Source organism: Genypterus blacodes, unplaced genomic scaffold (genome assembly GCF_046128005.1).
Source record: "Genypterus blacodes isolate CSIRO-AG114 ecotype Tasmania unplaced genomic scaffold, CSIRO-AGI_Gbla_v1 ptg000045l_1, whole genome shotgun sequence".
NCBI classification, from domain to species: Eukaryota; Metazoa; Chordata; class Actinopteri; order Ophidiiformes; family Ophidiidae; genus Genypterus; species Genypterus blacodes.
Genome location: NW_027466858.1, coordinates 29640 through 92541, shown reverse-complemented (window position 1 = coordinate 92541; position 62902 = coordinate 29640). Strand labels below are relative to the sequence as shown.

Sequence of the window (62902 nt, the reverse complement as noted above, 5' to 3'; positions counted from 1 at the left end):
TTGCTGTGTTTTGTGAAGTTATTCATCATGAATCATCTCCATACTGTGACAAATTTATACTTTATAGGCATGATCAATAAACAAATACAAACTAGGGAGAAAATGTACAAATGATGTCTGTTGGGGTGAATGTATTTTAGATTTTCTAAATTTTTGACAAACTTCTTAAGAGTTTAGCTCATAGCGCTGCACGTTACAACACTGTGGCGGTTTAGATAACGAGCGAAAATGAACAATACAAAGTAGTTTAAAAGAAGGACAAAGTGCCTCTCCTTAAAGCAGACATTGACAGAAATAGGAAAAGGCAACATGCACCACATTCAAAAGTAGCATCTTCATTAAGATCTTGATTCTTTTGCATTACCTGAGCTGCCATGACTCTCTGCCTCTCAGCTATCAGTTTACATTTTGGACACTGGCAGTCTTTCCAGCTGCAGAAGCGCTTGTGTCCCTTCAGAGCAGAGACGTAGCCGTGGTTCCTGCAGCGGGAACACTTTGGCATCCTGGGAGCTTTCTGGCCTTTGGATGGGGACATAGATGCGATCCACTCCGACACCTGTTTGCTCTGCATGTCCATGCTCATGCTACAATGAGCTAAGACACCAAAATATCTGTTGGAAGCTGTTTGACCAGCCCACCATCTACCCACAGACAATAGCTACTAGGCTGGACTGCATCCAGAGATCTACATGTTACAGTCAATTTAGGGCGGGTGAGGATGGTGACCTTGGTGCCTTTAGCTTGGCACCAAGTTCACGTCCCTATCGGCCCTAAATTACATTTTCAAGCGTGGGATCCTTCCTGAATGCAGGGGAGGACAAAAATGGAAGCAGGGGAGAAAGGAGACAAATCATTGATAGTTCCAAATGATTGTGTAGCAGCATCGTTTACAGACCTACATCAGTTTGTTTTGTTTAGATGATGTAGATACCACAGATATAATTATGAAAATTAAGCCTTGTTATTACAAAGAAATACAGAATACTCACTATGTGTTTCCCAAAATGAGAAGTATGTTGGCCTACATGGTGTCGAGCATTCACTGTGTTTCTAGGACAACAACGTTCCTCAGTCACAGATTAAAATGGATTATGCTACAACCACATCATTTTGTCACAAGTACAGTCTCACAACAAACTAAGCTGCTCTGTGTTAATACTGTTATAACGTAACCACTATATATATATATATCAAAATAAAAACCAAAAGAGACTACGTTGTCCCAATTGTGGCCTCCATACACCTAAATTACAATTGTTAAAAGAAATAGCACATTTAATCTTATCCTAAAACTGGAAATACAAACCCTGAGATAATTTATGAACAAAATAAAATTGTGTATATTCATAACAAACTCCACCTGCATGGCATCAACACAGTCCTCACGACAAAAAGCTACTATAAACTCCCTGTAGTAGCTTTTAGTGTGTCTGTGGTACTCAAAGTCAATTCATATTGTGGTCTTATATTATCTCTCATCATATATCACATTTCATTTCTCTCAACATGATGTTTTACTGTCATATTCTAGCAGCACCCTCCTCAGATCTTTCCTAGGGAATTGCTTGTAACATCATGGTGACTTAATACTCTTATTAATTTACTCTACTTTACTGAATTAACCTCAGCACTGGTCAGTCAATCAGCCAAGTGGCTTTATAGGCAGGAGAATGAAGTGAAGTGAAACACGTGGGCACCCAATTAAATGCCCGGGCATCCAAAGTGAGGTAGATGAAATGTTACCAATTAAAAGGTCAGACATTTACATGGCAGTGAATCACCTGCTTTGGACAAATAATGTGTGCTCTTCATGCTGTAGCCTGGGTAACAACACTGACGACTTCAATTGGCTCTATTACTCTAATATACTGTACAAATGATAGATTATAATGTAGTAATGAAGCCGCATAGTGATTTAACGTTTCTATTAGTCTGACAGTAAGTGTGCACTCTCGTCTCATAGGTTCTTATGGAAGCCTGATGAAGACCCTGGCCTTTAGAGAAGAAGACCCTGTCCTGTAGAGATGAAGACCCTGTCCTGTACAGATGAAGACCCTGTCCTGTAGAGATGAAGACCCTGTCCTGTTGTAGAGAAGAAGACCCTGTCCTGTAGAGAAGAAGACCCTCTCTCTCTCTCTCTCTCTCTCTCTCTCTCTCTCTCTCTCTCTCTCTCTCTCTCTCTCTCTCTCTCTCTCTCTCTCTCTCTCTCTCTCTATTAGGGTATTAATGAAACTCTTTCTGTAGCTCTGAATGTGACTTCTATACTTCTCAGCTGGGAGTTCATTCCACTTTCAAAGTCATTACCCTGTTTGAGGAGCCATGAACTGTGACTGAGACATGACTTTCTGACACTGGACAGCAAGTTTTGTTCCGGAATGCGTTGATAATCTCCTGATTTCATTGTGCTCTACAAAAATCCAAGACACTTTGTTCCAGATGTAGCAAAGCAACCCCATGACAAAACCGAGCCTCCTCCATGTTTCACAGTACGATGGAAGTCTGTTTTTAGAAGCTTGTTTTTTTCCTCTGAGATCTCTCTCTCTCTCTCTCTCTCTCTCTCTCTCTCTCTCTCTCTCTCTCTCTCTCTCTCTCTCGCTCCCTCTCTCTGTTAATCCCAAACTAACCCTGTGCATTATAACTGACGTTTTAGAACTGAAACATTTTCGCTGTATGGCAACCTCATTAAAATACCCTCAGACAGAGAAAACGTATATTATATATATATTATGAAAATATGTTGTGACATATTTTGTAAATTCAAAATGAGACTTGAATCGGCTTTTTTTTTTTTTTTTTTACAGCATTTCATTTTATAAAACTAACATAATCCCTTTCAAGCAAACATAATATAGGTAGTCTTCATAAAGGATTTGATATTTGTTGCTTCCATCATATCTCCAACTCAAGCATTTCCTATTCGATAACAACATTCGCATAAATATACTTTGATGGAAACACATCTTATGTCAACAATTCAACAATCCAGCCCAAAGTTACGGTTCATTTCCCAGAAGTGAAACTTTACGAGGAGTCCTTGAAGGCAACATATCCAAAGCAACACTGTGGACTGTTGTGTTTCTGTCCCCGGTGCTCAGTGTCCCGGTGTCGCAAAGCTTTCCCGTCAACATGCCACAAATCAAAGATAAGAAACGCAGAGACGCTAAGAATGAAGACAAGAAAAAAAAGACAGAAACAGATAAAACCAGCTCTGAGGAAAAAGAGAAACAATACTTGATAGAAATCCAGCATTTGGACCAACAGCTGGCGAGGTGATATTATTTATTTATTTCATCAATATAAATGATGTAAGACAGTTGTACTAGGAAACTCTTATTTAAAGTTTACTGTCTCTTATAATGGAAGATACATATTTGACTCTGGTGACGGGTTCAGGACGGGTGTTACCATGGTTACCAAATGCAGCTCTTGGGTGACGCCGTGTGCACAGTGTGGTAACTGCAGCTACTGTAGCGGTGGCTCTATCGATCAGTCCACCCAGGATATAGCGATTGTTTGCCCCCCATTAATCACAACTTTGACACTTTGTATTTACATTCACGAAGATTAAACAAATCCAAAACATTTTCTTTATGTTTTGAAAAGGTTATTTTACAGGAGTGAATGTAAAGGCTAAAGTCACACTGTTTGATTTGCCCCAGCGCTCGTGCTGTAAGTAATTACACTTCTTAAAGGGGCAGTACAACATTTGTTTCAACCAACAGCCCCCCCCCCCGCATTCGCACAACTTAAACTCTTTTAAAAGTAAAATAGATGAAATAAATAAAATGGGAAATTATAGTGTGAAATGTTGAAGGTTGAGGTTTTTGCACAATGATTTTTTTAAAAAATGAGATTAAATGTACAACCCCAAATATGATTGTAATGTATCCAATATTTTTTAGAATTGTTACTTTCTGTGAGAGCAATGAAAACTTAAAATGCCCTGAAAACCAAAAGAGAAGAAAAGAGTCATCATGAAAATACAAAGATGTTTGTAGTTAGAAAAGAAAGGTTGCTTACTTTGTTATTCAGATTAGTGAACCTTTGTAAAGCAACACAGGAGGACTGCAACCCACCCGCCCAACTGATTACTTCACGTCAGTCACTTCAAGTCGCTTCCACAGTAGACAGTGGACATGTTGTATACTGGCAATCAAAGCTATTAGTGTCAGAATAAGATAGTTGGCGCCATCTGCTGGATGCTTAGCAGTAGTGTTTTCAGTGGACAGGCACCCAATGTGTTTGTTGACCATTCTGTAAATACAAACCAGTAGAACCAGACTTTGATACATGTTGTGCTTATGATGAGGATGATGAGTGATGAATGAATGATGGACGGGGCAACTTCAGTTTTGCGTTTGACCTTATTGTCATCCAGATCTCAGCAAAAGTATAACGAGCTGGACAATCAGAGAAAGGATTTCATCTTGCAGTACAGCACACTGGAGAAGGAGAAGAAAGACATTGTTGAGTATCTGAACTTTTCCCTGTCGGAGGAGAAGGCTGCAGTGACAGAGCTGACTGAGCAGCTCCAGGCGCTGCAGCAGGCCTCCAAACAGGAAACCAGCGATCTGCTGCTGCAACACAGCCAGCTGAGGCAGGAGCTTCTGGACAAAAATGATTTTCTCACCACAGACAACACAGCACTTGGTGAGACCTTGCAAATATTTAAGATATTTAAGTATCTAACCACACCACATCTTTTTTTTGTTGATAAATGCCTGCACGTTTTCCCTCCTCCTCCTCCTCTTCCTCAGTGGCAAAGTTGGCTGATCTGGAGGAGTTTCAGGTGCATAAGGAGCAGCTAATGTCTGACCTGGAGTTTATGGAGAAACAGCTGGCCAATCAAAAGGAGGAGCACAAAGTTGCCATCCACAGCATGGAGATGAAGGCACTCATGGAGAGGGAGAGGTGCTGCCAGACTCATTAGGCTTATTATGAATACTTACAGCTCTTTCCTGGCATTTGACCACAGCTGATACCTGACCAGTAGCTTTTCACTCATATTTCCCCCAGTGGCTGTTCTGTGTTTGATTGTGTTTGATCCTCCTGACAGATTGAAGAAGGAAATGCAGAGCCACATGGAAGTCACAGCAGTAGAGCTACAACGCCTGGCATACCAGAAAATACCAGCCAAGGCAAAGATGGTCCTTGAGAAAAATATGGAGGGCCGGGCTCGCTTCAACCAGATGTCGGATCAGGCCCAGGTTCTGCTACAGGAGAACAAGGCCCTGCGGGAGCTAGAGAGTCAGCTCCGCGTGGAGGTGGACATCCTGGATCAGCAACTCAGCACATTTTCCCGCAAGAGCTGTGCCCTCAAAAAAGTAAGACCACAACAATCTGAGCTAAGAATCTACATATATACTTGCTGCACCAAATGAAGCAGTTCTTAGGGACTTAGCTTGGCATGCAAATCATAATCTGATAATTTCATTTGATCAGTAAAGAACAGTCTGTACTTGAAATTTGAACCCAATCAGTTTGTCACGTTTTGACAGACAAATAAACAAAGCCCTGAATATCCTCCTCCTCTCAGGTGGTGGAACAGTTGACAAAAAAGTGCCAGCAGCTGCAGGCGGAAGTGCAGGACTGTAGGCAGGAACACCAGCAGCTTCAGACTGAACACAAAGGTGTCCTCTTAGATATGGAGTCACTCAGGTGAAGCTTTACCATCAGAAATACATCAAAAATACTTTTAGGGAACTGCACATTTGTTTAAATTAACTTTTTTCTCAGATGGGCTTAAATAAGAATAACTTAGTACTTCATTATGTGGGCAAGATAACAGTGGGGCAATAAAAAATAAACAAAAAACTGTGCTTGCTAACAAATGACTGGAGTGCTGTGTTTGCAGACAGGAGCAGGCCTCATTATTGGAGGAGTCCATTAAGAACGGAGCCAAGGATGAACAGCTAAAGACAGAGCTTGAGGATGAGAGGAGGAGAGCAAGTCACCTACAGAGCATCGTCCAAGAAGCCGGGACTGCTCTCAGACGAGCCATGATGGTAAACTCACTGTCATAGCATTTAACCTGCCCATAGATCAATGTTTACTTTCTCCCCTTTACATCACAATCACATAAAGAGCTGTGTGTCTTTGACCTCATCCAGTGAAATTATTTCAGCCTGAAAAATTCTAACAGAGGCACTGTCTCATATAGGAGGCGTGTACAGAGCAGAAGATGAACTCGACCATCCAGTGGATTCAGGTGATGCACAACCTGCTGGTGGTACTGGACAGCGCTGTCCCACTTGGAACCAACGCCACTAGCGAGGAGCAGACCCCCTGATTCCACACCAGCCAAGCACTAATATCACAAGGATCAGGCTCTTGGTCCAGCACCATGCTAATTGCCTTATCAGCCAATCAGCTGGCTACTAAGAGATTATTTGCCACGTACAGAACCAGAAAAATGTCACTGTTTTGAAAACTCAGATTCCCCAAAAGGTGAGACAGTGGGTACAATGCAAATATTAACAGAATGCAGGGATTTGACAAGAGATCGGTCTGGACTGCAGGTACGCCAGTCTCTCTCACACTCACACTCACACACACACACATAATGAAGTACAGGGAAAAGAGTTTTATTTGAAGTGTTTTATTTGCAATTTACACACCGATCTCAATATTTTTGGAACTGGGGTTTGGAGTAGAACCTCTTTAAAAACAAGTGTATTTAGCATTTGATTTTGGTTCTTTAAAGAAAGGTTGTTGTTATGTTTGTTATGAATATACTGTATACATATGTACTCGCACACTCAAGCTATAAAGGCCTGCATTTAAAGAGTGTGCACATGTGAATATTAAGTCCAGCAATTTACCCAACAGAAAGAAAATAATGACCTGGATGTAGTTGGCAAACACATTGACGATAAGTGAACAATAGCTTGACTGAGATTCCAACATCAAGACAGCCATACTGATTGTTTAATTACTGTTTATTGTTATATGGCAAAGACTCAGGCACTTGAATGCTCCATGTAGGCTTTAAGTACCTTGTCGAATACTAGTGTAGAACAAGACAGCTGATGGTACACATGTCATGAAAGCTTGATACGAAGAACAAGACACGGGTGAGACAAAAGAAGGGTTATTGGAATATAATGACCACAGTCTATATATATATATATATAATGATATACATCTATCAGCATTTAAAACTAGACTTTGATAAATACATGGATCATTAAAGTAGTAATAGCAAATATTCAAAATACTGTGATTTTCATTTCATTTTCATAGACATAAAGGATCTGTATAAAAGTAGAATTTCTCCAGTCTAGGTCACGTCTATATTCATACATCCAGTTGTTTATCATTCAAAGCTGGGTGCAAATGCCAGCCGAGGCCCAGTGTGTGTGTCAGAGGTGTAGAGGTGAAGTGAACACTATGTACAAAGAAACACAGACTCCAAACTGGGGCTGAATCATTCAAACATTTCCACCATGGATTGAGTTATGCACAAAATAAATGTAGTGTACGTTTTGGTGCTTGTGAAAAAAAAAAACGGAGTCGTTGTCCAATTTTAAAAAAGAAAAAGGGGAAAAAGTAATTGGTCCGTGGCGGAGAATTGTCATTAATTTGAGCCGTGTCAGCTATATTTCAATGGGAGGTCAGGAAGAAAGGGAACTGGGTCATCATGGAGACCAACACACACACACACACACACACACACACACACACACACGCGCACACACACATACACCCGATCCATCATCCAGCTATGGTTAAGGCATTGCTTAGTGTTAAACAATAGCAGCACAAATTGGGCAATAATAGTTCCTCTAATCAAACATGCCCCTCCGAGTGGGACTAGGTGACATTTTCCTGCCGAGTCGAGGCGTCCCCTGCAAAAAACAAACCGAGGGTCAGCATAACAGTTAACACACAAGTAAATGTGTAGCGTGTCTGAATGTACACGGTGGTGAGAAACATACTGGTGACTGGGCTTTGGAGAAGTTGACGTGAGCGTAAAGCAAAACTGCAATGTCCTTGTGTCCTGCTTCCAGAGCGATGGACAGGGCATTACTCTCATCCTAAAGAGGAGGGGGGGGGGAAAGGAGAAGATTGAAAGAAAATGACAAAGACAAACAAATAAAATAGATGAGAAATGTCCGTCCCTTAATGGTTTACTCACGCTGTCGCTGAGTGTGGCGTCACAGCCGGGCTGGGCCAGCAGCAGTTTGACGATCTCAACATGGCCGTGTTCACTGGCACACATCAGCGCCGTAGAGCCTTCATCATCCTGGATGTTCACGTCGGCCGCATGAGCCAGCAGGGCCCGAACCATATCCATTCTGCCATGACTGACGGCTAGCATCAGCCCCGTCTGACCAGCCTGCCACAGCAAACAGATACAAAAGCAAGGTTAGGGCCTCTGTGTGCTTCTATCCTGCTCCTGTCTTGTCCATCAATAGAGTGACACAATGTTCAGTGTGTTGCTACTTGCTAATCTTATATCTGACTACCATTAGAAGCTAAACATAAAACAACATTGTCTAGTATAAGAGTAATGTATTTTAATACATCAAAATGAATGTCATTCTGATTAGAACTTTTCTCATCACCATGACATAAATGACACACAGCAATATTGGCAACTAAAATTCAACTTGTACCTCTAACTGAATCTTATTTAGATACAGAGGATGTCCCTTGACCGTATGTCAGCATTCATATCTGCGCTCAATGAATGTTAAGTTGTGTGTGTTTCCCTGCGTTTCCCCCAATGGCTTTTGACCTCAGACTCCAAACACTGACCTGACTGGCTCGGGCGTTGACGTCTCCCTTGCTGAAGAGCTCCTGCACTATGTGCATGTCCTTGGGCAGCTCTACAGCCGCCAGCGCAGCTAGCATGATGGGGGTATAGCCTGCTTTATTCTGCTGGTTCACGTTACACACATCTGTAACACACAGACACAAACCACATAAAGCAACAATAGAAACAGAAGTCATTTATTTTGTGTACGAGTCTTAGAGGAACTGCAGCTCCCTCTCATCTCTAATGCGGTGCACATGTTTGACTCTTCTGTCCATCTTCAAAGTCACTGAACTATATAATAATATTTACATTAAGTCATTTGGCTGCTACTTTTATCCAAAGCAACACACATCGGACATATGTACGATTACAAAAGCAACACAGAGGCAGTGCCTGAGCTCCCTTCTAGGATTTTGCATGTGGCCTCTCAACTCTGATGGATCAGCCAGTCGTGCATTTGCATGAACTTCAGTTTGCCCTACTTTCAGCAGCAACAGGGTTTGTCAATGTTATGTAAACAGGAAACTTTCAGTAACTGTGTTAAAGAACATTGAGATTCCCCAGTAAGATGAGAAAATAATAGTTTTGTGCCTTTTTTCCAATTGAGAAATCCATTTACTGACCAACTGCATGGACACAAGAGTTTAACAAGAATGACTTCTGCCTTAACCAGGTCAACTTGCCTTCACCGGTTTTGTGTGTACGTGCAAATGCTTTCATTGATAAGACTGAAGTATGTATGAATGTGGCCGGCCCTTCAGGGAGGGAAGGAGTGGGTTAGGAACTAGGACTGGTGGAGGAGAAATGCCACAAAGAGAGACGGGTGGATAAGGGACTCACAGACTGTCACACAGTAGAAGGACACAAAGCTCTACCAGACAAAAGGCTATTATTGCAGCAAGTGGCTGGGACCCCATCACATTCTATTGGTCATTCAAGGACACTGAATCAGTGAGGAGCAGCCAAAGACATGGAGGGAGAAAGTGAGAAAGTGCAGGACAAAGGAGGAGGAGGAGCACTGGAGAACAGAGGAAAGGAGGACAGCTGAAGCATTGAGGCCGTGCTTCAGCCAACATGCTGGTCAGGGAGTTGGCAGGTGGTGGTAGAAATGATCAGTGGGCCTCAATAGCAATGGGTTTTGAGGGTTCAGTTTAAGGATGATACAATACAAACACTGTCACTAAATGAGACGGTAACATTTTAAATGTGTACGGCAGATAGGATCTACATTTTTATCATAAAAATCTTATTTCAGTTGGACATCCTGCTTCTCTCACCTGCATCCAGCAGCTTCTTCACCACCTGGAAGTTTGAGTGGGAGACGCTGTAATGCAGTGCTGTGTTGCCATTGCCATCAGCCATGTTGACAACGTGGTGCAGGACAGCCGGTGAGATGGTGGTGAACGCCCCCAGGAAGTCCTCAACCATGGCTGCCATCGCTGCCTTCTGACTGGACACACGGAACCACTCATGTTGCACTGTGTTGAGACAGGATCTCTGTGGTAGGAGGAGGAGGAGGAAGGATTCTCTGATCAGATTTAGATCACATTATCTATTATGGTATGTAGAACAACTGAGTACTTGAAAACCACTGACCAGATCTTTAGAGCTCACAGTCTTGGGGTCGCCGAGGTGACTTTTGAGAACACTGCATGCAGCCAGCATCTTCTCACTGAGCTCGTGCCTTTTGAGTGAAGTGAGACACATTCATATATTAACATACAAATAATTGAATCTCAACATTGTGTATCTGATTTACTCTGTAGCACAAATTCAAATGGTATAAATGTGAAGCACAAAGGTTCAACCGCAATGTATTTTTTATTTAAGCCAGCAAGTGTGTATTCCCCAGTCAGCTTCAGTGTGTATCCATCTCAGACAGGCATTTGAATTGATTGATTACTAACCTCTCTCTTGTGTCCTGCTTTTCTAGACCTTCCTCTTCCTGATTGCTCTCAACAGTCACAGCTTCCTCAGGCTGGAACTCCTCCTTCGGTGTCTTTAGCTCCACATTTTTGTATTCATCCTTTTCTTGGTTCTGTTTCTCCTCTTCATCCTGCTCTTCCTCTGAGCCAGAGGAGCTGCTATCCTCTGAACTGGAGTCGTCACTTGACGTAGTCTCATACCTTCACCAAAAGGGGGCGACAAAAGCAAAGAATTCAAAGATTTGAGCACAACAAACTACTCCAGCAGCTTGAGTGAGATTCATATGCACTCTGCTCTTCTGAAGTATCCAACATGGGAGGAAAGGACACCCGCACTGCATGTTAACCATAGACTTCAAAATAAAGTAGCATCTTCAGCTTCAATTGGGATACTGAAGAAAATACCAATGGAACATGATGTTAAATACATTAAAATAGATGTGAAGCCTAAAGGTGTTGAATCTGCAAGAACACTTGCATTTCCTGCTATTGATCAGTGTCACTGCAAATACATCATATTCTCCAGATATCTCAGTGAATTTCAGGATTAAAATAAAACATTATCCATATAACAGTCAAGACTGCACTCTCAAAATCAGGGACCAACTCACCCTCCATTCACCCCGACAAACTGCAGGTTCTTTTTGCCGCCATTGGAGTCTGGCTGCCCATCTTTCTTCTTCATAATGGATTTGAGCTTGCTCTGACTGCATGGCTGCCCTGAGGAGGTAAACACAAGGACACAACAGAATAAGTTAGATGGGATTACTGTACTTGATCAAAGGGCAGACATCAACGCAAAAGTCGTATTTAGATTAATTTGATGGATCATAAAATATGAAAGCCTTTATGTGTACTTCCTTAATGAACTGAATAAATGAGCTGTTAAAGGTTTAAACTCAGAATTGCGGTTGACACCACCCTCATCAGGCTCATCTCTGGTGGGGATAAGTCCGTCTACAGTTGTGAGGTTGACTTTGTGACTTGACTCTGGTGTGGACACAACAACTTGGAGCTCAACACTTGACAGACAGTGGGGACATTCAGAACAAGCGCAGCACAACACCTCCTCAGTGCAGAACATCAGCCCCCTCATCATGAAGGCTCTGCTAAGGACAAAAGCAGACTGCAGCGGATCATTTGCTGGGCTGAGGAGGTGATTGGATGCAACTTGCCGGCCCTCCAGGATCTCTACGCCTCCAGGATACTGAGGTGAGCAGGGAAGATGATGGCCAACACCTACAACCACGGACAAAAACTATTTGAAACGCTCCCCTCCGGAAAGAGGCTGAGGTCTGTCAAAACCAAAACCAAAACCTCATACTATGAGAACAGCTTCTTCCCTTCTGCAGTTGACCTCACCAATAAGGCCCGGGACCGCCACTGATATGGATTCCAACACCCCCCCCCCATTCACATTCACAAATGACTAAAAAAGGCCGACTCAGGCAGAACTATAGTACATGAGGAACAGAATGAGGGTGTCCATTTAACTTAGTGAGAGGATGACAAGTTTTTACTAAATCACCATGACTGCTGTTTTAACAAAGTGCAAATAATGTTGGCTAAAATTGTCTCTGTGGAATATCTGTGAAAGACTACACTATACAGATTTCACAAGGGCAGCCCGAATGCCAATGAACATTTAAGTTGTGGAGGCAAATTCCCCTCATTAATTCTTACAGTGCCTTGCAGTCAACAACATCAAACTGGTCCAAGTGAGCGATAATGGCTTAATAGTCCACTAAAGTTCTCTGACATAATCAAGAGCTCTGCCAGAAAAGAAGTCAGACATTTCTCATGTTCCTTCCAAGGCAATCTGTCACTGAGGCATGATAAATTGCTGCAAAAATTGGAAGTGCAGGCCTTACAAACCCAAATACCGGTCCAGAGCCAGAACATTCAGCACATCTGCCATGACGTGCCGTTGTGGAGGGGCCTCTTTTATTACTCTCAGGGACCACTCAAAGTATTTATGTGTGAGTGTTAGTGTGTGCAGCTTTTTCAGTGCATCTATTGCACATGGAGGCTATGCAGCTAGAGTACATGTTTATACATTGGCGTGTGTAGGCTGAGCAATAACAGAGTTATTCACCATGTTTCCTGTGTTTTAACAGGTGGGGGCTGAGAGCAACCAAGGAGGTTTTATTCCTCTTTAGATCAGGCTCACAATATGCCACATTTATCAGGAAGAATGCAGGCTTTGAGCAAGTTTGACTGCTGCTGACTGAGTTATATAATGAATGTGTGAAATCCATAAGGACAATGTTTAACGCTTTTGAAACCATATTGTAAGTGCTTAACTCTTAGACACTTGTTGGTGCAGTTTCTTACCTTTGTCAATGGAATCACAACAGACAATTTTAATTCCTGTGACATTTCTGAAAGTAAAAATGATGACGTAGCTACTAAAACTTTGAAATGTAATGTCTAGAGGATGTCAGCTTGTCGGGTGGCCAAGTAAAGCATTAGTCAACAATCATTGTGTAACTGTAAAAAGTGTTTTGTGAAGACAGCAGTACCATGTAGTGCTGAGGACATCTGCTGATCCATAAAACTCTTCCGCTCAGCTTCATTGATCGACTGGGAGCATAGCTGCTGACTGCCAACTGCAGGAGAGAGACAGAGACTGAAGTTATGGTCCAGTTCCACAGATAAAAGAGGAACACCTCAAAGGCTAAAGTTTCACAGTGCATCGCATTGTGTCATGACACTGCTGAGCCACTGCTGCTCTGGAACGCTAGACTGCTGCTGGGAACGGTTAACAGCTTTATTGTTAATCAAGCAGTCGGGACAAGCATGTGAGCAATCTGGAAGAATTTCTGTAAACTTTTTAGTGAACACAAAGTCCAAAGTGAGAGAAGATCAAAAACTACCGCGCACATTTTTAGGAGCACAATTACCACAATTAGTCACAGCACATTCCAAAGAGTCCAGCACAGACCACAAACAAACTTGCTCTGAAGACATTTACTGGCCAATCAGCACACTCCACACAGTTATATAACTCAGAGGGAGCCATGAATCAGCATACACATTGAGGTATTGGGCGCAAATAACATTGCAGACATAATGAGCTCATTGTTGACTCGCATCCAAAGCTCCTGCAGTTGTCAGGGTCAGTGATAACTTTAACCAACAGTATTCTTCCCCTCAAACGGGCTTTGTGCCATACTGCACAAAATGCTCTTTCAATGGCGTGACATTTAAAATGTAATGTTGTTCTTCCCTGAATTACCCCATGAATGTAACACACTGAGCTTATTGTCCAATAGCTGATATATTGTGTAGGCCTAATAAACAATGGAAGACAAACAATTTGCACTCTCTACCCTGTGGTGGATGCGTTTCTTACCATAACCTTGTTTGCCTTTTAATGATGCCTATTAATACGCTAAAATTGCATTTTGTTTCTCAGCAATATGTGGCAAAGCATTATATTGTTGCAGCATTTGTGGACACATCAGTTTATCCTCACCTTTGTTTGTCGCTGCAGAGTCAAGCTGCAGGTTGATGAGGTCCTCAGCACTTCCACACTTCATCACAGAGTGAATGGACGAGAGAGTGCTGACCAATTGATTATTGATGGAACCGAACTGGGACTGAGGCTGGCCAAAAGCATCTGCAAGTTCACTGTAGTTTTCTGCAAGCAACATTTGTTGTTCCTGTAATAATTTCTGCACCCTCTCAATGTAGTGGTCGAGTCCTGCGGCCCCTTGGGCCTGTGATTGCAAAGGTGCACTCTCCTCCAAAGTCTCCTTGTTGCCTGTATTGACAGATTCAGTTGGTTGGGAGGGGCCACATGCCATGTTCCTAGTTTTCAAACCAACCAAGAAGTTCTCATGAATACCAACTGGTCCCACCCCACATTCTTTGGTTTTAGCAAAAGTTGATTGGGCCAGGATGGATTCCACATCCGTGCTGGTTCCCACTGCAACAGATCGCATCTTTGCCGTTACATTAACAAGTCCTTCCCCAGGAGAGACAGTTGTGCTGGTATGCTTGTCACAAGTGATCAATGATGTGTTAGTGAAAGAATCAATTAGGGTAGTGTTTTTTGTATTTGTTGATTTACTTGCAACTTCTGTCTCAGTATTGGTCTGCTGAGTCACAGACTCAGGAGCAACCATGACACCAAACTCTACTTTTCTAACCAAGTCTGTGTTAGTTCCTTGGGAGATGAGTTTCTTGATAGGGCTGACAATCACATCCACTGAACATTCTCCACAGCCAATTGACTGTGTCTCCTTGATCAATTCTGACATAGGTCTGCAAAGGGCCGAGCAATCCATGGTTTCCTCTGTGTTAATTCCTACATTACAAAAGCTTAGCTCCATGCCTACACTCTGGTCGCACGTCTCCACTTCTCTGCCTATGCACTGGTCATGTACTTCCACACGCTGATGCACTACCCACTGGTCCATAGATATGTTTGGACCTATGGCAACATTTTGTACACTGGGTTGACAAGATACTCCTATTGTGCAATTTTGTGGAGTTTTGGCTGTGTTAGCATGACTGATTTCCAGATGGTCACCTACTCCCATGTCCCGCACCTGGACTTTAGCCTCCACACAGGCACTATACATCTCCGGTCTGGCCATTGAACCTTTGTCTGCTTTTTTCTTACTTGATTCTCCAGCTGCTTGGAGCTCTAATTTTAGTTTACCCATCTCCACTTGGTGGGTTGTTTCTTTCAGCTGCACCTCCAATCGGTAGATCTTTTCCTTCAGCCCCTCAATGGTCTGCTGCTGCAGCTCAATCTCTTTCTCCGATTCATTACTCATGCCCAGCATGGCCTCAGTCACACCAACTGCAGTGCTGCATGTTTCCCTTCGATCTGTCACAACTCCTGCATCGAGGAAACAAGATTGTTTGGTCAAGTTCCTCTCAATGACAGGAACATTGTTCATATTTTCATCAGTGACAACACCTATGGACTTTTGGCGGGGTTTGTTTTGTGTGGTTTCAATTTGTTTGATTTCAAATCCAGTAGAATCAAGGCTCGTCCTCTCCAGAGCTTGGACCTCAAAGGCCAGATGCCTGAATTCCTCCAACTGCTGAGCGTTCTGTGCCTGGGCTTCAGGCTCCGCAATATGAAGCTCGGTTTTTTTCTGAATGGTGTCTGGACTCTGCCATTGGTCAGCACTGCCTACACTGTAAGAACGCTTGCGGAAACCTCCGTTAAGTGGGTTTTTGGACTGAGCAGCCAATTGTCTTTTCTCTTCCTGCAGAACTGCAATCTTGACCTGTAGGATAGGAATAGATTTCACCTGCTCTTCTAGCTCTTTTAACCTCTTTAGGGCTACCACCATCTGCTCGCGGATTTGTTGCAAGTGTAATGGGCTGACATTGGTCACTGGGGTAGTCATGCCAGAGCTCAGAGGGCTGTGGCGGATGGAGCCACCCATCGAAGCTGGGTAGCAGGAATTATACTCTCCATTGGCGAGGTAACCATTAATAGGAAGAGACTGATGGACTGATGAGGAGATGTGGGATAGAACCATGGAGCCTGAATGAGATGACAGGGAGGTGTTGGAGCCCATGCCACCAAAACTGGCAACATGACGGTGGGGGGGTGGAGGCTCAGTAAACGGCTGCATGAGCAGACGCTCCTGCTCGAGCCTGCGACGAGTCTCCATCAAGGTCTTCTCCACCTGGAGGTTGTGACGAGCAGCAAACCTGGGTGAAGGGGGTGGTAGGAGCTGTTTTGGGTCAGAAATGTTCAAATACGACTGTTGAGGGGGTTCAGAGGCTGAAACTGCCCTGCTCAGGGTGGGGGTCTGTGGTGCATCGACCTGTTGCCTGGAGGTGAAAAACACTGGGGACTGCTTGTCATCGCTATTGGAAGAAGACAGAGAGTCTGTGGAGGTCCATTTAGTCTGAATGCTGTCCTGAGGCACAGCCAAGGCTTTGGGCACCTTGGGCTTCCTCTGGATACTCAGCTTCTTAATGGTGTTGCCCCTCTCAATGTCATCCACGTACTTCAGGAAGTCCAGATCTAACTGATAACCATAGGGAGTCTCAACATAGTAAGGGGCCACAGAGTCCTTATCCTCTGTGCTTGTGCACCCCTGTCCGCTCTCTGTGGAACAAACAATGAGAACATAGTGTTAGTTACTTCAAATTAACAAATTGTCTTATGATATAATTACAAAAATTATTTCACCTGAATTTGAAATTATAGTATTTTCTTAAAAAAAAAAACAGCCAGGTGTGAGAGAGACACACACACACACACACACACACACACACACACACACACACACACACACACACACACACACACACACACACACACACACACACACACACACACACACACACACACACACACACACACACACACACACACACACACACACACACACACACACACACACACACACACACACACACGGCGTTCTATAATACCTGCATATTTTCTTTTGTTTACAAAGCTTAGGTCAATGACAAAGCAGTCAAGGAGAAACAACAAGCACCAAGTCAATATTATCTAGTCCAAATTCCATCCAATTCTCCATTACGACATAGACAACAGAGCTACCATCAGATGTTGAACAAAAAAAAAGGAGGAGAAGGAAGCCACAATGAATCATTTAATTCAAAAGTTTGGCGTAAATAACATTTTCATTAACATCCAAATGACACATCTATTTAAAATGTGCCATCAAAGACAGATCTGCCTCTGTACTGCCAGTCAAGCTTTCCAGGCCATTGGGAGTCACACTGTGCTGTCCAAACATACCTTGTTCTTTACAAGTTAATTGCTTCAGCAGACTTGAAATAAACAGCTCTGCTCTTCCTGTCTACAACAGGACTACAGTCAACCCCAGTTACTTTTCCTGTCACTCTGCTCCCTTCAGTTAAAACACTTACAAAGGTAAGCTTTCAGCTAAAACCGCATTGCCTTGTTGATGAAGCTTTACTTACCTCAGCCAAAAAAGCATTCTTTCCATTGCATCTTCACACTTCCCACTCCTATACTTGTTGTGTTGAGGACAAGATTCAATAGAAAGAACTGGAACAGCTGTTTCTCCTCACTCTGTGCGCTCTTTCACAATCCTTCCCGTCGTAAGGGAGAAAAAATTTCCACTATTGGTGTAAACTTAGCAAAGCGCTGCTCAGGCACACTATTGGCCAGCTGCCTCCTCCAATCCAATGAAGCTTTAAGCCAGGCTCTCCCCTACCCAAAGAAGAGTCTTGTTATTCAGTGGAGGGAGGCTGGGTTCATGACAATAACAGCCAGTGTTCTTGAGACACAATTTAGCTTCAGTGGTGCTCCTGTACACGTCATTCCTTTGTCCTTTGGTTGATTCTAAACAACCACTCATTCATATTGCACTACACAGTTTGAGAACACAAGTTACTTATTAATACAGTGTCTCCATTTTCACACAGTACAATGAATCACTATGAATCAAAGTCAATTCATGTAGAAATAAACCTATGCCAGCTGCACTTCATTGTTTATAAGCAACACCGACTAATTTTTAGGACATAGTCTGGAATTTTCTGTCATACATTCAGCCAAGGACATGTTCCAGACAAAGCCTGTACTGTGTGTGCACTGACCTGAAAAATAACTGGCTGCTTTTGCCTTGTACAAATATCCTCTGTGTGACAGCACAGTTTTGGTCTTGTGCTGTCTGAGGTTGAGGACTCCCCTGATATGAGTCAGCTAGTCACAGAGGAGTGACAGCTGCTTTAGCAACGGGGACCCCAAACAGCTGAGCAATGACCTCAACAACACGGGACAACTGAAGGGGATAAGCTCTCGGCAGAGGGAACCAACAATGACAGACAAGAGCCCAAGATTTTGTTCCTATTCCAAACAGCTGTTCCATTGTCAATATCACAGGGTTACTCACCACTTACTTTGGTACCCAATATTATTTTGAGCCATATTAACAACAAAGATGGCACATGATCAAACTTGTGATGCCATCTAGTAGGTCACTGTTTTATTTATGTTGCAAGCTGAAACTTAGCCTCACAGACATTTAAAATACAACTGCTAGAGCGAGGCCTATATGGGCTGTGACCTTACTGAACAATCAGGGCTTGTCTTGATTTACATTGACTCTGAAAAAGATTTAATTTAGAGTTGACAAAAGCTTTTGTCAGCTCCGGGCATCAGAACGAAATAGGCTGCTACAATACATACACCTTGCATCTTTCCACACCACAGCAATTTATTGGTTTGAAATGATTGTGACTTTATGTTGAGTCATCTCTTCACCACAAATCTTGCTCACTACACTCACTACTTGTACTTTCAAACATACGTGTAGTGAAGCCGTTTGAGTTTCGCAGGCAAGTATAACTGGGATGTGATTTAATGTCAACAAAAGATCTCTCTCTCTCTCTGTGACTCATTTTGTCCACAAGGGGGCACTGTACAGTTATTTTACCACTATTTAAATAGACATACACAATTTGTGTATAAGAGCACAGGACAATACGGGAGGGAGCGTGCCGGCCCTCTCTACTTGCTGTCTTAGATGGCTGCCTAACACGCAGAGGAAAGGCCGGCACTGCCAACCACACAGAGCTGCTCTGTTTCTGATGGAAACAGGGAGCAGAAATAGCACATAAGGGAGCTTTATTCAGACAACTCTGAATGAACACAAATAAAGGGCAGACATTTTTTGAGACTGTGTACTATTCAGTCATATTTCTAATGAGAAGACGATGCAAAGAAACTGGCAGTCTGGCTTAAAGAAACAGATTATCATTAAAAACATTTCTGTACAATTTGCAAAGATAACATCTGGAGAGGAATCTATAAATTGCCTGTTTCTGAAAAATATGACTCTGTAGTGCCTCCTCCTGATGGATCTGATCCAAATCTGGCTCCATTGTATCCCTATCAAGCTAAGTTTATTTTGCAAGGATCTGGGTCTGCTAGGAAACATTTGACACATAGTGACATATGACATACAACAATGTCAAACTAACTATTTACCAACTAATATTATCATTCAGGTTTGTAGAAAGAAAAAAAAAAAATTACCCTTTGTGCCAGAGCAACAAAAGGAGCCAATTTAACAAAATAAGACAAGCATACATCACATGACACTTACATCAGTACATGCATAATACTGTACCAAAATAAACATGAACATGGCCTGATGACATACCAAAATGTGTTAATGAAGAAAGGGATGATTACCTGAGCCATTCACATTCACCCGTATGGTTTGAGCCATGGTTGCAGCTGTGCACTCTTAGCCTCACAACAAGACCTACTGTGGTCATGCAACTGCCATGCATCAAGTCCAGATTACCATGCAACCTGCAAACTGAGACAAGACACAAATGATTCACTTGCAAAGGATCAAGCGTGTGATAAAAGTCACATGCCAACAGAGTAGGATGGTGAAAAGGTGTTAACACAAAAGGGACCAGCAAATGTTAGGCGATCATAAACAACATATAGGGTTCAACAGCAGAATGTTTCACTGTACAGTATGGAAAAGATGCAATGAACTGGGACAACTGGTAAACATACAGGCAACTAAGACAAAAACCTGTAAGGCCAAATGTGCCAACTACAACAAATGTCTCTCATAATAAAAAAAAACACAAACACAAACAATTATAGAACAAAATCAAAACCAGATAAGAGTTGCCAAAATAATATTGCATGATTCCTTATTCATTGCCCAAGCTGTCAATCTGCATCTTTTCATTTTGTTCAGAGAAGAGGAAGTGTCATGATGCTGTGTGTTGTTGTTTCCCCATTTTATTTTGTTGTTCTCCTCTCATTTCTGTACCTTCACTTCCTGCCCTTGTGCGTTTCCTGTTTGCGTGACCGTCTGCCCTGCCCTGATTATTTTCACCTGTCGCAGATTCAGTTTCCCTTTGTCCATGTTCCCCACACCTGCTGTCCTCTACAGTCAGCTGTCAGTTACACTCCTCTCCAAGCTTCACACCTGACCTCAGGAGTTTACCAAATATACATATATGATGTTCATATATGCATGTATTTTAGATAAGTTATTAACCACTACATTTTTGCTTCATTATAATTCCCCTCTCATGGTTGCCTGATGGTTGTCAAAGGTCAGTTTTACACTTGTGGCCAGATCTCAAGTTACCTAACATCCACATTTCACATTGCAGGTAAAAATGTTAGTAAAAATACTAACAAGAAGCAGAGCAAAAACAATAGGGTTCCAATCGGGTTGAGTGCAGCTCACTATTATCAGTTTATAGCCTGAAAGCTGAGCAAAGCATTAGCATAGCCAAGACAGCAGACAGTGATGACTTGCGGTTAATAATACATAGAAGCTCATCTGCATATAATAGAACGTTATGGGATAGTCCCCCTGTATTCATCCATTGAAAAGGCGTGCAACTGAGAAGAGCAATGGCTGAAGTTTCAAAGAATATGTCAAAGAGCAGCAGAGATATGGGGAACCATTGTTTCCCTCCGCTTTGTAGGGGGAAATAATTGGAGTATGTGCCATTGGTACAGTCTGAAGCATAGAGTGGATTTACCCTTAAAAGAAATTCAGTCCTAAATCCAAATATCTGTAGAACTTAAAATACAAAATTCCATTCCACTCAATGAAATGATTTCTCCAAATATCACACTTTCAGGCACATTATAGAATATAAATATCAATATGTTTGAAAAGGAGTCCCTGCATTGGACAAAGCCTATTTCAAGGGAAGAACTTTTCAAGCTGTCTGGCAATTATTTTATAATCATAAAATAACTATATATAACTGAGAGCAGGGAAATGGGATGTTAAGAACCAGACAGACGCGTCTCATTGGGTTGTTGGCGAGAGGACATTTGATCCCCGTTTTCTATTTGTAGAATTCCACAGGGAAAAGTTTGGACCCTTTTAATGAATTCTCACACTTTGTCAATGTGTGCAAGTAATTTGAAGTCTTAGTTATTGCAAAAGAGCCAAGACTACACTCGGCCTTTTACAGCTTGTTGAAGAATTACACAAATATATCATTATCATCTATTCATGTTAGTTAAGTAGTAGGCTGCCTGATGTCCTTAGTCATGTTATTTGTCATGATGCTTAAAAGAATGGCTGGTTTGGTGAGCTAATAATCTGCCAACTTCATCACCAAATTCACAATGTCACATGAATGACGTGGCGCTTTCAGAACTCTGCCATTGCTGTAGATGCAATATCACATTAAGAGAGCAGGTGCAGCAAGTTCTGATCTCTTTCTGGTGATTGTCAAGGTGGGCCAAGTTCAGTTTGCAGCTAAATAATTACATGATCAGGCAAAAGGGCCTCGAGCATTTCCCAAAAACCGGTGAATAATAAGAAAAGGAATCGAACATTTGAAAAAGACACTGAACTAAAATCAGCCTTTAACTCCGCCCTTAAGGCTTTATTTTGAAAAAGTGTTGCTGACAGAGACCCGATGCACACTTAGGGTTAACAAAAAGTTTAACCACAGTTTTTTCTAGAATAGTTCTTGGTGCTCAGGATGCAGCATGAGAGCCAAATCAAAAAACCTCAACAAAAAGCAGAAATCAAGTCAGGAGGACTCCGTGCACTACACTAATCAGGAATGACGAGTCTGACAATTGCCTGAAGTCATTTGCCAGCACGAGTGGAGATACAGCCCTGATTGATCACATTAAATTATAATTCCAGTTGATCAATCCCATCTGGAACACATTTCAAACATAAACGAACAAGCGATTAACCAGAATGCTGTGTTGTTTTAGCCATGCTTGTAATCTGATCTCTTATTCAACAAACAGAATAAGAGAAGTCCTCCTAATTCCTCTGTACACAAGCCAGTGAATTGTTCCAGTCAATCTAACAACAATACAGTCACTATTATGTATATATGGACATTGTATACATGCATGCTTGTCCATTCACCTGCAAACCTCCATATTTCCCCAAGTTGCATTGGTTTGCTCTCACTCTTTATCAATTAAAATCACTCAAAACTGTTCGAAAATATTTGTTATTTAACTACTCTTTAAGTAGGTCAACAAAAGTCTCACTGTTCCACATGTTGTACAGAGCTTGGCAATAACAGCTTTATCTGCATCTATAATGCAATTTTTTCATCCCACTTGAATATTTTAAGAGAATCGTATGAGCCCAAGTCTGCTTGTGCTTACTTCTTTCAATACAGCTTCATTTTGTTTTAAATTGCATATCAGCAGGGTATGCGATCTGAATGTCATCTCAATGAGAATACAACCAACACACATTCACTTCAGAAGAAACCCAATACAAATACTCAGAGCCTTAATATGGTATTTGGGCCAGCCATAATCTCTGAATATTATTAATATCAGTGTTTCCTTAGCTTCTTCTACAAGTAATCTTTCCCAGGATGATATTTACAGGATTACCAAGGCATTCAGTCTTTTTTTGCCTACTGTAATGCTGTAGAAGAAGGCCTGCACTATCTCAGGTAAACAGTCACATCTTTTAAACAGCTCAATTTTGGACCACCAGTTACTAAAGAACATTTTTCTTTGTAACATCTAAACACACACTACAAAAGTTAACTGCAACAATGCAATCAGCAATTGCAACTATTTGCTGCTTACCTGTAACTCTCATTCTGGCGTTCTCCGACAACACACAGGTAGCAAGCGACTGAATCCACAGCCAGAGGCAGAGAGTCTGTACCCAGCAATCCTCTGAGACAGATATATTTCGAGGCTAAGATTAGACAACTTCCTCATATGACAGCCAAACGATCTGTGTACTATATGAGGAAACACGACTTTAGCCTGTTTAGGTAGAACTGGCCCCTGCCCTGGGCCTCCAGGTTAAGAGCAGGGGCTAAATAATGTTGCTAATAGCCCCTCTTCATCCTGGGCAGACCTTCAGCTCATGGTTGAAAAAGAACAAATAAAAAGGACAAAGAATGGAAAGCTTTATCATAAATGGTTACACATTAACCAGAAACCAAAACAGCAGCACCATTTGCCTTCATGCTTCCCCAGCTGAAGGTGACCCAGATAATCCAGAGAAGAATCTATTACAATGTGGTACCGGTAAATTCATTCAAACTGGCCTTCAATTCTTCACAAATGGAGCCGGCTCAAAAACAGAGAAAGATGGACAGAGCCAGAGAGCAAGCCATTCCCCCCCAGCTTTTCATGAATTCACATCTTCAACCAGATGCCACAATTTACCAAGATGCCACATAATTTCCCAGTTTACATCATAATTTGCAAACATTATTGAATTGTGTGTGAGGAAGCGCTGAAATGCATTCCTCACAGAGTAGACTTGTGCGTTTGCAGCTGCTAGGGAAGCACATTCCACTTATCAGGTCACTCCATGGCACCTACACACAGGACCATAGCCAGCAATGAGGTCATTGGACCTGGGCCTAAACATCGGCTATAAAACAAGGGGTTGAAAACATCTCTCGAGGTATACATGTGTATATATATATATATATACACACTGCGCGCACACACACACACACACACACACACACACACACACACACACACACACACACACACACACACACACACACACACACACACACACACACACACACACACACACACACACACACACACACACACACACACACACACACACACACACACACACACACACACACACACACACACACACACACACACACACACACACACACACAGGATAGATGAGTGAACATGGATCCAGTGGGCAAAGGCCTTGTGTCTGAATTATATGATAATATTCAGAGGGTTGCCTCCCCATCACTCAATTACTTAAAGAGCCAGTGGGAGGAAGACTTGGAAATTACTATATCAGATATACAGTACATTGGCAGGCCGCAATAATACATAATACACTCATCATCAATATGCATTAGACACAGGTTATTGCAGTTTAAGTTTCTGCATAGGTGCTACATCTATCTGCAAGTAAGTTGGCCAAATTCTACCCTGATTTAGACCCAACCTGCATCAGGTGCAGTCCAGACCCAGCTAACCTCAAATAAGTCACATGTTCTGGCTATGCCCCAAACTGACAGATGTATTTAATACCTTTTTATACATGTGGAATACTGTTACTGGTCCTAACCCATTAACTGCACTGTTTGGTGAAGTCCAGCAGGAGACACTAAGAACCCTCCAGACTGAGGCTATGGCAGTCACTACCTTACTTGCTAAACGTCTGATACTCCGTCGTGGGAATAAAAAAAGTAAGGCCGCCATTTCAAAAGTGCTGTGTAGAGGAGGTCATGTCTCATCTTAAACTTGAAAATCTTAACACACTGCCCGAGGCTCCAGACAGAAGTACTATAAGCTGTTTCTGTCCTATTTTGAGATCGAGTTCCCTTCTATTAATGTAATGTAGCTGCTGCGCCCACCCATCGCCCTTTCTATCTTTACACAGCATTTGTATTTCTGTTCTGCTTTATTTTTATTTCATTTATTTATTAGGTGACAAGTTGGAGTATCGAAGTAATATTTCCATCCACGGCTAAGTGCCGTGTTGTTGTACAATGTGAAAATCAATTACATACACACATGGATTCAGAATGCACAATATCCAAAGAAAGATTGAGATGTGTATTATTCAGTGATGTGATGATGAATAGGGTTGCAATAAGTTACATGAATGTGTGCAATATCAATGTCTCCAATTGTATCTTGATTGCATCTGTGCTTTGTCAGCACTGGTTTCTGGTTTCAGCAGAGTTGTAGTGGCATCATGCCCTCTACTGTGGAAACTGTGTACATGCTGTAAACAACATAAAAAAAAAAATAAAAAAAAATTTCTCCTCAGTGCCATCACTATCTTGTTGATCGAATATCCGCTCATCATTACTAACGCACAGCAAAGCAAGTAAAAAAGCATAGGAAAATGTCTGCTGGGAATCTGTATTGTTTTAGAGTATTCTCTGGGAATTTAAGTCGATTTTGCAGCTATCTAAATATCCTAGTCCCGCTTTATACAGGGAAACAAAGATACATCAAGGGGATCCTGCAGGGACGGTGACGCCATTTTCCAAATTATGTTATTGGTCAAGAGGCAGGGCTTTATATCTCAGCTCCAACAAATTCTGCTCCAGACCAGAATTGCAGTGAAGCGCAAGTCACTGAGTGTGATCAGTGAGTAGTGCGTCAGCTTTGTGACGTTAAGAAAATTAGACTTGAGCTTCAACATAGCTGACTAACTGCTTAATCATGCTTCGCAGCACAGGCCTCTTGTTGCATACTGTGCATTTCTCATTCTTTTCATTATTGTGGCCTCAGCTCACAGCCACAAGGTCACAGGCTACGAAAACAGTAGCATGCCTTCGTAGTTATAGTGCAACATATTATATTGAAGTGAAGGGGTGGGTGTGGAATCTTCCCAGTGAATGTCACTCTGGTCTGTAATAGCAAGAACATTCCGCTGGAAAACAGAATGGCATTATGACTGTTTGGAGGGAGGTTGCAGACTTCCATCGAAACAAAGAGATTAGCTTTTGGGGCATTCTTGGAACCTCACCTTGGAAAATGTTTCAGGAAAAGAAAAACAACTGTCCTAGATTAGCTCAGAATTATTCAGCAAGGCTTATACACATTTATGTTTGGTTTTAGGGGAAACGTTTTTTTCAAGCCCAGATAGGGACTGTGGCCACATTACCGCACAGGAACGTCTAAACGAGCAACAACAGCTCCAGGCAGAGGCCTGATAGCAGTTCCAATGGAGCTTCAATGTTTTGCCTGGACAGGTGGATTTGAATTGCAAAATCCAGGAGTATGAAATAAAAATAGACTCATTCAAAATAGAAGCAGTACTGGTAGTAAAAAGGTGTTTCCATAAAGTAATCGTTCAGGGATTTGCACCCTTATCCGACCAGAGCACTGTAGACTGTCCATCTTTAATTGTTGGACTTTTAACTTGATCATCTACATTTAAATTTACTTATTTATCCAAAGCTGGGTCGAGCTGGGTCTTAAGATGTTTAAAGACTGAGAGGGACTCAGGATCAAATGGAGTTGTACCAGGATTCACCGCACTGATCAACATCAACACAAAATAACAACTCGGCTATTATAACCACCTGAGTTATTCAAGAGCTAATCTGAATAAACAAAGCAGGCCAAGCTTCCAAAAGCTGTGAAACTGGTTTGGTGGAAATGCATCTCAACAACAAACTGACAAAATGTAAAGCAATGCTTTCATTCATCCATGGGTAAGGATGTAAATATTACTGGGGCCTGAGTGACAAACAAATGTCATGACACGTAATTAAGCCCTGTAACAAATGACCCATCTACGGCAGATGGAATAGAATGTCTGCAATTTCAATCAATTCCAATTCTGGAAATTAAAGAATTGTTCTCAGAACATGGTTGGAAGGGCTTGGTTAACAGCCACTCACTTTGTAGAAATCTTACGAGAACTCTAAAAGAGCCAAAGAACAACAACTGATCCAGGCAGAGTCCTGATAGCAATTTCCTATTCCATTGAAACATGTGGAAAATGTCGCCTCCCAATCTGATGCAGCATCTATATCTTTCCAAGGACGGGCGGATTCTATCCTTAATCGTTTCACTTTGTGGAAAATGAAACCTTAGACGGTGGAGCTGAGTCAAACCAAAAGCCCAGTGACAAGGACAAGTATGACACAACTCTAGGCATAGTTTCGGCATCGACTCCTCAAATGGCAATAGCTAAGAGACAAGACAGCATGCTGATGTGGTCGAGTATTACACTACTGTTTTATGTTGGGTTTTTAGGGGGGGGCATTACATACGCTATCAAATATCAAACAGTTATGAAATTGATATCGTGTTAATTCTTCTGTTATTTCAAAGAACAAAGTATCATTATAGAACAGTGAAATACGGCCTCCTAAAGCATTTAAGCACATTTATTTAGCGGCATTAATGTGGCCAGAAGCTTTTACCAGATCAGATAAGTGCAATGGTGTCACCAGGATGTCGAGCTCTCCTGTAGACAAAGCCACACTGAACCCAAAAGGAAATAATTTTGTCTACTTTAACAGTTTTGCCAAGCCGAATATTTCCAACACAGGTCCTGCAGGAGCCAGACGGCCGCATAAAGCAAAGTTACATCTCTTTCACACTCACCAACTGTAATAAACTCATTAAACTGCAAACCTCTCCCTCCTCTCTCAATTATGATATAGTCAAATGTTTGCAAATGCACTGCATCCATGCTACAGGTTTAAAAAAAAAAAAACACAGTTAAGAGAGCTGGACTGATTATTATTTGGGTAAAATCATCAAGAGTTGCCATGATAGATGGGAAGTGAAGATAAGCGATTTAACTATTAAATCTATACATCATGCCACGATACAAAGGCCTGTGAAAGTTCAGTGCTCAGACAGCGACAGAGCGAGTACTATTTATGAATCTGTTTGCATATGTTTGTTGAGATCTCCATCTCCTCCTTGATAGCAGCTGTTCAAATAAATGGTTTGCGTGGTGGGAGTGATCAGAGGATACAGAAATGGTTTTGTGGTGAGAGGGAGAAAACTCAGAGGACCCGGATGGAAGATCACAGTCAATTATTTTTGCAGAAGAGTGCATCATTTTCTTCAGATGTTTCTGGTGCTGAGCTAAAGGCTTACTATATTATTAAGAAGGATACGTATTGGAAAAATGCTCATTTTAATATGTGTGGATAATCTGTGGGATAATCATGAAGCCTTATCAGAGTTGTTTGGCACGTTTGAACCTTTTCACGCCAGTTTTGATAAAGAAATGATATGTTTAAGTCAGGATTCTACAAAATGTTTCATTAATGAGGCCCCTGGAACTTTCCAATCCCTAGATGACGACTTCAAGCCCCAGACAACAGTTGTGTTACTGGTTGTTCCAATATAGATGTAGGTGAAGAGAGAACTGCCCTTACCCGACCTACTTAATTATTTTGTGTTTTCATTTCCCTCACAAGCAGCAAGTGATAGAAAGCTCCCAGTACATCAAGAGAACCTGTGAGAAAGCATCCCAGCGCAAAATGAGGGATTAGCATGGAGCCACCACATGGCCTCAATAGGGCAGAGAGATGAGCCAATCACAAGACGGATACACCGCACACACACAGACACGCACACATAGTGTAACTTGACAATACTAGCCAGCGAGGGTGCCTGTAATATGAGTGGCCTGGTGGCTAGTGGGCCATGACTCTTAGGTTCTCCCAGCAGTAAACAGTGACATTGTTGGCATGGGAAAGACTCAACATGTATAAGTATAATGGCTTGATGGAGAGACTGTGTAAGTTACTGGGTTTAAAACTGCACAAAACAAATAGTAATGTAAAAATACACCTGCCTTAAATGAGCCTACAAACAACTGGAGCTACACAATAAGAAGAGAAACTGTGATGTGTGATAACATCATAAATTATGGTGTGCAATTTCAAAGTGTGTCCAATTGTAGATGCTGCAAGTATAGACCATTAAGTCTTACTGGTGTGTGCGTTTCACAAGTTAACACAGACAAGGTACATCAATTACATGACCATTTTCCTCCCAGACTGTACATTCGCTTGCAAATGGTGTTCTCAATTACAAAAGCCAAAGCACTGCCACATGACAGACGTGCTGGCTCATTTAGTCACCAATCTTGGGCTTCCTCGCTAGCATATCCATGAACACATCTCATTAACAATTTGCTATTGTGTGCTGGACTAGCACACATGTGGTGTGCACCGACTGACCACAGAAAAAGAAAAAAACTAGACTAGCAGGGAAGTACTAAGAGGTCCCCGTGATGCGACCCGTAAAGCATGCATGTCAGCATGGGGTCAGTTGTAAGAGAATGGCCTTTCGAGTTATCAGGAGAATATTGTGTTGAATGTTAACTGAATATGCTGCAAGCAAGAAAGAATGGACCACTTTCTTTTAGAATGTCCGATGGTCCCAGGTGTGCTGAGGAGTGGAACACATGAAGCCGTGGAGCACCAAGCCACCAGTGGTGGGGAATCTGCTGCTGTGAGCCAGGACCACAGAGCGGTTGGAGAGGCTCAGACAAAGGGGAGAGGTGGCCGCACCCGGGCCACTCTTGTGACCATAAACAACCAACAGCCATCCGGCTTCATTGCCGGTGGGGACAGGAGGAGATGTGTCCTACAGGGCTGTGTCCAGGAGGCCCAATTAGGGAGGCAATGAGTTTACAATGCTCGGTTGCCAAATTTATGAAGCCGGTCAGGAGAGCATCCTTTCTCTGGAATTCTGGAAGTCTGTGAATGTCCTCCTTAAGGTCAGGGATCTTGGAATTCAAAAAAGGTGAAATTCTCAGAAAAGGTGACGGGGTGTTAAAACGTTACAAATAGCATAAAAACAAAAACACACACCTAACAAACCTACAAATACATATTAGAGACAATATAAAATAAGGTGTTGATGCGTTCCAAGATCAAATTTGATGGGTATCCCCTCTAATCAGGGTCATGCACTTATTTCTAAAATGCAGAGCTTCCTGTGGAGTGCTTAAACATGACAGGCAAAGTCTCTGCATGCCTACATACCTGAGGGATTATCACAGTATCACTTGAGCCCTGAATTCCCTAACAGCCACCTTGTCCTGCTTAGCGTACAAAAAAATGGGATTTTTCACTCCAACAATTTGCAGACAAGAAGCCTTTTTCTCTCCCCCTCATAGTCAGCCAGGTGTTCAATATGACATAGGTGGGGGGAAAGATGCAGTAACACATAAATCCAACCATTGAGAACTTCTCTTAGTCAACACAAAAAACATATAATTAGTGAAAGCTAATATGAACTAAGAAAAGGATCAACATTCTAAGAAAACAAAACATCCCTGTGAAACACACGTCTCGGTTTAGCCAGGGATAATCCCAGCTACACACAGAAAAGCCTTCACCCATTCCAGGGTTTTTCCTGCATAGGGAATTCTTCTCTGGGCCAAAGTGAAAAAAACATGGACAAAGGCAGGGGGGCACTTTTGGCACAAGGCAGGCATCCAACCAGCAGAGGCAGCGCATCAAAAACAGAGCAGTAATAACAACGGACTCCTCCCCGATAAGAGTCTCAATTCTTACCTAAAGCGAGAGGAAAGGTTCGCCATTACTAAAATTGTTTCTTCATTTCGGCTTCCTACTACATACTTGTACATCTGAAGTTGTGTGTCTGTTCCAGACAAACGGCAGTATTGCTATACATACAAACTGGGGTCCAAGCTCCCGGATACATGTAGCCACAATGAGAAGACAATCTATGAAGAGGAACGGAATACCCTTGCAGCCTGATCTACTGTTAAGGAGTTTAATCAGATTTTAGAAATGCAGAATCTTTAAAATTACCAGTCTCTAACTGGTTACATTCAGTGGATTTCCTATTGAAAGGGGATTTATTAACAGAAGATTGTGTGAGGCTCATGTAGAACTTTAACCAGCTCTTTGAACACCTGAGCAGCAAGTCCCTTTTGCAGAAGAACATATAAATACACTTTTCTATGTAACCAGCTGTATGAATGTGGTTGCACATAACTGAAATTATGCCTCAGACACAACTCTTCAGAAAATTACAGAGGAAAAACCATGGCAAGGATTCCACAAAATTGTAAAGCCACACACACACACACACACACACACACACACACACACACACACACACACACACACACACACACACACACACACACACACACACACACACACACACACACACACACACACACACACACACACACACACACACACACACACACACACACACACACACACACACACACACACACACACACACACACACACACACAGGCCAGATTTGGCCTCAGATGGCCCCGCTAAAAGGAAGACATTTTCTTTCTGAACAAACAACTGATCACTGGGGGACATAATCCCAGAGAGGTGTTTGGTGGGGCTGAGACATTTCAGCAGTGAAAAGCCAGCTTTGATCTTGCAGGCTGATGAGCCTGCTGTGGACAAAGTGTGCTGCTATGCCTGATGTAACAAATAACACAGGGTTGCAGTTGCCTCCAATGTGGAGGAAACAATGTACTAGTGGGAAACCAAGGAGAAGCTATGGAATTCTCTGTGTTCTTATAGGGCTTTCCATGGCTTTTTAAAAAAAGGTTTAAGGTGTCTTTGTCTATGGGAGAAGTGATGGGGCGGAGGGAAACTGAAAACTATGCATGTTCACATCATTTGGACAATCAGCATTACCACATTTGTGACATAAGAAGACTTTGATCTCCTCTTCTCAGTGGAGTCTTGACCCTTAAAATAAAATTGACGTCAACTTCAACATTTTAGCTTTTGTGGTTTTCTTCTTTCCAACTTGAGAGCAGAGATCAGCCTCTCAACATCTGCAGGCTTGACAGGAGCTGCGCACATGCACATCAGATGACTGTGAAACTGCTGGGGTATTTTAATGTATCCCTTAGAAAACAGTTGATAACCTTCTGAAGGGAGCGTGCCTTTGACTTGACTTCTGTCTGTCTGGATGCCTGTAGCTGGTGTGTTGATTCCTCACTAGCACAGCTTCTGTGTGTCCGTGTAGACGACACTGAGAACACACTATCTTTTCCCCAAAAGTGTTTAAATGCGTCTTCTCTCGTTTGTATGGCTCAGGCGCTGTCAATAGTATGTTTGTTGCCGACCCATCTGACCTGAGAAATATTAGCAAAATAATAGGAGTTCTCTCATCACTAACCACTACACGTTATTTAACCTGTTAAGCAAACAAGCTCAACACTGGATATGCCACCATTCAATGGTGCCAGCAGCTGCCGTTCCAGCATGGGGATGCTGCCAGAAAATCGTCTTTCATTACAGAAAAACGACAGCCCAAGCACACAAATGCCACGAGAATGCAGTGGGAGGAGTTGCCATGAAGAGTCACCTGACATTAACCCCCAGTCAAGTAGGTGCTGGTAAATACATCTTTATGTGGGTCAGTCCACTCAATTCAAAGATCAAGAACTAGCAGATGCAACGTTCCTACTAGTTTTGATGGGACATTTTACATGGAGTCGCGTGTATCACCACCAATTTGTTGTGGATGCAGGTAGGTTGGAGGAAGGTGACATAACAAGTGTTCCAACACTTAAAGGATTCTGTCAAACTAAATAGAACTACCCCGTTTGACATCTGAGACTGCTATGCCTTGTTTTGGTTTTCACAGAGACACGGCTGAATGACAAACATCCCAGGTACCACCATTCAGCTTGATGGGCTCAAACTCACAGGGGTAGCCTGTGTTTACACCAACAAAGCATGGTGTCAAGATGTTGTGATCTTCACACACTGCTCATGCCTGGTGGGGTTTATGTCAATAAAAAGGAGCCTCACTTCATCACACAGGTCATGCCACGATTCCACATACTTGCTGAAGCGAGTTAGCCCACTTAGTATTGTTTACTTATTGTGCTGTCTCTCCCTCTTCTATGTAGTTGACATGTTTGCTTTTAAGATGTTCATGCAGAGCTCATGCGCTCACATGCAGATAAGCTTTGCACATTTGATCCCATGTTAAGTGCTCCTTTTCACACTAATTCCGCCATTTTACAATGCCACTAGACGATGTGACTACTAGAAATGTCACTACTACTGCTACTTTGTGCCGAGGGCTCTCCCCACAGGATGACAGCACCTTAGACCTAAGAAAGGTTAAGGAAAACCCTGCAATAGTAGTTATACTGTATGTAAAGTGCCTCCAGATAACGTTTGTTGTGATTTGCCGCTATATAAATAAAGTTGAATAGTATACTGATTTCTCACTGTTTCAAATTAAAAATGCTGTCTGTAATTGCAATTTAGATGATAAACCACACAAATGATTTGAGCAAATGTAGAAAATTGCGTGTGGACACAGAAGAGACAGCACTTAGATCTGAATCTTAGCTCATTCTTTACTTAAACGCATGCACCACATTTTTACAGAGCAATAAGAAAATAAGTTGTGGCATGTTAGACTCGATTCCTTCCTCCATGACTGAACTAGATTCCTTGTTGAAGGAGTTATGAGGGCTCAAGTGCCCTTTATATAACCCATAAATTCTCTATACACCTTAATCTTTCAAAATTGCGGAGATTATATTGCATCACCACATAAATGAACTTTTATGTGCACTACTAGAGAGTATTTCTATAGTGCACACAAAAGTAAACCTGTTTAACTTGTGACATTATAGCGTCCACGTAGACAATATGAGTAAACATCTTGAGCTCTTGTTAAGGATTTAACTTGTTTCCCTGCCCTTTAAGCTCAAAGTTCAATCACACAGCATGGGAGATACTTCCAACACGGCCATGGCTGCCTTACACAAACAGGAATTAATGATTTTTGTTTCTTTTTTTTTGCGGTAGTTGGGGTCAAATAAATGCTAAACTAAAGTCAAAACAAAACGCTTGACATAAAACAACCCTGCGACAATTGGCAACGCAGCATCTGTTGTCGACGCCACAGGACCACCTGAAAACAAACAGGAACTTACTGAAGACGCAACGACCTTTATCTTACTGACCAACGCGCTAATTCATACTTTAATGACGGAAACACATCGACAAACAACTAAAAAGAAAGACGAGGACATTGATACAAGTTTAGCAAAGCCTCCCTGCTACCACTTAGCCTCGACTCGTTAACTTACCCAACGAAGGCTTCTCTCCCCGGCTGGCTTTCTTTTTACAGCTTGAATGCAACTCCTCCTCTTAATTTACAGAGTTGTTGTTGTCGTTTCTCCTTCCAGTCGAGATGTTTGAGGATAAATGGCACCGAGGAGATAACAATTGGAAGGTAAAAGTGTCTACGCACGCACTTTATCGCCGCGGCAGAGAGAAGCTCCCACAAGTCCCTTTGTACTTGTCAGTCTTAACAAGTGGCTCGAGCCGCGCGGTCATGCGCAGTCGGCATCCAGACAAACAGGTCCGCACACTCAGTGCTCACAGAGCTACGGGTCACCAGCAGCAGCACGTTAAACCCGGAGCTCCCCTCACCGGAGACTTTCACGGTACTCCAGACTTCCCATGCGTCCCGAACCACGGAACACGGGAGGAAGGAAAATTAAAGGAAAAGTGGCGCTCATGTCCGCAAAGCAAACTCGGGAGACTGCTTTTTAAACTAGGATAGTGTGATTAAAGTGATACGTGCCTTCTATTAGCATAGCTGGATATGTTTGTTTTCTGCAAAACACTCGTAATGTGTATGGAAAAAACAAAACAAATTATCATAGTTTTACTCTTCATACATGTGCTTTGATAACTCAGAGTGCTGTGACACCCATAAGTGTGACAAATATAAGCTTAAGTAGAAAATCGCTTACTACATTGAGCCTGGGCTGAAATGCCGTCCCAAATGTGGTTACCTTACCAAGTGCGACATCTTGTGGCGATGTAGATTAATGGCAAACTCTTGTACTCTTTGCTGGGACACATTTTTGTGCAAATTACATTTTATTTTCGTTAATTAGACTTCCACTCTGTTCATCCGGGCTGTGAAGAGCTATTTCAGGGTAGAGAGTGCTTGATAATCTAATGTCTTTATTGAGCTGCCTTCACACTCCACATCGCTACAGTGAACCATTACAAAGGGGAGACATGTTTTATAAATGATTGTTAATAAATCAGACACAAAATGGAATTGTGATGATCATTTCACTTCATTATACACACTAACCCTAACCCAAACACGTAACATAGTTTATCGAAACACAGCAACCTCAGTGTGACGCAGAATACGACTCATTCTCACACGTGCTTATATTGGAGCACGCAACCATTACGTTATTAGGCCGCCAGGGGGCAGTGTCTCATGCACGCACATTCAAGCCTTCAGCCCTTCAGAATAATATTGTAATAATTGCCCTGTTGTTTTTAGAGTTGTACTTGTTAGAATATAAATCTTCTTGACATTTGTCGACTCAGAATCAGCACACCTTCAGCGTTTGATGATTCAGTTTATTTCCAATATACATTTCATTTAAAAATAGAAATTCTAAAATAAACAATTTCAAGCTGTTCTCTGCGTGACAAGGGTTAATCAAATGTATCAGTATTGCATACACTGAAAATTTAGTACATTAAAGTTTCCCTTTCAGTTTTGACATTGTGTGCCCAGTATACTTAAACACAGCCTAACTAGCAATTACTCAAATATGTCCCAAACATTAAGGCACATGTTTCTCCACAATTTGCTGTGGCTAAAATACTAGTATTGAGAATACAGTGGAATTTACATCATTACTTGAAACAAAGCATTAAAAAGAAAATTTACACAATGACCTTGATGACAAGAAGTAACTGTGCATGCTTTCATGTACACGGCTTACAAAGAGCAACAATGGTTCACAGATGACACAAACTCAGACTTGTGCTAAGTAATAGTTAGGGATGGATAGTGATGGACCATCTGATGTGTGTATGTCACAATGTCCTGCTTTACCATATAGACCAAATATTAATAATAACAGGCCACTTAGGTACCATAGTTTGTGCAGCATAAGCAATTAACATCACACACACAAAATCACCAAAAGTACAAAAGAGAAAGAATTTAGATGAGATTAAGATTTAGGTTAAACAGTGAATACAAATCTGTATCATTTGTATATTTTAAGTTTTAAGTTAAAAAAACAAAAACAAATGAAATCATATACAAATATAATTATGCACTGTGAATGCTATTAGGTTTTAAACAATTTCATAGGTTTACTGATCTCACACATCGTTCAGAAGTTGTGAAATTGTTATTAGCAGTAAGAGTTAATCCATTTAAACTCTAGGAAAGAGTCAACTGGTTGCATTTGTTCATAAGAAGCTTTCAATCTAGAACAAAAAAAATCTTAACAATTCTTTTGAGCGGATAGAAGATGAAGACAGGATAGGACCATATTGGATTTGCACACAATAGAGAAATCTTAGCCATTGTGTCCATCCTGCTATTTACCTTTCTTCTGAGTGTGTTGTATGATACACAACAAATTGATCATGGAATGTTTGAATATGTAACAAAAGTACTGTTTCGAAAGAAGACGAGAGAAGCGAGTGTTTACTTTCTGGAGAGGCAGGCTTGTTGGTGTGTTACAGAGATGTTTCACTCCCACTGTTCTTGGGGTTCAGGCATATTCTAATCTCAGGCACAGATGGAATGGACTTAATTCTGAGCTAAAAAAAAAAAAAAAAGAAACAAGAAGAAAAGGACCATGGATTAATTGTTGCAGCAGGAGTATGAACAAGGCAAACTGACATTTTAATTAATTTAATGAAGTCGTCGTCCTAGCAGAGTAAAAGTGGACTAAGCTTAGACTCACTCACTCACTCACTCACTCACTCACTCACTCACTCACATAGAGCGAGACATTGTATGCAATATCGGGCTAGACTAAATAAACTTGACTTGACTTAACTATTTGTTTTAAATTGCATTTGACATTCACAATAAACCACATATTATATACCGTGTGCCACTTTTCCAGCAACACATTTTCTTTCTTTTTCATTTAAGAAGAGTTGTCTGTCTTAGCAGCCTAGAGAATTTTGCCCTGAATTCTACTGTCACTCCAAGTTATTGTAACTTCATGTAAAGTCTTGTTACTTTATACTCTAGAAACCTAAGACGTTCTCTAAACCTGCTCCCAATTTTACACTCATTTGAGATCCAGAAGGCACATATTAGCAACTTCAAAATATGTCAGGACTGTTTAAAACTGGTTGCTGCATGCTTCTTGCCTTATTTTTGTAATGTACAGTGATTCCATAAATATGATCCTTAACAACATGGAAGTCAAACACATGCTCAGTTCACCTGGACATGCAGTTGGCTTGGTAGTGCTGCAGTCACTCAGCATGATGATTGATGCTCATTGCATGATGAGGGCTCTTCTGTGGAAGGTTAAACAGATAAATACGCAGCTGTTAGTGTTCATGTAGATAATCTAATAAACTGCTCCCTCCTCCAACAGTAGCCCAGAAACTTTAACCACAGAGCCAATCTGCAATTTACATTCTAACCAACCATCTAGCTTAAAGACCTTTAACCAGAGAGGAGGAACAATCTGACATGAGCAGTTATAGAGACTTGGTTTTGTTAATATGTGAAACCTCTTAACATTATCTATTAACTTCTGACAATATTAGAAATCTCAATTACAATAACAATTTGGGATGAGGAGGAACAAGAACAAGACAAATAGAAGAAGGAACTTCTTTTTTTTTCATGTTTTGTAGCACATTTGCAACCTGCCATGAATCATTTAAAAGTTATTATTATATACAGAAAGTAATACAAGAGAAAGTGCCAGTCAGTGTTTTAGTGCATTCAGTGTATTGCAGGTAGTTCATGTCTACTCACTGTCAGAAGTCTTATCGCTTAAGAATGGCTCCTGCTCCATCATGTCCATTGGAATTTTAACGTTGGGAGCTTTCTCATTGTAAGGGTACTCAGACTGTTGAAGGAAATACAAATCCTGAGATGAGACTTTCTGAAAGCAGTGTCACAACATACACACAAAGTTCAGTTTCATGGTGTGAAAGAGGAAAAGATAAAGAGAAACACCATCCTTCAACCACACCACAACTATCTGCCTATCCGACATAAACTCAGCCAACACATCGTCTCCTGTCTGTCTCAGATTCTTTTCACAGACAGGCTTAACACACAAACAGTTTCCGTGGAAGAGAATCATCAAAGCAATGCAACAGCAGCATCAAACCAGTTTCAACAGTTTTTCAATGTATGTGGTGACATCCTTGACCTTTACACAGAGATTTATCTGTCTTTCTACAATATCATGGACCGTCTAAAGTTGCATTTAGACAGCCAGCCATTTAACAACCCACCAGCTACAGTCTACTTGATACCTAATTCTACTTTGATGAATTAAGCACTTAGAATAATTGTCAGAAAAATGTTGTTATTATACTGAATAAACAAAAGAAGGTCATGCTGTACTTTCTCAAGAAAGAAGTTCATGTTGGTATTCTCACAAAAGATTGGAAAGTGCACCACAAGTAACCACAAGCAAGGCCAGGTGTTTTCTTTCAATTCAAACTGTTGTGGTGTGGTAAGTTATGGAGCAACACTATGCCTCAACCACACCTTGACTATTGGCCAGACAACATTAACTCATGCCAACCCAATGCTCTCCTTTTTGCCTTAAATTTCTTTGACCCACTTAGCCACCTATCCTTACTCTGACCATGTATCCCATGAAACTACACATACACTCATCCTTCAGTCATGCTATCCCATTATTCTCCTCTGTTCCAATCACATTGCTTCTCCCTTCTATCCTGCAGTTGCTATCTGGGCCTCCCAACAGGCTCCAAAGATGGCATGCAGGAGAGACAGAACCCAAAGCCAGCGTTTCATTCATCAAACCATCTAATCAATCCTGACACACAGACATTCAACAATCCAGTCCCCTGAGTCACCAAGATTGCGGGTGAGGTGGATTGTGCTGCAGGAAAATATCACTGCGGAGGTAAAAGGCTGTGCTTTACAGTACAGTACAGGATGTTGGTGGAAAGGGAATCTCTCTTGGAATTGGAGGATGAATATTTGCATTGACTATTTAAGGGCTAACCATGCACTGATTGCACTAAAAGGGGACGCACTGAGACAGTTGACCCAGAGGGACTGATTCTCTACCACTGTGAAGAAAAGCCACTTGCAGCAGGGGCGTTATTCCTCTATTGTCCACGTGAGGGCCCTAGTCTCATTAGGAATAGAGAGCAAGCGTACTTGCTCTCTCTGCCCTCTACTACAGAGATTTAGCAGTAAGACTAAGACTAGAAGTGTCATCATGAAAGATGCTTGGAGTGAATATTATATCATCGTAAATCAATCATCATAAATATAGGACAAGATAAGACAGAAAAATGCTTTGACATTGCTGTGGATACTGGCAAGAGATAGGTGTGGACTGTTTTAGAATGCATTGCACGCAGGATGGATTTTTATTTACATAACACCTTGGGAACCTTCACAGAAGCCTCCTAGTCCTAAAAAAAAAGCTAAGCAGTTGCTGAGCAGTTGAGTATACATTTACTGTAATAACCTGGGATCATTTCAATAAATAACAAGGCCCCTTGGAACTCATAGGAATGCCCCAATCTCATTCCTGATATTGTGTCCGGTGTGGAGCAAATGGCTTCCATGGCCAGCAAGATGCATGATGCACCTCACTCTTCACTTAGAAAATGCCAGCCACACTTTAATCGGAACGTTCTCTTATCAGGACTCTGAATTATAGTTTGTTGTTGCTAATATTTACATGTTATATGGCATATATGTCAACACTGTGATAAAAAATCCTTACATCATCAGCATCGCTATCTATGCTGTCCTGCTTTTTGTTGTTATTCTTCTTCTTCTTCTTATCATCCTCTTTCTTTTTCTTGTCCTTCTCTGGGATAACGTCATCCAGGAAACTGAGGTCATACTGGGAGAACATGTAGTCCATGGCCTTTCTGACAGCTACAAGAGCAAGAATCTACAACCAGCAGAAGAGCAAGAATTTTAGTTGACAGCAAGGAATTAATGTATTTTAATTGTTGTATTGTTGAATTGGTACTGTTGTTATTTGCATTGCATTGTATTTAATCATTAATAATAAATAAGTAAGATTTTAAACAGAGTTTAGTCAATAGAGTAATCAACAATTCAATACAATCATGCTAAATGGATACTGAATAGGATTAAGTATCCCCATAGGACGAAAGGTGTAGGGAACTGAGTGAATACATGTTAGGTTTAAGGGGGCCATGACATTCTGAAAATTTACTTTGTTGTGAAGTAGCACAACATTTAAAAACAGCCCAGAGACTGTAAATGTCACTCACCATAACTGGGAATACAATGGCAGCGACTGTGGATTTGAGAATCCAGAGCATAGCCAAGCACAGGGCCTGGATGAAGGTGAAGAAATGGACCTTCCTCAGAGGAACATGCCGTAAGTACACCAAGTCTGGCTGATGTTTAGCTGGCATCAGAAGCAACTTAAGACGATCCATAAACTACAGAAATGGAAAGGTAAACATTATGTGGTTAGAGTTAAAATATATTACATTTATGTTATTAAGTTCAACCAAATCACAGTGAGGGAGAAGAGAGAGAAGGTTTTACATACAGAATCTGATGCAACCCTGTCATGTAAATTATAGGCCTGATGCAGAATTTCTGTAGAAGTCAAAGGTGGAAGGGCCAGATTGTCCCGTGTTTTGAGTATGGATTCCAACTTTCTCAGTAAGTTGGTAGTTGGTAACACTAGTTCAAAGGCACTGCAAAACTTGTCAAATATGTAATAATTGTACCTGGTCCTGCCTGAGTTCATGCTTTAAGTCTCTTTCCAATTTAAGCAACAAAATTATTGAGTATTTTCAGCATTGAAGTGTTGAGGCAGACCTGAAGATCCGTGGGCCAATCTGAGTTTTTCCCATGACAGTATTCCAATGTAGTTAGTGTAGTGTCTGATTACTGTGCCGCAGGCAGCATTCTGTCTGTGTGCCTGCAACACACCCCATAAACGCTTTTTAATTGCTTGCACACATTTTTTATTTACTCTGATTGTGTTTAGGTGTTTCATTTATTGGCTGTGTATTGTACTGGAACAGAGAGAAACCAGGCAGCTGCATAACTCAGGAATACTTTCCTTTAACCTTGTCTCAGGGCCACAGTAAGCAGATGTAGTATAAAAGTAATTGGTTGTGCTTTTACCAGCATCTGTAGTTTGTCCATTTTGTTGTGTAATGAGTTCACATTTTATAAAAAATAAACTTAGGGGCTTCAGAAGTACGACATCTCGTCTGCCTTGGGCTATGTGCATGTGATGCTTGTTTCCTTTAGAATGATGATTGCTGACTGACTGTCCAGAAAGATTTCTGCACAGATAAAGTACAAGCAAGCTCTTGCTTTGATCTTGCATTTAGTGTGGTGTGGTGAACAGGCACTGATACGCAGATTCCACAACTCCCTACTGTCAGAGCCATTTCGGGAGACTTTATTACTTTGCATGTTACTTCTAGTTTGAAATAAATCAAAATAGCGTAATTAATGTCCATGATGCCCTGAAGAGTCCATTCCTTTGCATCATAGGATAACATGAGATGATTATTTTCTTCCTACTCAACTAGTTAACTAATGTCAAAACAAAGCAGTCAATAAATAGACCTAAGAAATCACATCCACAGACCCACAGACCCAATATAATCCAAGGGCTAAAATGTAAGTACAGTGTAACATTCACCTGGACTCCATTAAGAGAGGCCACCCCCATGTACAGGAAGACTCCATACAGCACAGGCATGGGGATGAACTAAGTGAAATTGAGGATGAATAAAGAAAAAGACACATAAGATTATGTGAGTTGATTTTCTTTTGTATCTGATAGCCAGGTCAAGGAACACGTATGTGTTTACCTTTTATTCACTTGTCTACATTTCTTGAAATTTGTTAATTTGACAACACAGGTCATGTCAAAGACAGACACTGATCCAAATGCTGTAAATAACAATATAATCCAATATGCTTTTACTTAATTAAAGGAACAATGTTAAATCTTGCCTGTATTTTGGGTTTATTATTTATGCTTGTAACGCTTTGTAAACACATCATAGAAACACGGCAAAGCTCACAGCTGTTCTTGACCATGTGATTCCATGTGTTGACAGAAACATTTTAAATGAAAATGCAGGTAAAAACCAACCACAAATCACCAACCAGAGCATTCCCACAGAATGTGTGTAATGTGAATTATTAAACTGAGCAAGTATTATCACAATGTCAGTGTCTGAGTGTGTAGGTTTTATTGAGCAGGATGCAAATAACCCTGAGCTAAAGGGGAACTTGCTGTCACAGAAACATTAGAATAACAGGGAGTTTGCCAAATGTGGAGCATGTGGTTCAAATGGGGTTAAAATGACCATAATGGTGTCATAGGAATTCAAAATATAGGTGGAGGCACAAGCCACCTCTGCAATATATTGACATCCAAAAATGTAGTAGTGCACCTTTCTGCCTAGTTTATTTGGATGACTAGATTATTATAGTAACAAATTGAAACACTAATAACATGTGACAATCTCAGGAGATGAGGCCCAACATCCAGCTGCTTTACCTTTAGAATAGGAGCCATAAACACAGAGAGTCCTGTCAGGATGAATACCACCACTCCAGTAACCCTCTGTTCTCTATATAGAGAGAGGGAGAAAACACAGAGAGAGAGAGAGAGAGAGAGAGAGAGAGAGAGAGAGAGAGCGAGAGAGAGAGAGAGGGAGGGAGGGAGGGAGGGAGGGAGGGAGGGAGGGATATAGGGAGATGCATTATGGTTATCAGGAAAAGGCATAATGGCTGATTGGTGTGATTCTTCAAGTTGTGTACCCACTCATTTTCTCATAAAATCGAAGGTATAAGATTTCATTCAATCAACTTAGACAGTTATTATGACATACAGATATATTTCATTCATTTAATGAGAGTAATCTAAACATTAATCGCCATCTGTAACTGGGACTGGGTCATAATTTACACAGTAATCTAAACCAATGTTTGAGGTCTATGTGGAATTAGTTTGTCGATCAATTTGTGGTCAGTTTATTATAAAACTTATGATGTGGCGTCTACCTCACACCCAGGAACTTCGGCTGCTCTCCAGGGGCCGATGTTTCTGTTTCCATCTTCAGACTGTCGATGTGAGCAATAGAGATGACAGTGGCGGCCACGTACCAAGGCAGGCCCATGAAAGAACAAACCACCAACAGAACAGCCACCCAGAACAGATCCAGATGGTAACCTGCCCCTTTCTGTTATAGCCAAACACAAGAGATGGAAGGTCATACATGTGCATGGGTGCAGAATCGCTGCTAAAGCCAGGCTTGCAGCTTTTACATGGTTTAATAACTTCATATAACACTGAAATTAACTGATAATTAACAGGGCAATTTGATCTTGATCTTGATCTAATTACCACCTGTCTGGGAAAATGGCAGAAAAGGACTTACAGTATCTCATAATGGTAGATAGGAACAATGCTAGTACCTCAAAATGTCACTCTACAGCTTTAGAAGTGGCCGAATACTGGTTATGACAGTTTGACTGCTGCTTTCAGCTTCTACTAAAGAGGGTGAATATAAGTTGATGAATACTATGTGTGTTGAGGGTGTAATGCTTGTAATGCTTGCACCTTCAGCTTGTGTTCCTTCCTATTGACAATCACAGCTGTGATCTGTTGGTCCATGAAGAGCAGTATGGTGACCAGCAGAGCAGGCACAGCTGATATGAAATAGACCCACCAGGGGTTTCCTCCAAATGGAGGCACAAACCAGCCTCGCTTAGGACTTGTTGGCTAATGAGAAGAGAGATTCAACATGTGATTAAACTAGACACAGAGTCAGAATCAGCACACTTCATATGCATAGATGACACTGAAGGGATAGTAAGAGAGGGGAGAGTATAGTTGGGTATCTGTGATTATTTGTTTACCTCATTGTTTGCTGATGAACTACAAATTGCATTCAATCTACATTATTGCTGACCATTTTCTAAGCACACCAAGCAAGATCTGATATTACTCTCCAAACTTGCCAAAAGGCTCTTGTGACCTATTATTCTACAGACATTGATACCTATTTATCTAAGACTCCAGGCGGTGGGAAGGAGCACTCACGCTAAATTCAGTTGGCACAATGAGTTTTGGAGTATCCACTCCTACCAGCACATCAACTCCACAGAAGATAAGAATTGCCAGGATGATGGCAAAGTCACTAATGAGTTTCCTCACCTGGAGGACAGAAAGAAAGATAAGACAGTTTTAATTAGTTTTCTCTCTGTAACCTGCTTTTCAAACCATAGGGTAAACCAACTGAAGGAAAAGTTCCTTGACAGTCCATCTTTGGTGTTAATTGGTGCAGCATTGTGTTGATGTGTGACTTACAGTCGTGGGGAAGAACGGGCTGGTTTTGAACTTCTTCAGACACATAGAGCAGGTATAGGTACCAAAGAACAGGATGAAGGACATGAGAGTGATGTCTGGGACAAAGTCACAGGATTTCCCGACCAGTTCTCCTTTGAAACGTAAGCATTCCGTCTTTGAAAGTGATGACCATGTAGTGTTCATTGGCTGCCCGGAGGAAACCCACAAGGTCTTAGTTAAAGTTTAAGAATATTGCTGTTATAAAGAAATAGTTATTCAAAGCCAGACCAAAAAGGAAGTGGACAACAGAAATAAAAAAATGAAACACTTACCAGATTCATGTTCCAGTACCAGATGGAGGTGGATTCTGAAGGATCGACACTGATGTCTGTGCTGTTCTCTATGAAAACACAAGTACAAACACAAGAAATACCTTTTCTCATGATGAGCTGATAATGCTTTACATGTTTACACATTGCATCCCAAAAGCACTCTAAACACTTTTGTTGCACTCTTTTTGTAAAAAGATACAAAAAAAGCGAGGCTGTCGATCCAGCCAGTTGGTTCGTGGCTGATTTAGCTGACTAGTTCTCCAAGTCGCCAATGGTGTGCAGATGTTAATCACAGCTGACAAAGTAGCTTTGATTAATGCCGGACTCCTGATCCTCTTACCATTTTGTTTGTTTGTCTGTTACCACGATTGCTCAAAAAGCTGTTTTGAAAGGGTGCCAAGGGAAATTATGGTGCCAATGATTTTAGCAGTCTCCTCAACCAGGGACAGTTTTTGTTGGTCAGTGTCAAGTGACCTTCCAAAAACATTCTGGCTGAACCAAAACGTCAAATAAATAAATAAGTAAGATGATGGTAACTAGACTTTATAGAGGTAATCCAACAAATTAATGACAGAATCTTCCTTTATTAAATATTAAAATTGGTTTTGTCAACGAAAAAACTAAATCTGCTCACTCAGGTACTGTCTTAATAAGGCTAACAATCTGTTAAATGCATCAAAATGAAAATAAAAGAAAGAAGATCTCACCTAGAACAGCAGGAGCCATACAGAGACAGTCGTATTGTGTGACATAGTCCATCTTGAAGTCAGAGTTTATGGGGTAGTGGTGAGCTAACTTGAGCATTTTCTTGAAAGCGTCATAGATGAAAATGAAGCTGATGAGACAGGAGAAACCTTCCTCGGTGAAGCGTGTGAAGTACTGCACCAAGAAACTGGCATCAGTTGCTACGAGCACGAAGCAGAAGAAAGCCGACCATAGACCAATCCATAGACGGAACTCCATGTAGTCAAAGTCATTATCTCTTTGAGGAAAAAGAAACAAAAACACAGGCATTCAAACACATTAAAGTCATTAAAGCCCTATATGATATTTTAGTAAATAATTGGTTCCTGCTCAGAGGTGCTTACATTGTGTGGTATTTTGCTGTTAGCGCAAAAGAAATCCACCTTACAGTTGTGGGCTTGCGTACAAATAAATAATAGACCAGTTATATTTTGCAATTTTCTTTTTAATCGATCTGTATGGTAAATTGCCACAAACCCATGCACTTGGCTGTGCTTCCTCCATCTGTGCGTCACTCACACTGACAGACTTACAGGGAAAGATGCCCTTCTCTGGAATTATTCCGGAAATATATCATATCGTTTGTTGCTCCGGACATTACTGGAGCAATATCTGTGTTATGATTGCCAAGTGGAGAACCCAAGTGTGGGACACAGGCACAGGAATTCACGAATAATGATTTGAGGTTGTATTATTACAGGACTGGTGACGATGGTGATGAGGGCACAGGTTGAGGCTTGAGGGTGAAGCCAGGTAAAGCAGATGAGGGGGGCAACACGAGGAGACATGGGGATCCAATTGCAGAGGCTGGAGTCAGACTTGTATGCAAAACTGCAGGGACACGGAGGAAACAGGTAGAGGGAAAACAGAATGCAAAGGCCGGTAAGTAAGCAAGAGATTAGCAAGAAGCTGATGAACACTGATGGTTAGCAGAGTCTACATTCTGGCCGTGATGAGCTGGAACAGGAACACTTATTTAGTCAGATGATGAGAAATGAGGAGCTGTTAGCTGTGAGGAGTACCCTGTGGCCCTATGTCATAATTTTCCTGGAGTGAGCTTCTGGGGGCAAAAGCACAAGGGTTTAGTCTCTCATTGGTATCTGAACATTGAGAAAGAAAAGCCCCCTCCTCTGTGTAATGTAGCCACCCCCACAATGAACTGATGGCTGGGGTCAGGCTAAATAAGGACTGGTGCTGGGCCAAAACAATGCTCAAGGCCCAGGAAGGTAGATACAGCCTTATGAGATGACGTGGAACCCATGGAGATGAGGGCAGTGAGAGGAGCTGCCAAGCAGCTGAAATTTCAGGAAAAAACAGTGATAGGTCAAACTGGCCCGGTCCATCTGCACAAAATGGTGAAAACAAGAAATTCACATTTCTCTGCTTTAACAAACAACTTATTTTCCAGGAGGTACTGGAGTACCTGGTGGATATGCAGATGGTTTTCCGCAAGGCCGATTGAGAAGATCAGGATGTCATTAATAGACAAAGTGGTTAATCATGTCCCTCAGGATGTCATTAAAGAGACATGAATTCAGAACTAATCAAAGGCAGGAGATATTTCTTTTTCACAGAGATATTGTTCTCTAAATCGGAGTGTTTAATCCTTCTTATCTACCAAAAGAAACCAGTACCCACAAGGGAGGAGGATGGAGGAATGACAGCTGTTGTCAATGAGTCCTCAATATACTTCTCCATAGCATCCTGCTCAGGCAGAATCATGTTGGTGGCTGATGGCAGTGGAGCTTCGGGCTTAAGGCGGATTGTGCAGTCCTGAAATAGGCCCAGTATGGCCAAGCTGCATGGGATTGGGAATGGAGGATGGATTGGAGGATCGCTCAGGAGGAATTGGGACAGAGTCACCAGGAAACACGGAAGAGTGGGAGACCACAGAACATGAGGATTCACTGGCGTTCAACGATTGTAAATTTCGATGGACAAAGCTATGAAATAGTCAGGATCTTTGGTTTCATCTCTGGACCCAAGCAAGTCCTTGATGGAATTGTGGGGTGAATTTTTGAATGCCCCATGGAGGGCTTCACGGTTCCAACCACTCTCCACGGCAAAGGTGTGGAACTCAATGGCGAGTTCAGCAACACTTCTTGTCCTGTCGTGCCCTGACAAGGTGGCAAGAGACACTTGATGGGAGAACACGAGGAGCACAAGGGAAGGAACTAGAGAGGAAGAACTGCTGGGACACAGACAGCAGAGTTAGTGGGAGGAAATAGACAGAGGAAAAACAGATTGTAACAAACAAATAAGTTAGAAGGGGGTGGCTGGAAACGTAGCAACACTGATTGTTAGTAGTCTCTTTGATCTGGCAGTGATGAGGGACAGAAAAGCTTATATAGCCAGATGATGAGGAAAGCCGAGCCGTGCAGAGCAGCAGCCTAACTCCAGCACACCTGATCTCACTCCCTTATATCAAGGCATTTGTTTCAACTCCTTCTGATGTGGAGTTTTAAATTGAAAGTCACATGAATTTGGAAATAATTTTATGACTGCTATATGACTGCTATAAAAAGGTATCCATAACATGATTACACTTCTGGGACATAGAGACACATCTCAACAAAAATGGGAGCCTTTGGGCCAGATGTAAAAAATAAACCAACCACACACTTTTGTTTCCATGTCTCTGTCATTCTCTACTTATGTTTGTCTCTCTCCTCCTTTTGCCTATCTGTGTTCACACCTGTGACTGGCAATGTGCCATTGGTAAAATATGAAATGGAGAACATACCTGCTGAAGTTGAAGAGCAGCCTCTCAAATACCAAAACAGGGCCAGTGCTACTGAGGATGATGAGAGGCTGGCCACTTAGCAAACAGAAGACGCCGCCGGAAACTGCTGTGCCCAAAAAACTTTCCAATACACCCTGGTCATGCAGAGGAAAATATTTATATTCAAAGAAGGTAATTGGTGAATGTTGTCCAAAATGTTTAAAATTCAAAACTCTGCCTCACCTGCATGTTCTCCGTTGCATCGCCCAACAACCCACCAAATGTAATGGCGTTTGTCACAGTTCCAAGGTAAATAAATAAAATGGCAGACAGGGCCTGAATGTTAAACGCATCAGTGAAGTCACTGATGAAGAAGGGTGCTTTTCTTTTGATATCAAGAAGGAGACCCCCACAAAACCTGAAAAAGGAGAACAGATACTGTATATAGATATAGATAGATAGGTAAAGATATGCCATATACATAATATAGAAAATAAGAAAAAAAGTCACTTGTGCATCATTCACTAATGTATAGAGTTGGTGGTGGTAAGCAAATAAATATTTATATAGTTGTCAAAACTATTGAGGACCCGGAGCTGTAAGTATTCAAAGGAGAAACAGCTTGAAATCCAAGAAAACCTCACTGTCATCAGCAATATTTAGTTAGTACTTTATGGTTTCCTTCATGAGTTCGTACTTTCCAGTCTTCTTCAGCTCATCGCCTACAGCATGTCCCCCTCCTCCTCCTCCTCCAGCTCCACTGTCATAGGGCATACCTCCATTTACCTGAGAGTCACCTCCTGCAAACATGCTTTTCCTGACACACACACACACACACACACACACACACACACACAGAATCATTATAACTCACATCTACAGAGGTAGATATTAGTCATGCTGGTATTTTACTAAGAAAGGACAAAATGAAAATTAATCAATTACTAATACACTTAAAAGTAATACAGTGCAAACGCAATAGCTTCATGACATAGAATATGTCAGTGCGGCACTTTCATAAAGACACCTTTTGTTAGTAGGGGGGAGATTTTTTGGAGGTTCTATCCTGATGGCAGGGTCCCATTCTCCAGGAGGAAGCACAATCACTTCATCAAGGAACTGGTCAATTCCAGCAAGCAGGTCTTGTCTGTCCTTGGCCTTATAAGCAATGTCATGGAAGACCTGAAAACAGACAAAGGCTGATGAGGCAGTCAACTGCCAAAGACAAAGACATGTCAAAGCAGGTGTCCTTTTACAGCTGTGTTTTTTGTGGGCAGCTGTTCTTTATTCTCATTGTGTGCGTCTTCTCCCAGTCCTGTAGACACAAATACATGTACCCTTCACTGTAACTTGTAAGTCAGATGACACCTGAAAAAAGCCAGTCTAACCTCATCTGACATCAATGTGGCAATGGCTCTCCCAATCTCATGATAAGCTGTGGCTTTGCCTTTGGGTCCCAACAGGATGAATAAAAATCTGGAAATTAAAAAAACAACAACAATAAACTTTCCTTTAGTTCCTGTTTAAAAATTCCTTCAGTTGAGACACAAATCTTTATCACCTTGTAGGAACAGGAACCTCAGTCAGAGCTCCCAGCATCACTGCTTGTTGCAGACGAACGAATGCCACAAATGGTGCATCCAGGAAGTCCAGCTCTCCCACCAGCACGTTGGAGGCCTCTGCATCTCTTGGTATCTTTTTCATGAACTTGTTTCTCAGCTGAGGAATACAAAAGAAAAAAACAGGAGTGGGTATTAAACATTTCACCCAAGCACACTATCTGTAAGAGCACCTCTGAATTAAATGACCTTCATCAAACAGGACAATCAGTTCTCAAAATCCCCTCCCATGCAATTTAAATACTATTTCAAGTCAAGTCAACAACAGTTGATCACTTGGCTATCATCATGTCTCTAGAATATGAGACACATGTGATATACTCTTTCCATCTCTTTGTAAATTTGTTCTCTTGTTCTCTTGTTCTTAATTTAAACATTCACCACCTGATAACAATCAGGATCACTTACTTGAGCTTTCCCTGGTTTGTCAGAAATATCACTTGGGCTGCTGGAAGACAGATTTTGGTGAGTTGCGGATGGACTACCTGTTGAAAGACAGCATCTCTGAGTGGTTAGGCAGCAAACACTGAATGGTAAAGAAGACTTCGGAAAGGCAGTTTTCTCTTCTTGCACAGAAGAAAATTATTTACAAATGGAACAGGGCACAGAAGGCACAAGTACATTCGCATGTTCAAAACATTTTCTCAGTTTTTGTTTGTATCTGGGTCACCATTATCTGTGATCTACCGGTAAAGACCTGAGAAAACCAGAGACTGGTCTGAAACACTACAATCACACAGCAAATAATGTCCTGCAGACTTTCAGCGTTAATGTTGTCCCTGACAAAGAGAAACTTTTTTTGCACAATATTTCCCAGTATGGACCAGAAATTAGTTCACTGTTTATTGAAACCCAAAACATGTTGCATACGCTTACGCAATGTAGTGTTACATGTGTGAGTTCATGTTGAGGAGGGCAGCAGTGCATCCCTTGTCACACTCAAAACACTACTCACCACAGGACTAAGGTTTTGGCGCTACAAATCAAAACTAAAACACAGTTAAATAAATCTATACATTAAAAAGCATACTGTAGCTAATAAAAAAGAGAGAACATCAAAGTGGCACCAGTATTCCCATTATCCTGGTTTGAAAACAGCCTACCTGCGCTGGAGACTGTCTTGCCAATGCTTGCCAAAGAGCGTAGACTGGACTTCTTGGTCTGATGCCGGTGTTTCCGTAGCAGAGTGTACATTACTTTGTCTTTAACTTCAGCATTCAACTGGCCAACCTCGATCTGGTTGTCAGTGATTAGCTCTGAAAATGCAGAGAAAGAAAACAGAAGGACATGTACAGGGAAGCTTCTTTTTTAGGAGTTTAAAGGAGTATTATTCATTACTTAGTCATAATCATGTTGTGTCACACTGCATCAATTGATCTAAGTTGCACCAACCATGCATTAACATGGGTTCCGGAGTTTTTCTGTGTCAGCCATGATGCTTGTATGATCTTATTGTTTATCATTGCCGAACAGCTTTCTGTAGCTACCCAGTCATTTTAATTGGTTGATATGAATGCTCTGGATGGGATTTGAGGGGGAGTGCTCATGCTTGTATAGTCAACATTATATAAGCAGAGTGACAAATTATAAACAATGATCTTGCTTGTTGCTCATCGTGTGTTTCTGTCTGCCTGAGCCTTTGTCTCCCTTTGGTTCCCCGTATTCTCAGTCACATGCGTTCCATTTACCGATGAGTTTCCGCTCCTAGTTTTCCAGCTTCACACAACATTTCCCCATTTGTCCAAATCAGTTGTATCAGTATGTAGTCAGCCATTTCCCTGCAGGTTCACCACTCTGTTTCTCAGTTGATCATTTAAGACTTGGGAATTGCAAATGAACGACTGCCCAAGTTATATTTACAAATTATAAACTTTGAATTTGAACACAACAAATTAGTAGAGATGCACAGGCAACTTTCTGTTCTTGTTCTTGCAGAGACTCGCAAGTATTTATGTACAAAAAAGAAAAAACTCTGCATTACGACATTCGGTACCTCCATGTTTATACTTTCATATTTCGGTTATTTCTTCTGGGAAGCATTCAAACACGCTGAAGTTGTATGTACTGCTTTACCATCTGGTATTTCCCACCTTCAGATGAGTGCCCAAACGCAACTGTAGAATAATTACACTGTATGTCTTAGACTTACACTTACAATGTAGGTCAGTGTAATGACCGTCTTCTCACAAATCGGAACACAAACAGTGTTTAGTGAATATTGTTGAATAATTAAGTAAAGGTGATTTTAAAAGACAAATTGTTAACAGAGATTTAAGGATTGTGTTGGTGTCAAAGCGGTGATTGTCAAACTTACCAACAATCTGTGGCAGTGTGGAAGCTTCCATGTCCAGCATAACTGTGCCTTTCTCTATGCATGTCCGCAATTCAAAAAGGCTGTGCAAGGACAGCGTGGCCACATGAGGTTTACTCCAGCGTTCACCACCTTTTTCTACCTTCTCCTCAAACTTGATCCACCTAGATGAAAGATGAGATGTTATATTTTTGTAATGGCTGTCAAACATAAGTATTTAGGATTACCATCATAAGCATCCTATTGCTCAACCCAAATAGAATTCTGAATGTGGCCTACTGCTTCATCCATTCATCAGCCTATGAGGCTCGCACCAGTCTGAAGTTAGTAGCAGCTCTGTAGCAAATTGAAAGTCAACTATGTAAGGACCGCAATGTAAGACAATGATGAAATCCAGGACCACATCTGAAGGCTTATATTGCATGTCAAGATGTAGCGCAAACTGTATCAGCACAGACAAGGAACATGTAACCCTTGACATTATATTTTTTCCATGAAGCATGTTTATCAACCACTTTAAGAGTCAAATAATTGAATCGAAATTATCCCCATTTGACCCCCTGAATGCAAACAGTGGAAGGCGGGGAGCAGAGGCGTAACCACCCGCGTATAGGACGCTCTAAGAGCCAAAGTGCACACACCCACAACTTGGCCATTTCATTGCTCAACTCAACTCCTGTCATTCTATTGGCTGGGACTTTTGACAGGGTTGTCACACAAAAAATCCAAGCGCACAGAAAACATCTGAGAGCAGACAACATGGCTTAAACACAAGCAGCGCAAAACTAAATGCAAGGGAAGACAATTTGAGTGCGAGGGCTGGTAAATTCTGCTCTTGGATTGACAATCCACACACTTGGATTAAAGTAGGAATCTCTCCCAATAATTCACGGCCTAACCTGAGTAAGATTTGCCTGAGAAGCAGGGAAGTTCTTCGGCAATGAAGCACAGGGATTTTAACGCATTATGTTGAAGTCAAGGATGGATTTTGACCTGTACTCATGATATTGATTCTCAATATATTGACTGTATCTGCAATTACGTGATTAGAAGTGTTGTGAAATGCAACACTTGAAGTAAAAAAATACTTAAGCGTTATTCATGTGACTAGTTGTAATTGTGTTACAGCAAATTTCACATTTGCAACATTTCATATTTGTGGAGAGACTTTCATAAGAGTTATAGAGATAGTTCTGTTGTGTACATGAATTGTCGTACTTTTTGTGCCTCAGTCAAATATGTCAGTGGAAATTAACATTTTCAAAGAATACTTAAGATTAGATTTAGTGGCACCTAAGGCACCTTACCTGGCTGTCTCTTTCCACTCCATCTCCTGTCCATCCACAGACAGCAGCTCATCCAACTCAGTGAAGAGTTGCGGGGGTGCTTTGCCATCATCCTCCTCCCCAAGAATGGAGCGGATCCTTTCTGCTGCAGGTGAGACTGTTGAGATAGTGATAATACTGCTGTTGATTGACTGGCAATGGTGCCCATTAGGCATGGGTTTGGGTGACCACTTCCCCTCATCTCCTGGACCTTGCCCACTAGCCTCAAGAGGGGGTGGAGGGGGTTCAATTTGGATCACCTCCTCTCCTTTTTTCTCTAAATTGTCTTCATTCTCCTTCTCCTTCTTCCCATCTTGGTTATTGTTGTTGTTTGACATCTTAAAAAGGCCAAAGGTTTGGTCCTGATATCAACCAGAAAGCCACACAACCTCACCAATGCAGCAGTCAAAATCAGCAGCTAGTCCCCCAATAAAGTGTTGGACGAGAGTGAGGGCAGTTTTCTGTCCCCTGCTCGAGCACTGCATTGGGAGGGGGTGGGGGGTGGGGGGGGGGGGGGGGTGTTAGGGGGGTCCCCTCTGTGACAGCAGTGTCCCCACAACTTTCTCTTGCTCTCTCCCCCTGCTCCCCCCCGCCCCCCCCCCCCTCACTGTTCAACAAGCCTGTGCTATTGGCCTTCCAGCTTTGGCAAACTGCCGGAGAGTCCCTCACAAAGTGTTGGAATCTTTACCAGAGGGGTTTGCCTTTCATTCTTATTGTTTTCTCATTTGAATACTTAGTCAAGCATCAGTGCTTCAGGAAAAAGAGCCACAGAGAAATTAAAGAGGTTGAAAATATTATCAATTCAACATTAACCAAACATGCATAAGCTGGTCAAAATGAAAGCTTCGTCAAAGAAGTGGAAACTATTTAAGGTCAGAAAGAGAAATGGTGTGCCCAAAATAATGCTGAGCGGGCCCTTGTGTAATGGAAAAAAAACCCAGGACATAGCCAGGGCCATGGTACCTCATTAGAGTTACTACTACAAATCACTCATTACAGTGCATAACTCTGCCGAGCCTGATCCACCGTACACAAATGAGTACATTATATAAGCATTGCCTATTGATCCCACAATTCACTGGGAAGATTCATGCTCTGTTCATAAAGGACAGGGGCTGCCATAGGAATTCATACCCAGAATCTACTTGTTATGAAGCAGCAGTGCTACCCACTGCGTCACTGAATTGCCCAACAAAGACAATACAGATTAGGACCAATTTGCACCTGTTGATATATTATGCTGGGATAAATATGCCGGATTTCTTTCATTAACACCATTGTATTAATTTGTAAAAGAGTGACAGCAAGAAATTGTTTAAACAATTCCTGTATCCGGCCCCACACCTAGATCAGCATTAAAAGGCCTTGATCAATGTTTCAATATTTTTGTGAAGTTTATATCTTTGCAAATAACAATTGTTGGTCAAATGCAGAGCAACATTTTTACCACAATGGTGTTGAATTTACCAAAATATAATAGTTAAAAAAAAGTACATTTTGGCTAGGCTCGAGATCCATCCACAGATATCACCACGCAAAATGACTGAACCCAATAGTTTTATTAAACACAGCATAACAACATCTTTTGGCATTCAATCACTTCTTTTACTAAACTATAGGAGTGGGAGATATGCACGAGCTACCTTAGCTACCCCAATAATGACATCATGAATACTGTCACAGTTAATTATATAATTATTAGAACCACCCTAGAGTCCCCCCATAATGACATCATGACTACTGTCACAGTTAATGACATAATTATTAGAACCACCCTAGAGTCCCCCCATGATGACATCATGAATACTGTCACAGTTAATGACATATTTATTAGAACCACCCTAGAGTCCCTCCATAATGACTTCATGTTTGACATCATCCTGTAAGATCTGTATGTACCCTATGACATCATTGCAAATCCAATCTACTTGTACTCTACCTCAGGGTCTATGTATAAAGTTCAACAACAATGAGTCCTTTTTTTTCTGCTCGCACTAATGGTAGTCTCTCTATCTCTCTCTCTCTCCTCTTTCCCTTCTTTCTATATAAATAATGATCTCCAAAATATCCTATAACTGTATGCACAATTTCATGTACAATGTTTGCTTCAATAAAAACAAATTGCAAAAAAAATGAAAACATAATGACCTAATGAATGATGTCAAGTCAAGTTCTTCCTGAGCATCCTCAGTAGGTAGGGTCTCTGCTGTGCCTTTTTCACCAGCACTGTGGTGTTCGTGGTCCAGGTCAGGTATTCCTCTACATGGACGCCCAGAAACTCTCTCAGTCTTTAATCAGCTGCTTTGTCTTAGTTATGTTGAGGCCCAAGTTGTAATCTTGAACCAAACCCACAGTCGGTCCTTCTCGTCCCGGTATGCAGCCTCATCCCCTCAGAGATGAGCCCTACCACCATAGTGTTGTCTGTGGGGGTGCAGTCGTGTGTGTACAAGGTGTAGAGTAGGGGGCTCAGCACACAGCAATGTGGGAAGCTGGTGCTGAGGCTGAGGGCTGAGGAGATGTGAGGGGCCGACTCTTACCCTCTGTGGGCAACAAGAAGTCCTTAATCCAAAGGCAGATAGAGTAAGACAGGCCCAGGTCTGTCAGTTTAGTCATCAGTCTTATGAGGGAGGATGGTGGTGAAAGCTGGGCTAGAATCCACACAGAGCAGCCTAGTGTAGCTTCCCCAGTGCTCTAGGTAGGGTAGTGTGGAGAGTTGTGGCTATGGTGACCTCTGTGGACCTCTTTGCTCTGTAGGCAAAGTGGTTTATGTCAAAAGTGGGTGGAAGTTTCTCAAAGCACTTCAGATACTTTAATAATTGTCAATTTGCATGCAAATCGCATGCTATTGAAATTTATCTTGCACTCCCCACACAAACACAAACACATGCATTACAGACGGGGTGCAGGGCAGCCATTATATGGACTGAGCTACTGACGCCATAATGAATAGATTTGTCACCAGCAATTTGCTCGTCACTGCGAGCAGGGTTCGAACCTGCGTGAAGAGAGCCCATCAGATTTCGAGTCCAACGCCTTAACCACTCAGCAATCGCAGCTTCATTATAACAGGTATGAGTGCCACAGGTAGTGGGACTATGATGGGTGATTTCAGGCAGGGTAGGATGATAGACTGGGACAGGGACTGGTTTAAGATCTTAGTGAAAACCCCCACCAGCTGGTCCACGCATTCCTTCAACACCCATCCAGATACACTATCTGGCCCCATAGCCTTCCTCGGGTTCACCGCCCTTAGTGTGCACCTCACCTCGAGCTCCTTCAAATGTGAGGATGGGGCTGCTCTGGTCTGATGGATGTGACGTGGCCGCCTCTGGTGAAGTCCCCTCTAAGCTGGCAAAGAAGTGGTTCAGCTCCTCTGACATGGAAGCGTTGCCGTCTGCTACTGTGAGGTTGCTGGATTTGTAGCGGTTGATGAGCTGAACCCCCTGGCCATACCTGTTGTGTGCTGTTGCTGTTGAAGTGATCTTGCTTTTTGTATGCTGTCTTGACCTTTCTCATGCCTCTTTTCATGTTGGCTCTAGCAACACTGTAATGTGCCCCATCACCAGACCTGAATTCCTGTCTTTCAGCAGGCTATGGACCTCTCTTGTCATCCAGGGCTACTGGTTGGGATAGACCTGGACAGTCCACAGGTTTGTCCACAGTAACAGTGTCCATGCAGTTCTTGATGTAAAACAGGTCAGTTGTGGCGTGTTCCTCCAGGGACTGGATGTTCAAAAATATCCCAGTTCGTTTTTTAGAAGCAGTCCTGCAGCTGATAGAGGCACCGCACCCTCAGACCATGTTTTAACAGTTTTTGTTGTGGTAAGAGCGCCATCAGCATCAGGTGGAATGTAAATTGCAGTAATCATGACCACATTTAACTCCAAGGGAAGGTATTAGGGCCTGCATTGAACAGTCACATACTCCAGGTCGGGGAGCAGTGGCGGTCTTTGGTACCCCAGTTGTTATCCACATAGACACATACCCTCCCTCCTTTGGTCTTAAGCCTACGTTATACCTTTGCATCCATGTGGGCGCAAAGGCCTGTGAGGTCTCCATGACATAAAATTCACCATCAAGGGTTCATGTGTGGCTCTGTGCATTGTTCGTGCTGTTTGCGTTCCTGCCACCTTTTGTGACCGTGCACTGACTTTGTGCACCTTCTCCGCTACAACAACGCACCAACTATACAACTACTTTGCAGTGTTTGTATTTTGTAGTGCTGTGAAAAATACAATTGATTGAATCCTTAGATAGAACAACTGTCCCCAACTGGATGTACTGCATATCTGAAAAATCTGAAATACATATGGAGTCACGTTAAAACGGCCTGCCATGACAAAACTTTATAAAGACTAATGAAAGATAAAGATATGCAAACACAAGAAATACACTTTTCTTTCAATGTTCTGCAGACCTCCGCTAACTATGGCCATTCTGTAACTTGCAGCTACACTTGTCTGGAAAGAACCAGTGGCTAAATAGCGCAAAGTTACTGCTAACCTTTCCGCCATGTTGATCGCAGATCGGTGTGTTCTCTGGTGTTGGATTTGCTTGCAGATTCTGCAGGCCCGGAACTCAAATCAAATTTGGCGGCAGACTTGCGGAAATATTTATGGTGCTTCTCCTCGTCCATCGAACAAATTTCCCGCACCAATAAACGGAACTCTCCTTCTTTGGTCCTGTTACCATTGAGTGGGCGCACACACCACTTTCTCTCTTTCCTCGCTTTTCTTTTTTTTCTGCTCGCACTAAGTACTGCAGACAAAGCAGCTCTTCTTCCTCTTGCATGTAGGACGCCATTGTTGTTCGTTTCAAAGCAAATCCAAGGAAAGTAAATCAAGGCAACTGGTAAAGGTTTCTCCTCTCATATCATCCCAGGTTCCAACTCTGTGGATTCGTGGTCAGGGTCATCGATACCCCTGATTAGTCATGACTGAAGATGACTATGACTCCACTGATTGCCAGTTGCCTAAGATTTACTTTCCTTGGATACCATGATCTAGAGAACTGAGAACCTTCACAGATATGTTTCCAGGCAAATGTCTGCACGCAATACGTCTCACTGATTTTCTGTGCATGTATGAAACGCAGACTCCAAAAAGAAGTATGATCACAACTACTCGCAACTACCCGCTCGCAATATAACTAAGGCTTTACTGTAGTCTCTGGTCCTGTCCTAGCACTGTACTATGTGGCCTGCTAGCTCAATAGCTGTGTCCAGGATGGATGAATGAATGAAGCCAGGTCTCGTGATTAGCAGAATGCAACTGTCCTTGTCCTTGATCTTGTTCATTGCAACCCTCACTTCAGTCCGTCCATCTTATTTGCAAGGGACCTAGCGCTGGTTAGGAAAGTTTGTTTTCATGTTAAACACCATCCCATTCCAACTGTCCCCATGCTGACATGCCATGGTTTGCGGATCCTTTTCGGGGTGCTTGGACCCTTTTCATACTTGCTATGCAAGTCTAGTTTACATTTGTTTAGTCTTGTCTTTAAAAAATAGTTAAAGGCTCAACCCTTTTGTGACCATCTTCACAACTAATGTTGACCTAATTACAAAAAAAAAATCTCTTTTTATACCTCCTCCAGGCTTTGCCTCTTGGCACCTACATCTTGTTTTTCAGCTAGAACTTTGCATCTTGGCACTTACTCTTGTTCGGCTAGGCTAGATCTTTTGCTTGTGTTGTTAAGAAACCTCATATGTATGCTTTGGACAGAAGTGTCTACTAAATGACTAAATTTAAATAATATAAGGATAAGACATTTCAAATAGAATAGAGAATTCACAGTTTGTCAATACTCACTCCAGAATAAAGGAATAGAGTTTCAACAACATAGAATGAAATGTTCTGGACAGCAGCAGCATCATGTCATATATTACCTTCAATCCATTATTGGATTTGTTTGGCTTTTGGACCCAGAGTACGCTTCAAAAACATCCAATAGATGTTCTTGTCATTTGCAAATGTCTGTGAGTAACTTATTCAAGCAGCTAAGTCCTTCCCCACTCAAACAGTTGCTTAGAGCAAGGTGGTGGGATTGGGGTTCGGCTCAGCGAGGAGTAAAAGCAGAGAGGAGTAAGAGCTGGGACAAAAAAGAGGGATGGAAATGAAAATCCCATCAGTCAATTGCAATTTCAAAGCTCCGAGCCTCTAGCCAAGAGCCACGGGCATACAAAGGAGACTTTGTCCCAGCAGCAGAGGCTCATGGGATAGGGGATGGAAGAAGAATGCCTTCTGCCTGGCAGAATACTGATTTGACTGCTACTAAAGGCTTGCTTAGTTCCACTTTTGACATGAATCCTCCACAAATACCTTCTCTTTTTTAAACGTTTTGTAATATTCACTCAACTAACTAAAAGGAAACATGAGATCTGACGGTAAACTTGTCTGTGACTGTACATGCAATAACCCTAAGACTCAGCCTCACCTCATACAAAATAAAAGGACATGTTTTCCATTATGTGTGACAATCTGTATGCAGGGTAGTCAGCACATACTGCCACAGGAAGCAAGTAGAGTTTGGGCTTGAATGCACCCTGCTGCTGATGAATTCAGAGCATAGAGCTTACAGTATACAGGACTTATGTTCCTTTATGCAGTGCTATTCAAAACGTTTGTAGAAGAAACATGAAGAGACATAAAGAAGAGAAAGGGATATCCAACTCTGACTAGACTCAGACCATGAAGTTCTTCAAAGTAGTGGCAGCGTGGATTGACAGTGAGGACCTTCTTTTGGAAGGCTGCTCCAGTGGTTTTTCCATGGCTGGCCTTAAATCCCCTCTGGGTTGATTCCAATGAAGCGTCTAGAAGTCAGAGAGTAAAAATTGGCATTAGAGTGAAATTAAAACAATTCTTTTGAAAGAGAATGTCCATCTGGGTGCAAGGAGATTGTGTGCATACCCGATTTTCTTTGTTAAATTCGCAGACAATGAGTGCTTCACAGAATACTCAGATACATCAAGGGGATCCTGCAGGTACGTTGACACTCATTTCCAAATATGGGTGATCCCAAGCAGCAAGCCCTGCTCTGGGCTTGTGATAACGTGTTGACAGCAGCTGTGATTACATGCTGGATATCGTATCAGGGTCTCTACCTGTGTCCCAAGTTCAACTGAACACAGCGACTTAAATAAACAGCAAGAGTGGTCAATGGGAGTTAATATTTTGAATGTGTGATATAAGGCTGTATTCAGACCTTTCCAAAACCTGGAGCCTTTCCCCTCGTCCCCCTGTTTTGTTTCGGCATTTGGGAAAACAGCAATTGAACTGATTGAATTGGTCCAAATCGGGGTCTCTCTCTCTCTCTCTCCCTCTCCCTCTCCCTCTCCCTCTCCCTCTCCCTCTCCCTCTCTCTCTCTCTCTCTCTCTCTCTCTCTCTCTCTCTCTCTCTCTCTCTCTCTCTCTCTCTCTCTCTCTCTCTCTCTCTCTCACAATAGATGCACTGATATTTGAATGTATCAGTGCATCATTTCATGTATCCACCGACACCACGAGCGGCTTTCAAGGGCTTGCAAAGTCATTCCATCTCCAGGGCTACCGCAAATCCAGCAGCAGTAGTGGAGTTTGGAGATTTGATCCAATTCTTAAAAGTAAATGCGCATGTACATTTTTCTGTTCTGCCTTCCGCAGCAGTTCCTAAGTCGCTCTTTTTCTCTCATCTCCAGAGGAAAAGGCGCCGCTTGGTAAACTTAGGCTATGATGCAAATTTTAGTTGTTGAAATTTGTGTTGTTGTTATGTTTCTCTGATGTCTGTATTTTTGTAAATGTATTCCTGACTGATCACCAGTTTCTTATACAACTAAATATACATTCATATATATAGTATACTGTATATGTTTATACAACTTATACAAGCATATGTCAGCATAAGCATTTTCTCATTATAAGCTGTCTGAATATTCATTATATCTCAACAATGTAGTATTAATTTAGTCTAAGCATTATAAGCATTATTAGACTGATATGGCTTCTGTCGATCTGTGCAATAGATAAAATACTGTGAGTCCGCTTTCATGATCGGATCAATTAAATCTTACCAAAATTACAAGTTTGTGCTTTTCCTAAGTCATTTCTTACAGATTGCCACCACAGGGGGAGGCCCGAGTGCTGTGACCCACTGCCTGCCTGGCTCTGGTCCTCTCCCATTTTGTTCCATTGGCCCCGCAAAACCCTTAGTAAATCTGGCCCTGGGTGGCTTTCGCTTCAGCTAATTTGTTGCTAACCCACATTGCAATTTTTTGAGGAACACTCAATGTGAACAAATCGTTTTTTGTTTATGATTTATCCATGCTGCTCATGCTACAGAATAGGTAGAATTTCAATTATGTGGGGAACGCTTTCATGTGGCCAAGAATAGAAGTGAGAGAAAGCATAACAGAGCAGGATCACAGTGGTTGTAGTACACTGTCAACATTATTATTTAGACGAAAAAAGAAGTGGCACATAGAAGTGTAGGCCTGAGTACATGTTTCCCATTAATATGTGCAGTATTTCATGCAGTTGCGAGGTTGTGGTTCAGTAATGAGGGGCAGTCTGGACTGTGGTCTGATGAAATCCACACCCTTTGTGAAATGTTTGCTTGAAGTAGATTATGTTTGTCTAATTTTGTGATCTGGATGGAAATCAGCCTACATTTAATGAGTAATGCAGTAATCAGCCCTACGGGTCAGCACTTCCCTTGACCACTCTTGACGCCATGAAGCGTTTTAGAATCAACATCAATTGTTCCCTTGAAACACAAGCCTTTATGCAATTGGTGTTAAATGCTGCCCTTTGAACCAGATCGGGTAACACTGAGCCAAGCACAGCATATTACATAACCAGGAAGTGGATGCACCCCCTACAACAATGGACAATAAGCTCTTTTTTTTAGGACAATAACCCCTATTATTCACATGCCCCACAATGCTGTGTACTTTGGGGGTTCATCTAAATTCACTAACATGGTTTTTCATTGTGGAATCAATTTGCATTAGAGGAACAACATTTTAACTCTAATGTTTTATGTGGGGATAAAGCTAAAGACATAATTACTTAATCAAATTGTCAATGACTCTCATTGTGAAGCTCTGTCATTTACAGATGACTCTTTTAGAGCGTTTGCATTATGTGTAGATATTGGCCTCTGGTTAAACACTGGATATCTGTAGTTTGAGACTGTAGCTTGGTTGTATCAATGATGGAAAAAGACTTCAATAGAGTGTGTCCTGAAAGTCTCAGTGGGGGGACGGGTTGCTGGGAGGTGAGGGGGATCTGTCCTCGTGACAGTTCGGTGTGTGTGGATGGGAGGGGGGTTATTGTGAGTGATGGCTTGAGGGAAGAAGCTGAGTCTGGCTGTTCTGCTCCTGATGCT

General features: G+C 41.8%; 4 protein-coding genes across 5 annotated transcripts in view; 1 reads left to right on the top strand and 3 right to left on the bottom strand.

The window, feature by feature from the left end:
• Window positions 1-583, bottom strand: part of dmrt1 (doublesex and mab-3 related transcription factor 1) — an 8855-nt gene extending 8272 nt beyond the window's left edge. Inside the window, exon 1 of the mRNA XM_076149354.1 lies at window positions 365-583. Within this exon, the coding sequence (XP_076005469.1) occupies window positions 365-583 (219 nt within the window). The remainder of the gene's footprint in view (window positions 1-364) is intronic.
• A 2543-nt stretch (window positions 584-3126) lies between these two features.
• On the top strand, window positions 3127-6521 carry cfap157 (cilia and flagella associated protein 157). The gene is made up of 7 exons (XM_076149319.1): window positions 3127-3269; window positions 4379-4650; window positions 4758-4911; window positions 5057-5324; window positions 5537-5658; window positions 5855-6005; window positions 6161-6521. Exons 1-7 carry the CDS (start codon window positions 3127-3129, stop codon window positions 6287-6289), a joined length of 1239 nt encoding a protein of 412 aa, XP_076005434.1. The 3' UTR covers window positions 6290-6521.
• Window positions 6522-6920: 399 nt separating this feature from the next.
• Window positions 6921-34461, bottom strand: kank1a (KN motif and ankyrin repeat domains 1a). 2 transcript variants are annotated; one of them, XM_076149351.1, is made up of 13 exons: window positions 34236-34461; window positions 19862-19991; window positions 16238-16771; window positions 14165-16198; window positions 13209-13295; window positions 11298-11406; window positions 10669-10887; window positions 10358-10445; window positions 10039-10258; window positions 8761-8903; window positions 8138-8338; window positions 7938-8036; window positions 6921-7847 (listed from the first exon to the last, which is right to left on the bottom strand). In XM_076149351.1, exons 2-13 carry the CDS (start codon window positions 19896-19898, stop codon window positions 7785-7787), a joined length of 3834 nt encoding a protein of 1277 aa, XP_076005466.1. In that variant the 5' UTR covers window positions 19899-19991; window positions 34236-34461; the 3' UTR covers window positions 6921-7784. The 2 variants fall into 2 exon arrangements, with proteins under 2 accessions (XP_076005466.1, XP_076005464.1); XM_076149349.1 differs by having other exon boundaries at window positions 14165-16771.
• A 3464-nt stretch (window positions 34462-37925) lies between these two features.
• slc4a4a (solute carrier family 4 member 4a) lies at window positions 37926-58059 on the bottom strand. The gene is made up of 25 exons (XM_076149353.1): window positions 58049-58059; window positions 57145-57317; window positions 56811-57014; window positions 55894-56053; window positions 53528-53764; window positions 52224-52384; window positions 51013-51165; window positions 50318-50394; window positions 49852-50009; window positions 49679-49766; window positions 49318-49472; window positions 48988-49107; window positions 48534-48708; window positions 48312-48445; window positions 45532-45806; window positions 44825-44892; window positions 44514-44699; window positions 44247-44360; window positions 43764-43925; window positions 43205-43383; window positions 42699-42771; window positions 41829-41897; window positions 40426-40599; window positions 39903-40076; window positions 37926-38027 (listed from the first exon to the last, which is right to left on the bottom strand). Exons 1-25 carry the CDS (start codon window positions 58057-58059, stop codon window positions 37926-37928), a joined length of 3582 nt encoding a protein of 1193 aa, XP_076005468.1.
• Between the last annotated feature and the right edge of the window lie 4843 nt (window positions 58060-62902).

Bases quoted from the DNA above. Each gene is read 5' to 3' on its own strand.
- cfap157 (XM_076149319.1), top strand. From the start codon at position 3,127: ATGCCACAAATCAAAGATAAGAAACGCAGAGACGCTAAGAATGAAGAC. The intron at 5,325-5,536 runs GTAAGACCACAA...TCCTCCTCTCAG, and splicing joins AGAGCTGTGCCCTCAAAAAA to GTGGTGGAACAGTTGACAAA. The intron at 5,659-5,854 runs GTGAAGCTTTAC...CTGTGTTTGCAG, and splicing joins TTAGATATGGAGTCACTCAG to ACAGGAGCAGGCCTCATTAT.
- kank1a (XM_076149349.1), bottom strand. From the start codon at position 19,898: ATGGCTCAAACCATACGGGTGAATGTGAATGGCTCAG. The intron at 10,446-10,668 runs GTTAGTAATCAA...TTCACTCAAAAG, and splicing joins AAGCAGGACACAAGAGAGAG to GCACGAGCTCAGTGAGAAGA. The intron at 10,259-10,357 runs GTCAGTGGTTTT...CTCCTACCACAG, and splicing joins CTGTGAGCTCTAAAGATCTG to AGATCCTGTCTCAACACAGT.
- slc4a4a (XM_076149353.1), bottom strand. The intron at 50,010-50,317 runs GTAAGTGATCCT...TGTATTCCTCAG, and splicing joins ACAAACCAGGGAAAGCTCAA to CTGAGAAACAAGTTCATGAA. The intron at 49,767-49,851 runs GTGATAAAGATT...TTTAATTTCCAG, and splicing joins GAGGTTCCTGTTCCTACAAG to ATTTTTATTCATCCTGTTGG.